The sequence below is a fragment of the Megascapheus bottae genome, chromosome 27 (genome assembly GCF_031878675.1).
Source record: "Megascapheus bottae isolate mThoBot1 chromosome 27, mThoBot2.hap1, whole genome shotgun sequence".
In the NCBI taxonomy this organism is placed as follows: Eukaryota; Metazoa; Chordata; class Mammalia; order Rodentia; family Geomyidae; genus Megascapheus; species Megascapheus bottae.
In genome coordinates, this window is record NC_143535.1 from 21,877,511 (window position 1) to 21,946,904 (window position 69,394).

At 39.0% G+C, this 69,394-nt stretch overlaps 1 protein-coding gene across 3 annotated transcripts; it reads left to right on the plus strand.

Annotated features, from left to right (window-relative positions):
* Window positions 1-13,981: 13,981 nt before the first annotated feature.
* On the plus strand, window positions 13,982-59,425 carry Zbtb44 (zinc finger and BTB domain containing 44). Of its 3 annotated transcripts, none has more exons than XM_090319738.1 (7): window positions 13,982-14,427; window positions 28,516-28,662; window positions 35,485-36,558; window positions 50,503-50,587; window positions 53,066-53,229; window positions 55,825-56,125; window positions 58,462-59,425. In XM_090319738.1, the coding sequence occupies exons 3-7, from the start codon at window positions 35,541-35,543 to the stop codon at window positions 58,742-58,744; spliced, it is 1,851 nt and encodes a 616-aa protein (XP_090175864.1). In that variant the 5' UTR covers window positions 13,982-14,427; window positions 28,516-28,662; window positions 35,485-35,540; the 3' UTR covers window positions 58,745-59,425. The 3 variants fall into 3 exon arrangements, with proteins under 3 accessions (XP_090175864.1, XP_090175867.1, XP_090175865.1); XM_090319741.1 differs by having other exon boundaries at window positions 53,117-53,229; XM_090319739.1 differs by lacking the exon at window positions 28,516-28,662.
* The last annotated feature ends 9,969 nt before the right edge of the window (window positions 59,426-69,394 follow it).

Sequence of the window (69,394 nt, forward strand, 5' to 3'; positions counted from 1 at the left end):
ATAGGTCACTGCACTTTTAATCTTATTGCTGTTTCCTACTGACATTCAGTATCTGGAGACTTTGTGCTAAAGGCTCTAAATTCTGTAGCAGTCTAGCCTATTAGAGTTTTCCAGGGAGAACAGAATCAGTAAGATTGTGTGTGTGTGTGTGTGTACACACAGAGATTCATGTTAAGAATGAGTTCATATAATTGTGGAGGTTGTCAAGTCTGAAATCTATAGGGTATACCAGCAGGCAGGAAACTAAAGCAGGGTTTCTATGTTCCAGCCTTCAGAAAGATTTTCTTCCTTGGAAAGCCTATTTTTTCCCTTACAGCCTTCAACTAATTGTGTGAAGCCCACACACATTATGAGGATAATCTGGTTTAATTAGCTTATGTAAAAATGAAATTATAAATGTTAACCACATCTAAAAAAATATCTTTGGTGCTTATCTAACTGAACTCCAAGGAATGGGAACAAGAGGTTTGTTTATTGTATTGCTTGTGGTTCTTTTTTTCTTCTTTAGTTTATTTCCTTTTGTTGCTGTTTTCGATTTCTGTACTCTTTGTCTTGTATGTCTGATTTGTGGAGATGAAGGGGAAGCACCGAAATGGTGAAATAAAGGGTAAACAAATTCAGCACTGTTACACACTAGACTCGATGTTGGAAATGAATTCTACAACCTAGGGAGAAAGGGGAAACAGAAGGGGAAAAACTGGGAATGAGGAAGGGGTGACTATTCAAAATGAAACGTACTCATTACCCGACTTATCTAAGTGCAGCCCCTCTGCACATCACTTTTACAACAAAATAAGAAAATAAACAGACAAGGTTAACTACAACCAAATTATCTTTACAGAAACATCTAGACTGGTGCTTGATCAAATAACTTAGCTTCACAGACAAGTTAAACTGACACATGTAATTAACCATTATATTTCCCTTGTGGCTTCAAATTATCTGGATAGTTCAGGCAGGAGCCCAGTAGGAAGCAGAATTCACTGAAATGGATTTTATGAAAGAACTATTTCTAGATCTGTTCTCAGGTTTAAGGGAAAAAATAAAAATTAGAGCCAGGAATGTGGCCTAGTGGTAGAGTGCTTGCCTAGCATGCATGTAGCCCTGGGTTTGATTCCTTGGTACCACATACACAGAAAAAGCCAGAAGTGGTGCTGTGGTTCAAATAATAGAGTGCTAGTCTTGAGCAAAAGCGCTCAAGGACAGTGCCCAGGCCTTGAGTTCAAGCCCCAGGACTGGCAAAAATAAATAAATAAATTAGAAATGACAAAGTACCTCTCATAGAACAGTAAAGTATATGATGTTTTATTCTACTTGAGAACAAGATAACCTGGTATACTGGTAGAAGATTCATGTCTGGGTCAAAGATGAAAGGCAGCTTATTATTCACCATATCATCAGTAACTAGCACATTGGTACTTTTAAAATGTTTTTTACTATGTATTAGTATAAAACAATGGGTTTTATTATGACATTTCCAAATATATGTATACACACACTCACTGTACTTTTTATCATCAGCATATTGGTGGTACTTGGATTTGAACTTGTTGATAGGCATTCTACTACCTAAGCCATGCCCTCTGAATTTATTTCTTTGGCTCATAAGTCAGCTTTCTTCACTTTGAGCAATCAAGCTGTTTATAATTCCTGGGAAATGCTCAGTTCTATTACTATATTGTCCAGCCTCCATTTTTTTTACCTACTTTATTCTCCAGGGAACTACTAATGATTTGCTTTGGATACCGATTTCAATTTTCCTTCATATTTTCTCTTTTCCACTTGTCTATTACACTGGATAATTATAGTATAGCAACTCTCCTTTGAATTATATTAGTCTGTTAATATAGCTGGTTAGTATTAGCTTCACTAAAAATGTATTTCAGTCCCGGAAATTCTAATATACAATATGTATATAATTCTAATGTATATTTATTCATATATATCCTTTTCCAAATCTTCCTGACATACCTTTACAAATAGATTCTCTTCCTTCTCTTTCTTTTTTTCTCCCTCTCCTCCTTTTATTTAATTTACTTATGTTTGTTTTGAGACTAAGTCTCATTAAGTTGCCCAGACAAGCCTTAAACTTACTGTCTTTCTACATCAGTCCCTAGGATTACAAGTGTGTGCCACCACACACAGCCATGATTTTTATCTCTAGTCATTTTTGAAACTACTTAATTTATAATCTTTTTAAGAGTGTTCTGTCAAAATGAAGGTTTTAGAATTCTCTTTATACTGTCTGATAAATCTTTGAAAAGTGTCTTATATGTGGTTTTGGAATGCAGACTTTCAGACACAAAAAGAATCTCATTCTTTCGGATCAGTGTTTCTTTTTCTTTTATTTTGTCAGTGGTAGGACTTGAACTCTGGGCCTGGCTCACCTGAACTCACCTGGCTGGGATCAGCTTTTATACTATTATTTCCTTTTCACTTTAATATGTACAGGGTTTCAATTTACTAAATCTGAACACAGAGAAGACATACATTTCCTTGTGATTTCTCTGCAGATTTTCTCACTCCATTTTCCCCCAAAGGGTGGCTCTTCAAGACCCCCAATTTGACTGAGAGATCCCAGCTTCAATTTCTTTCTATCTTATGGCTATTTAATTGGTCCTTATACAGCTGTTAGAAGCCCAGCACCAAGCCTCTGGTGTACAATCTGTTTTGACATTTCCATGGTTCATGCAGGAGGTTTACAAATCCCTATTCCAGTTCCTTTCTCATTTTTGGCCCCCAAGGGTATCATTTCTATGTCCTTGAAGTGGACAGCTATGACAGAGATCCTCACTAGCTACTCTGCCGTGATGCTAATACTGCCCATCCCCAACCATGTATGTTAGTGCATACTTAGAATCCCAGCTACTCTGTCTGAAGAAGAATACTGCAAGTTCAAGGCCAGGCTTAAAACCCTGTCTCAAAAATTATATGTTTATTGTACAATTATTTTATATTATCAATTTATTATGCTAATATCTAATTAATATTTATAGATCAATGTTTAGCTATACTGCAATAAAATTAACAACTTATCAAGTGGTAATATATTAACATAATTGAATGTGCTAATTATATTCATAATTACATAATATCAGAATACATAATACATAAGTATGCATACTCACATGTATTTATGGTGGAATACCTCAAAATTATACACATACACACATAAATGTAATAGCTAAACTATTATAGCTTAGGGACAGAGTGTTTGCCTAGCATGTGCAAGACCCTGGGTTCAATCTGCAGAGCCACAACACTCTTTTTGCATTGTTACTTCATTATTTTCCCAATTATTTTGTTTACCATTTCCTCCCAGAAACCTTACTCCACAGTTATAGAGCTGTCTATATATCTAGGATATACCCTATTTCCCACAACCTATCATTTTAGATCCCTTTCATTCTGCCTTATCCATCTTTCAAACATTAGAGATCTGATATGACAAAACAATAGCTCCTGTGTGCTATACCTATGACAAGTATGGTGCAGACAGAAAACATGGACTTGAGTAAATAGAGCATGGGCAAACTATTTGACCTCCTTAAGCCTCCATTTCCCTCCAGAAAAGTATACAGAATAATACTTACCTGACAAGTAACAGGAGAAAAACAGAAAATAGTCAATATAAAGTGCTTAGCACAGATCCTGACACTCATTAAATGGTGCCTGTGATTTGGTTCGGAAAATCTTGGATTGATGTTTCACCAACAGATGTTTTTCAGTCTCAGCAAGACCCTCTGTGGGGCCTGGGAACCTGTCAGGTACTACTTTCCAACTGCTCTTACAAATGAACATTCTGCCTAAGTCGTATCCTACAAGTCTGACCTTGCTCTCTATCTAGTCTTTTTTAAAGTGAGGTGTTGTACAGATGCTCATAAAATCTTCTGGTCCTGATATCAACCAGCATCCTTCTTCAGCAAGATATAAAATCTAGACCAGTAATCACTGGATATTGGTTTCTCTTTTTGTTCTTTCTAATGTTTTTGTTTTGTTTTGTGTTAGTACTGGGGTTTGAACTCAACAGCCTCATGCTCTTGCTTAGCTCATTCAAGGCTGGCACTCTACCACTTCAGCCCCACCTCCTAGCTTCTCACTTTTTGGTGGTTAGAGATAAGAGTCTCATGGAGTCCTTGCTTGGACTGGCTTTGAATTGCAGTCCTCAGATTTCAGCCTCCTGAGTTGCTAGGATTACAGGCATGAGCCACTGGTGCCTGGGCAAGGATTTTTATTATAGTTATTTGGTTTTTATAACCATAGCTATGGGGGTTATATGCATATATGCCTCATATGTGCAAGGTCCTGAGTTCAATTCTGAGCACCACAAAAAATGTATATCCTATTTGTCTTTCATTATTTTATATTTGTTATTTCCTAGAAAGGGTACAGCATGCATGCGTTTTATCAACATGAGTTCAGGTAGGCTTGACAGAGGAAAGTGTAAGCATCATCTTATCTCATGAGCAATTGCCCAGAGTAGGCAGAAAATGCAAAACATTAAAGTCATCCCCTCAATTGGTCTCCATTTCCAAGTGTCTCTCATGGTGTGGATGCCTAGCAGTATAAGGCCATGGATGGAGTTTTTTTAAGTGCAAGCCAATAACTTCTGTTGCTCAATAGAAGAATGAGGGTTAGGGTTGGAGGAGTAGCTCATGGGATTGTCACAGCCTAGCAAGCTCAAGGACCCTAGTTCAAAACTCAGTATAACAAAAAAAGGCTGGAGGCATGACTCAGTGGTAGAGCACCACAGAACAAGCAAGCTGAGAAAGTGAGAGGCCTTTAGTTCAAACCCCTAAACTCCGAAAGAGAAAAAAAGTTACATTAGTCATGTACCAGAGGCTAAGTAATCCTAGCTACTCAGGAGGATGATATCTGAGGATGGTGGTTTTAAGTTAGCATGAGCAGTCTGGCAGACTCCATTTCCACTTAACTGGCAAAAACTCAGTTTTGAGTTATGGCTCAGGTAGTTGAATGCCAACAGTCATAAGAAAGCAAGCTAAACTAGAGTGCAAGCTCCAAGGCCTTGAGTTCAAGTTTTCAAGCACATATTCTTCTTTTGCAGAGATTCTGAAGTTAGTTCATGTTATCTGAGAGATTAACTCGGGGAAGTAGTAGCCTGAAAGACTCAGAAAGCCATCTCAAGGGCCTGACAGGAAAGAAAGAAACACCATATAAAAAGGAGCTTGAATTGCAGCTTATTTTACAGTTTATGACATAGCAAGAAGTAGCAGGAGAAAAAGGAGGCATAAAGAAAAAGAAGGGATAAAAACAAGATGAAAGGATCAAAACACCAGAATACAAGTCATGCAAAGTTTATATTCCTGCTTTTCCCCTCTCTGTGTGTCAGGATTTCTCTCTCATGGTCTGGCTAGGAAGATCAAAGATCAAGATATTTTAGCAAGGGAGCCCAACACAAAAACAATACACACACTTGTGTATTGGAACCACATGGGGGTGATTATGCCTGATCAATAGCTCTGTCTTGTCATTCATCCTGATGAGGAGCTCTAGGATTTGTCTGTACTTTTGGACAGAGGATAAGTAGAGTCACAGTGGCATCAAATACGAGTAGCTGACTTAAGACCTTGTAAATTAAGCAGTCTCTTGTACATTTACTGAATTATGAAGGTTTGCTACATCCTAGTTCAGCTTACTTGTCCATGGCTGGCATTCAATCACTTGAGCTTGTGATGCCCGAACAAAATATAGCCATTTCAGGCTTAGATCTCATCCTGCTAAAGACACAATGACTGGAAATGTGTCCACGACCCCCTCCCCTAAAACCTCCTGTAAGACCCCTCCCCCATCCTTGATAGGCACCTCCATTCCCACGATGAAGACAATTGAGTATATAACTTGTGAAACATTAATCTTATGTTACCTAAAACTAACCCAGATCCATAGAAACTCAATTAACTCAGAAAGTTCCCAAACAAGCTGTGAACTGTAAACTCAGGAACAAAAGGCAAGGAACTAAGTGGACAAGCCCACTCAGGAAGAGGCATATGGGCAGCTCCCTCCCACTTCCTGCCACAGTTGTTGACCCCTCCTCTTGCCCACCAAGACTGCGCACCAAAGTCAGGTAGAAAAAGACAGGGTAGTTCAAATGACTCCCCAGAAACAGGTTAAGATTGAGTGGTCACTCACTGTGACCTAACAAGATTGTGCAGACCTGTATGAATGTTACAATCCTATTGGGCCCTGTATATGGCCATATGATCAGTGGGCTATAAAAACCCTGGGGCCAGGGGTCGGGAGTTTGGCCTAGTGGTAGAGTGCTTGCACGAAGACCTGGGTTCGAATCCTCCGGACTACATATGTAGAAAAAAATCCGGAATTGGTGCTGATGATCAAGTGGTAGAGCTCTAGCCTTGAGAAAGTCCAAGGACAGTGCTCAGGCCCTGAGCTCAAGCCCAGGACTGGCAAAAAATAAAATAAAATAAAATAAAAAAACACCCTGGGAACAAAGGAGTAGGGGCTCTCAACTCTGACCTGCTGCATCAGAGATGGTTGTGAGTTCAGGCTCGAGCTTGCAATAAAAGGTTCTCATGTGCTTACATCGGATTTGGCTCCTTGATGGTCTTTGGGGACCTCAAATCTAGACATTACAAGCTACATCTCCTTCCTTCTTTGTTTATGTAGGTCAGAACATATATGCTTCATAGTTTTTATATCTCTTCACATGCTATTTGCTACTCAGTTTCTTTTAGCTTCTTTATTTTCATTTTATTTCTATTCCCCAAATAGAAAATTCTGACATAATGCAACAAATAACATGTGACAAACTATCTTTAAAGATCTCTTAAAGCATAACATATTGTACTTATTGAACCATGTTGCCAGCTGATATGCTGTCTCTCACTCAGTAAGTTTAACACAATTGGGTTTTTCTCTGTGTTAGGATGATTGGTCATTATCACTATTATTTTCTTTTTATGTCAGTACTGGAGCTTGAACTTGGTGATATATATATAATTTTTTTTGGCCAGTCCTGGGACTCAAACTCAGGGCTTGGGCACTGTCTTTGAGCTTTCTCAAAGCTAGCACTTTACCACTTTGAGCCACAGCACCATTTCTGGCTTTTTCTGTTAATGTGGTACTGAGGAATTGAACCCAGGGCTTTGTACCCTCTAGGCCACGTTCCTGGCCAAGGCCTCAAACTTTTGCTTGACTTATTTTTTTTTTTTGCCAGTCCTGGGCTTGAGCTCAGGGCCTGAGCACTGTCTTTGGACTTTCTCAAGGCTAGAGCTCTACCACTTGAGCCTCAGCACCATTTCTGGCTTTTTTCTATGTATATGGTACCGAGGAATTGAACCCGGGTCTTCGTGCATGCTAGGCAAGCACTCTACCACTAGGCCAAATTCCCGGCCCCTTGCTTGACTTTTTTTTTGCTTAACACTGGTACCCTACCACCTGAGCCACAGCTCCATTCCCAGCTTTTTGCTGGTTAATTATTTACAGATACAAGTTTGCCTCTGCTGGCTTCAAACCAAGATCCTTAAATCTCACGAGTAGGATTACAGACATTAGCTATCAGTGCTATCGTTGTTTTTGTATGTGCTTGAAAACATTTCAAGGTTTCAAATGTTATTAAATTGCCTATTAGCCCACAGGCTGCAAACATATGTACTACCACATTCAAATCTAATCAACAGACTCAGGAAATCAGAAATATGGTAGTAATGTCTTCTCATTGTTTCCCATTGAGAATGCATGGTATCTGTATCTTCTTTTTGTAAAAAGTGCATTGTGTTACACAAGCAACTCTATGAAATTAGATATAGGGAAAGAAATACACATGTGGTCAGGCATAATGGCACATGCATATAGTTCCACCTACTTCGGAAGATGAGGCAGGAGGATGACTTTAGGCTAGGAATTGAGACTGGCTTGGCAACATAGCAAGGATTCATTTCTTTTGCTTTTTGCTTTATTTTGGGGGGGGCGTAGTCCTGAGGCTTGAATTCTGGGCCTTGGCACTATTCTTGTACTTTCACAAGACTAGAGTTCTATCACTTGAGCCACAGCACCATTTCTGGCTTTTTCTGTGTATTTGGTACCATGGAATCAAACCCACAGCTTTGGGCATGCTAGGCAAGCACTCTACCACTAGGCAACACTCCCAGCCTCAAGGATTTATTTCAACAACAAAAAAAAAAAGGAAGGGGGAAGGAACATGAAGAGGAGGGGAGGGAAAGGATAAAGAAGAAGCAATTCTTGCATGCTCTAGAATGAAATTGTTCACCTGGTATATGGAGACTCTGAAAACTGCCCCTCACCATCCTTAGATCTGGCATGGTAGCTGCAGGTTTTATAGTACCTCATTATTTTGATTTCAGTTAATTAACCAGATGATCTATATCCAACCTCAGCTAAGACAGTAAAGTTTTTCTGTGATTCTGGAATATAAAACTCAAATAATAAAAGTCATCTCTTCATTCTGTACATCTTATTTTTCCTGTGGATCGAAGTATATGGGGATTATTAGAATTTTTTATTTTATTCTATTTTATTTTGTCGGTCATGAGGCTTGAACTCTGGGTCTGGGTGTTGTCCCTGAGCTCTTCAGCTCAAGGCTACCACCCTATCCCTGGAGCTACAGCACCACTTCTGGTTTTTCTAATGGTTAATTGGAGAGAAGAGTCTCATGGACATTAGTGCCCAGGCTGGCTTGAACCTCGATCATCAAATCTCAGCCTCCTGAGTAGCTAAGATTACAGGTGTAAGCCACTGTACCTGATTATTAGATTTTTAACCTGATATCTAATGTTCTTAAAGCAAAATTTCCTATATCTGAACCCAGATTCTAACATTTACTACCATGTCATCTCAGGCAAATGTGCTCAGCTCTCCATAGTTTCCTTACCATCTATCAAACAGAGATAACTGTAAAAATCACTTTGTATGATTACAAAGCATAGTAGAACAGTACTTGCACTCATGGGATGTAGCTGTTTCCTCTCTCTGTCTCTGTCTCTGTCTCTGTCTCTCTCTCATATCACTAGGGTTTGAATTCACACCTTCACACTAGACAGAGTGCTACCTTTTTATTATTTATTAATGAGGCAAAATATTTCATTTTCCCCAAATCTGACTTCAATTCAGTGTGTACATTCTTGAAATATTATATTCCAAGTATTAACTTCAGCTTAGGGAGAAAGAATCCACAATAGATAATCTTTGTGTTCATAGAAATTATAGTTTAGTGAGAAAAAAAGACATCCAACAAATAATCACACAAATAAGTATAAATGTAAATATGAACTCAAACAAGCCGTATGAATTTTAAGTGGGGTAGCATGAGAGGCTACAATTAGAATAACAACACAGTCTTCTTTAGGAAGTCTATGATTGCAAGGTAAATGTGATTTAAGGGAAATTATAAGGGAAAATAAGAAGAAAAGGAAGGGAAAATTGGGAAAAGATTTCTGAGCAGAGGGCTTATATGCAAATATTCTGAGCTGCAAAAGACCTGGGTAATTCAGAAAATAAAAACAGGACAGTATGGGAAAGACAGTGGCTTGAAATAAAGCTGAAGACATAGACAAGTTCATGCAGGACCAAGCAAAGATGTAAAGGATATCAAAGAATCAAGGTCATAAGGTCAGGCTAAGAATTTTTTATCTAGGAAATTTTTTATCTATCATCTGGAAATGAAAAGAGTAGAAAGCATAAAAAAAAATCTTTGGTAATAAGGAAAGAATCAAGCCATCCCACTAGGTAATCAAATGGAGATAGAGCACAGTTTTCTTTGGTGGAAACATGGCAGCTTATGACAGAACTCCATGACCATTTAAAATTCCTAATAAATGAATGTACCATCAAAGGTAGCTGATATCACAAAAAGAAGCCAAAATTAAAATGAAAGCCAATTTTTAATCTGTGTTTTTTTTGTTTATTTTGTTGCTGTTTTAAGAGGTTCCACTGTTTGTTTGCAGTACTTGGTCTCCTGAGCTATGCCCCTAACTCGGATGTGATAAGACATCTATCTATATCCTACACATACTTTATAGAAAAATGCAGAGAACAAGGAACATGTTAACTAGACGACAAAGATACAATCGATCAGCTCTAGACAGTAGAAAACATAATAGGACCAACAACCTAGTCTCTTAAAAGTACTGTGGGTAAGAGAGAAAAATAGAGAGGTTTTAACAGATATTGCAACTAAAATCTGACAGGGAGATAGGTTAGTGGTTGCCTGGAGCTTAGAGATTGGTAGGAAATGGGAAGTAACTGCTAAAGAGTATTGGTTTCTGTGATGGGAAAGTTTAAAAATGAAACTGGGGATTATACACTTCAAAAGGGTAAATTGGGGGGATGGGGGGGCTGAGAGCATGGCCTCGTGGTAGAGTGCTTGCCAAGCAAGGCATCTAAGCTTGAATGGTTGTTATTCATCTCAATAAACTGCCACATGCATATTATATAGTATATACATTATGCACTATAGTGTGCTTTACAAATAGTATGGGCATATTATAGATAGAAAAGAGATCTCATGTGTACATATACAGAGATCTGAAAATGGAGAGGAAATTAGCCAAGGAAAAGATCATAATGTAACCAATGTGAGAAAGAGCATGGTATTTTACATGTGAAGAAAAACTAACTCTGCAACTGGCATTTCCTTAAGGAAGACAGTGAGAGAAGCTGAAGACTTGGAAGGCCCCAGACCCCAGAGTGCAGTGAAAGGCATGCTAAGGGACTTTAGCTTGAGAAGACTAGGAAGCCACTGTTGGGTCATATGACTGCCATGTATTACAATTTTGCCTACTGCGTAGAGAATAAAAGATTAAGAGTTTACTTAGGAACAAGATGAATGTTCCTTTAATTCTCTAGACACAAACTATCTCATCTTCTTCTAGGATGGTGACTCTCTGGATGGACAAATTCACCAGGCCTGATTAGTGGAATTGAAATTCAGTAGAGTAGTGAATAGGTGAGCTGATGTGCCCAATTGAAAAATGAGTGAAATAGGAGCACTGGAAAAGGAGCAAGTTTCAGTGGAAAACAGTGAGATTAATCTTTGTTTATATTGTTGAAATGATCTAATAAGGAAGCAAGGTTGACTTGTGCAATAATGGGCTGTCCTCATTGGAATGATTCAAGTCAGGCTAGAGATCTTTCTGATGAAAGCATTCTTCCTCTTGGAATATGTTTTGAACTAGATAAATTCTCACTCAGCTGTAATGACCATGAGAAAGTGCCATCCTGCCAGAAACTGCCAGAATTTGGTATCCCAAACATTGCTCATGGTAAAAACAAAACCCCTGGAATCTGCCTGGAGTTTGAATTCCTTAGAATCATCTGCTCCAGGTTAATAATTAAAGGTTCCTCATTCTGTCTAGTTTACTTCACCTGTGTACAGGGTTCTGATTTCACAAAAAAGTCCTCCCAGCAGTATTGTTTAGCCTAGTGTCAAAAAAAGGTGTATATATTTCAGCCACCCAAAGACAAGTCTCTGCTAGCTCAAAAAGAAAAGACGTGGGAGGGTACAGAAGCTACAGAAACTGTCCCTGCCCAAAGCCAAAACAGAGAAGAGGGTTCTTGCAATAGTTAATCTTCCATATGTATATTTTCTCACACTCCAAGCATCTAGCATAGTGCATAAGGCCCCATTTGATGGTTTATGAATTCTTCATATCTAGAGTAGGGATAAGATGGGCAGGTGAAAATTATTGAGCTATTTCCACAGCCTGGATATGATAAGAGATCTATGTCCTATGATATAGAGGGATGAGAAAGGGGAGAGGAGATAAATAAGGGAAGCAATTTTTGTGAATGTGTCAGTTCTGCCTATCTTAGAATAAATGGAAGCTGTGATGGCAGTTCCCTGAGCACAATTAGTAAAGACATGCATAATGGTCTTTCATTGACTGTCCTATTAAATGTCCTAGGATAGGTAGGCTTGGATTCATTTGGCTACTTGATTCCCACCAGATTCTTCTCCTGTTGTTTACCTTGTACATTTTCACACCCCCCCCCCCAAACCTCACGAGGGCCTGGAGCTCAGGCACATCTTCCAGAGCCTTGCTTGGCAGCTATCATGTTTCTTGGCCTTCTCCTTCTTTCTCCTTCAAAAACTCTGCACCAACCCATCCTAATTTGCAACTTTCGGATTGGGTTCATGTTTGAAATGGATAGGATGAAAATGGTGTTGAGAATATTCAAATCTAATGGATTAGGTTGTTGTAAGGATGAGAATTCAATACATGATAGAAACCGTCCTAGAAATTGCAAAATCTACACAAATAGAAACCGGTTTTATTGCCTTTATTTATAAAGTAGATTTTGTTCGAATCAGAAACCCAGCACTGGTGGCTTATACCTGTCATCATAGCTACTCAGGAGGCTGAGATCTAAGGATGAAGGTTCCAAGCCAGCCCGAATAGATGAGTCGGAGAGACTCAACTCCAAGTAACCCACCAAAAAGTTGGAAGTGGGGCTGAGGCTTAAGTGCTAGAGCGCTAGCCTTCAGCAGAAAGAAAGCTAAGGGAAAGCACCCAAGCCCTGAGTTCAAATCCCAATACCGGCCAAGTGTGCACATGCATACACAAAGAATTAAAGAGTGCGGGGCATTTGGCTTCTGTTTTCTCTGGAAGATTAATGGGAGATGTTGTCAGGTGTTTCAGGAGGAAAAAAAAAAATCTAATTTACATCTCAGCTGACCTCAAGCCAACTTTTGCACAAATCCCGTAAAGTTAACCGGTTTAAAAAAAAAAAACTGTAGGTGTGGGAAAACAAAGTGTGCAAATGCAAAGCATACAGAATACTATCCTCCACCAGCTGCTTGGGGAGTAGTGATTAATGCCTCCTCTCCTACCCACCAAATCCTCGGATCTCAGCTGGGAAGACACGCTGACCCAAGCCTAGGGATGCGGGAGTTGGTTGTTGTTTTAACATTTTACATAGTTAACTTTACAGGTGACCAAGAACTCCCCTCTAGGTCCGGCTGGGTGACCTGCCTACCGCCTCCCTGGAAGCCCAGAGAAGGCACAGTGTACCTTAGAACTACAGCTTCAGACTAGAAAAGCTGGGGGGAGGGACAGCTTCGTGCAACCGTCTTCAGGTTGCCTGTGTGGCGGAGACGAACGGGCTTTGACTTGGGAGTGGATTTTTCTAGTCATCTCACAATGACATTTCCTGGCCAGGTCAACCAGGAAAGTGCTAGAACAATCTTAAGAGCACTGCAAGGGTGCCAGAGGAGCCCAGGAGGTCCGGGATCTGAGACACCTGGCGGGGAAGGAGGGTTCGGAGCCGGCCAAGACAGCAGGCACCGGTCCCTGGTGCAACCCCTCGGGCAGGCCTCAGTTTCCACGTTGTGACAAGTGTTCGTGCTAACGACTGACCTCTCTCTGAGAGTGGAGCTGGGGTGTTGCAGTTTGAGGCAGCGCTGCAGAAACCACACGAGAAAGCCGGGTTCCTTTCGTCTTTAGTTCAAAGGAAGAAAAGAAAGAAAACCACCACCCGTGGAGTAACACTTCCCCTCGGCTTCGGCGAGGCTGACGACCAGAGGACGGGCGCGCTGGACAGGGCCTGTCCACCTGCACACGTGCACACAGGCCGGACGCGGTCGAGGCCCCGCGGGGGCTTCCTGGTCTGGCGGGCATCGACAACGAGACCCGAAATCGCCACCGCCGAGAAGCCAGGACGAGGAGAGCCTGTTGTGCGCTTGTGCAAGGGCCGGGTTTCCTCCCCCTCGCCTCCCCCCCCCCACTCCCAACACCGCCCGCCCTTCCCGCTCCCCTCGGGCCCCGCCCCCGAGCACGCGCAGCCCCGCCCACTTCCCCTTCTCTTCCACACAGCCCGGCCGTCCGCGCAGAGCATTGTGGGACACAAACAAAGTGCCCCCCAAACAGGCTGGAGTGAGCGGAGCGGTAACGGCGGCGGCGGCGCCGGCCCGCACGCGCGTGCGGCAGCAGCGGCAGCGGCAGCGGCGGCGGCGGCGGCGGCGGCGGCGGCTCCCTCCCAGCCTCCCCTCCCCTTCACTCCCCTCCTTCCCACCCCGCCCCGCCGGGAAAAAAAAAAAACGCGAGCCGTCGCTGCGCTCCCCAAACGGCCAACCGCTCCCAACGGCCGCCTGCGCACGGCTCCCCGCGGCCCCCCCTCAACCCGGACACCACCCCCTCGCTTCTCCCCTCAGGGCCCTCCGGACAGCGGAGGCGCCCTCGGCCCCGCGTCACGCAGCCTTCCCACCTCACGGGCACGCCGGCGGGCTGTGCCGCCATGCCCCAGCCGCCGGCGGCTCCCGGGCCTAGGCGCGGCGGTCCGAGATAGGGTCCCTGAGCCTCCCGGGGGAGGAGAGGGAGCCCGGCGCGCGCTCCGCCCCCTCCCCCCGGGCCGCCGCCGCCGCCGCCGCCGCAGCCTGGCGGGGAGGAGAAGGAGCAGCAGCAGGCCTCCGGGCCCCGGCGCCGCCGCCCGCAGGTAACGGGGAGGGAAGGGAGGGCGAAGGCCGGGGGGGGGTCCCCCGCCGTAGAGCGCCGCCGGGGCACCCCGGGCGCGCCCGCCTGGGGCACTGACAGGCACCACGCGTCGCCCACCTGGACGCGGGGCGGGGGAGGAGAAGCCCGGTCGGGTGGCCCCACACCGGCCTCGAGAGATCACACCCCCCGCGGGGTCCCCCTCCTCCCCGCGGCCGGCGCGCCGTCCCCCGGATCTCCCCGCCGGGCTTCATTTGCACGTCTGTAATGCCCAGACCGAAACCCCAGGCTGGCGGACGTGTTCCCCACCTGGTGTTTATCCCCCCCGCCTCGCCTCGCGCTGCTTTTTCTCTGGTAGTGGAAAGGAGAGAGAGAAAAAAAAAAAAGGCACTTTTTTTTTTTGGTCAATTTATTATTATTATTTTTTTTTAATTGTAAACAACCTCTTTCTTCCCTACCTGAGGATCGCTCTGTCAGTTTTATTGCCGGCCTAATCCGACAAGGGGATGAAACGACGAGCAGGTTAGGCTTGAAGAAACGCATGACACGTATTTGAGTCGATTTAGTATCAAGCCCAGTGACCCCTGGACTGTAAAGAAGATCCAGAGCTTCATTTTCTTTTTTAGCCCACAGAACGACTGTTGAGAGTGGGAGAATTATTCTCTTCAACTTCTGCTTATTCCTTGAGTGCTTTATTTTGGAGACAAGCTAAATACCAGAAGGAAACTGCGCTGTATGTGAGATATGAAAAGACTGTGAATAGCTAAACGTTTTTCATGGTTTTCTGTTGCCTAGGGTTTTAGTTGTAACTCTTGGATTTAAATGTTTGTGTGTGTTCCTTTTCTCCTTTTCTACTTCACTTTGACCTCTAGTAAATTAGAAATATCTTTCCCTTATTGTATGTGCAAACAACTCGATTACATACATAAGTTACAAAAACTAGCTTTCCTTATTTTGTGCAACACTGCCAGGCGTTTTACACACGCAGTCTTAATTCTCACAACAACCTAATCGATGTAGATATCATGACTTGTTTATAGATGAGACGAAGTTTGTGACATTAAATAACTTGTCTTCAGCTGTGCAACTAGAGGGAAATTTGAAGCCAAATATAATTTCAGTGTAGGTGTACTTCATGATGTGTTTCTCAGTGGTACAATTCTTTTACCTTGAGAAAATTTTCAGTCTTACAGAAACTAGGGAGAAAAATAATAGAGAAAAATAATAAAGAATATCCCCACACGTTGCTACTTTTGTTTACAGCTCTTTGGGCAGTTATGTTAACTTGTCCTGGTTTTTTCTTTTTTCTGTGTGTGTGTGTGTGTGTGTGTGTCGTGATCACCTATCTGCTTCCCAAATGTTAGAATTACAGGTGTGGGCCACTACCTTTGGTGTCCCTTAATTATTTCAGCATACACTCACTAAATATATTCAGCTAATTCCAATATCAATTACAGTACTTATCAAAGTTAGCATATTCAAAATTTCTTGTGTTTCAAAGAGTCTTTGAAACCCTCTTTTCAGGATGTAGTCAAGGAAAATGCATGCTTTGCCTCTGGTGATTGCAGTAGTTCCTTCCTTTTGTTACCCAGTACCCATGACTTTTTCCTGAATCTGATTGACCAAATCGGTAGTCTTAAAGAACACACTCATGTTCTGATTTTGCCCATACCTTCCTCATGTCCTTTTCATTTTTCTTTCCCATTGAATTTCCAAAAGCTCTGTAACAACATTAAAACTCAGAAATATTTAATAGATGATGTTCTGTACCTCATATTTATTGCATTGTATAGGAGATAGTGTCAGATTTCCACACTGATAACAGTACTAAATATAACTATCTAGTAAAAGTGATGACCACCAGACTTGTGATTTGTTAGTTTTGGAGTCTCTGGGTAATTCCTTCATTAGATACTTGACTTAATCACTTTGTCAGTCTTCAAAATAAAGAATTGGGAAATAGTCTCCCTCAATAGCTTTTTTGGGGGGGGCTTTTTGACTGTGTGCGTGGTTGGTTGGTTGGTTTGTTTGTTTTTGCATAAAGCTGGTCCACCACTTGAGCCATACTTCCACTTTTGGCTTTTTATGCTGGTTAGTTGGAGGTGATTCTCGGATATTTCCAAGAAGAGACAACTAAGAAATTATTTTGATCGATCATGAATTTATAGTTATGTCTTCTATTCAAATTTGGCATAGCAGACTTTTTGTTCTTTGATTCTATATTTGTCTTTTGTCTCAAATGAAAATCTTGCTATGAAGTATAATTAATATGCTTATTTGCTTTCTGTCATGTACATAAATTATTTTTAAATTAAGATATTACTGCTTAGTAGTTGGAGATTTCATTGTATTTCTTTTCATCCCTAAATTATACAAAGGATGTATAATCAGTACTATGTTCAAAAGTTACTTAAAATACTTATTACCCAAACAATTTAATTGTAGTTTGCATTTAATTGTAGTTTGTATTTTTCAGTGCAGGAAGATTAGTTGTGTATAAGATGTGTTACTTAACTTTTTTTTAAGTTTCAGATTTAGATTTTCATTCCTTTGGCAAAAGGAAAGTGCTAAATTTAATATTCAAAAATTACCAAAGACATAGATTTTAAGCTTGTTTTGCAGATGTCATATTCTTAAATAAAACTTACATAAAAGTAGAACTGCAGCTTTTATTGGAAATTGTTTTTAAAGAGGCATGTTGCTGGTAGCGTTTTTATGAATCCATCTAGTTTTATGCCACACAACAAAGCTAGCATACATATGTTCTCTGTAGATAGAAAGACATTTGAACATGTGATCAGGCAAAGATAGCACTTTACATTTGAATTGGATCACATTGGATAGAAATTCCTAACTGTGTGGTCTTAGTACTATGTTGAAATGGCTTTAGGCGCGTTGTAAGGCGGAGGACGGGCAGTTTATTGGTTTAATATCAACCAGTTGTGAAAAGTGAAAGTTGTACTTACATTGTACAAACCATTGATGCTTTTGGTAACAACAGCAAATGTTTATTTGCTTCAGAATGGAGTGGGATGGTGGAGGGTTTATGTGCTTTGGGCCCTTACCCTTCATTCTGTCTTTAATCATAGACTACCCAAGATTATTAGAAAACAAATGAAAGAGATTGCCACAAACAGTTGTAAAGACATGCAGGTATAGGCATACTGTAGAAAGAGCCTATTGTACACTGTACAGACTAAATTGATAATTGTTAATGTCTTGTATCTTTTCTGTATACCAGCTATGCAAGTAATTTTGTATATTATCTCAGGTCAATCTCACATTAATCAATTGATGTTGCTACTAATATCTCATTTTGATAGTAAGGACACTGGTATCTAAGATTAAATGATGCAGCCTACCATGTCACAGCTAGTTAGTGCTAGACCCAGGTTTCCAACTCAAGTCTGTCTGCAGAGTTTGCTTTTGTCTGCTTGCTAAACCGCAACTAAATGTAACTAGTCATAGAGTTTATAACTATTCATAAGTAAACTTTCAATCATGACTTATTCAGTCATCTTGATTAAGGAACTATATGACTAATGTTTATCCTACAGGAACATTGAAGTTGTATGCCAAGTCACATGTACTTGTTGAGTCTATTATACATCCTTAGATTTCCCCTTCTAAGAAATACAGGAATTACACATACACACAGAGGTATGAAGAACTTAGATAATACTTATAGGTTGATTGGTGGCTCTTGGTAGAGCAGCTAACTAGCACCCACTAGGTCCTAAGTTCCAAACCTCAATATTGCCCCTCCCCAACAAATAATAAGTGTCCTTGGACACTTGTTTTTTTACTTTTTAAAGAAAATTTATTGTCAGGATAATGTATAGAGGGGTTGCAGTTACATTTGTCAGGTAGTAGGTGCATTACTTCTCACACATTGATACTCCTCATGTTTTTGTTCCCATTTTCCTCCCCCTACCCTCCCAATCATCTTGTTTCCCCCCTTCCTTTCCCTTTTCAAATGAAGATATATACAGTATACAAGGTAACAAAGTCAGATACAACAACATGAGGTTAACCACAAGGGTAAAAAAAGAGAAGAGAAATAACAGTACATTAAGAATAACAATCACATAAACCTCTTGTTTCCGTATCCCAGAGTTCATTTCATTTAGTCTTATCCTGTATGACCTTATGTACGTAGGTTTTGAGCTATTGTAATACTCTGCTAGGAAAGACCTAGATGTGTTCTGATTTTTACAAGTGAGGGAAACCATGGAGCCTATGTTCCTTTGGGTCTGGCTTAATATGATTTTTTCCAAGTCTTTCCATTTCCTTACAAATGGGGCGATGTCATTCTTCCTGATGGCAGCATAGAATTCCATAGTGTGTAAGTACCACATCTTCTTGATCCATTCATCTACTGAGGGTCATCTGGGTTGGTTCCATATCTTAACTATGGTAAATAATGCTGCAGTGAACAGGGGCTTTAGTATGTCCTTTAGTATGGGTAAATGGCCTTGGACATTTTTTGTTCAAGGCTAGCACCCTGCCACTTGAACCACAGCACCATTTCCCATTTTTTCTTCGAGTGTGGTACCAAGGAATTGAACCCAAGGCTTCGCACATGCTGGGCAAGCACTGTACCAGTAGGCTATGCTCTAAGCCCCAGTAATAATTCTTCAATAGTCATTTTTAAAGTAAAATATCAAAACTCAAAATAGATTGGATATAGGGGAAAAATGAGAACACACCATCATAAAATGGTAATGATAGAAAATAAATACAGCTATCTAGGCATTTATTTGTTCAAGGCCCAGGACTGGCAAAAAGAAAAAAAAATATTGGGGGAAGTGATTTAAAATATACTTTTATTTAAAAAAACTATGGACAGCTGCATAAAACCATTAAAATATAGTGTATCCTTCTCCATGGTGAATCTTTTAAGGTTTTAGCCTTGTAAAGAATAAAATTCCTGTGTTGTTGAAAATGATCAGGTATCAAAAAAGACTTAAAGGGCTAGGAGTTTGGCCTAGTGGTAGAGTGCTTGCCTAGCATGCACGTAGACCCAGGTTTGATTCCTTGGTACCACATACATAGAAAAAAGCTGGAAGTGGTGCTGAGGCTCAAGTGGTAGAGCTCTAGCCTTGAGAAAGTCCAAGGACAGTGCTCAGGCCCTGAGTTCAAGCCCAGGACTAGCCAAAAAAAAAAAAAAAGATTTTTAAAAAGGGCACCCACATTATTTAAGAGATGCTTAATAAGGCTCTTTGACCTATAATTTTTAATATCCTTATAAGTATATGTATCAAAAATAGCTTGTCATAGTTTTCCAACAATTATAAAGACTGCTATTGAATATTATTTATACTTTAAAAAAAATCTTTAAGTAGTTGTAGAAGGAAGTTTAACATGTCAGTTTATGAGTACAGTGCATCTTAATGTCATTCCCATTTCTCCCAACCATATATGAACCTTATATAGATTTTTTTGTTTAAAATACCACTACTTTCACTACAGTTATCATACTTTACATACTTCACAATAATTGTTTAAAATCTATCTCCTCTTAAGCTGAAAATCACAGATTTTCTTTGTTTTCATTTGTGTATTTTTGTGTATTCATTCTTCTTTCCATTTTTCTTTTTGCATTTCATCTACCTCGTAGTAGACTCCTTCCATTCTGATTTGAATCTCCACTGCTTATTTCCTTTTGTCTTTTTTTCCTCTGTTAAGGTTTGAACTCAGGGCCACTAGGCTTTCTTGCTAACAGATGACGCTCTAGCTCCTCCAGTCCAGCCTTTTTGCTGGCTCTTACATGTGGAGTTTCTATTCTACCCAGTCTGGTTTTGAACTACAGTCCTTAGATCTCAACCTCCTGAGTAGCTAAAATTACAGACAACAAAAAGGTTCCTTTTTGTTGGTTTTTTACTACATTAGGAAGGCAGTTGCTTTTTTCTTTGCTATCTTTCCCACTCTATGAAACTAAGCAAACCTTACCTCTATAAGAGTTATTTTATTTACAATAATTATTGGCTCTGTTTTTGGCTCACTTTAGTTCTTGACTGTTACTAATCCTGCCTGGGAATAATTTAAGCTTCTCTTTCTCCATTTTCCTCACTGCTAAAATAAAGATTCCAAATGATCCCTATCTCAAAAGGTTATGTAAAAATAAAGTCATTTAATATATAAAATATGAACAATATCCTGGTGCTAATAACTCACATCAGAAATCTAGAACACTGTCTGGCACATATTATTAACTATTAAAATATAGTTGTTATTACTGCTAGTAATAATAATTTACATATGTGAGGGAGTTTGAAAAAACATTCTCTAATTTCTCTGTTCTGTAAAAATATGAGTATATTCTCTTGAATTTTAGGTTCATTTCCATAACTCTCTGTTGAACCCATTTCCTTCCAGCTAATCCCTTTGCTGTCTTTCAAACAAAGCTACTTCATATTGAATTGTCTGTTTTCAAGTTAAACTCCCAAATCTGTGTATTCTTTCTCTTTGGCTATTGCACTCTTGTTTCTAACTACTTCTTGCTGCATGCTATTATAAGGTCTTTTGATTTCTATGTTTGATTTGTAGCACTTGATATTGTCAGTTATTCCTTAAAATATACCTACAACCCATAGTTTTTTTTATACACACATGCACACACACACACACACACACACACCTTTCCTTACCTTATTTTCCCTTCTCATCTTTAACTAAAGGTTTATCAATTTTATTCATTTTTTTCAAAGAACCAAATTTTGGTTGTATGTTTGTTGCATTCTTTGTTAATTTTGTTCTTTTTCTAGCTTCTTAAAAAAGAATATTGGAAATATGACTTTAGTGAAATGGATATGATAAAATTTCTTATAACTTATGAATACAATTTAGTGGCTTCAAATATTTTTCTTTTTCTTTTTCTTTTTTTTTTGCCAGTCCCAAGGCTTGAAATCAGGGCCTGAGCACTGTCCTTGGGCTTTCTCAAGGCTAGTGCTCTACCACTAGAGCCACAGCACCACTTCCAGTTTTCTGGTGGTTAATTGAAAATAAGTATTTCATGGACTTTCGTGCCAGGGCTGGCTTTCAACCACGAGCCACTGGCGCTGGCTTGTGTAGTGTTTTACCTTTTTCTTTCAATGGAAATTTGAGTTGCTTCTATCTTGACTATTTTGATTAATGCCATTTTCAGCATTAATGTACAAAAATTTGTTTTTAAGTATATATTTAGCAGTGGAATTACTGGCTCTTTAAATTTTTTTTTTCCAATGCTGGAGATTAAACACAAGGACTCTGCCACTAAGCTGTGTGTCCCAAGTCTTTGGGGTTTGTTTTGAGACAAGGTCTTGCCATGTACCTCAGGCTAACTGATCTATTTGGTCTATTCTTTCCCAAAGCTCTTAATCTAGAAATGGATTATAACAGAAAATTATTGACATCTTTGATTAAAAAATGACTAGTTATGACTGAAGTATATAATTGTAGAATGCTAACTACTAGCATGTGCAATGCCCAGGATTCAATCTTTGGGTACAAAAATACAGATAATGGGAAAAAATACTATCTATTGAAGCTATGTGGTGTATTTTTTTCTTTTTATTTCAATTTTATGATTGAGGTGATGTACAGAGGGGTTACAGTTACGTATGTGAGGTAGTGAGTACATTTCTTCTTATATTGTTACCCCCTCCCATGTTTTTCTCCCATTTTCCCTCCCTCCAATCCTCCCCCAAGTTGTCAACTTCATTTCTAACATACTGTCTTGTGAATACGTATCTCTGGCGTCTGTCCCTGAGCTTGTTTACTAAAGGCTAGTGCTCTACCACTTTGAGGCACAGCACCACTCTGTTTTCTGAAGGTTAATTGGATATAGATAAGCCTAGCACTGGTGGCTCATCCTATAACCCTATCTGCTTTGGAGATTAAGATCTGAGGATCACAGTTTGAAGCCAGTTCTAGCAGAAAAGTCTTATCTCCAATAAACTACTCAAAAAAGCTGGAAGAGGCACTGTAGCTCAAGTGGTGGAGTGCCAGCCTTGAGCACAGAGGCTCAAAGACAGTGCCCAGGCCCTGAGTTCAAGCCCCAGGACTGGCTAAAAATAGTGTCTCATGGACTTGCCTGCCTGGGCTGGCTGGCTAGCATCAAACTGCAGTTCTCAGATCTCAGCCTCCTGAGTAGCTAGGATTTACAGGCATGAGCCACCTGCCCCTAGCAACAGTTTACGTTTAAAAAACTGTGTGGTTTGTCTTTACTAAGACTTGCACCAAACTGTTTGTAGCAGCTTTTTTACAATAAATAATTCAAGGCTAGGCACCAGGGCTCACACCTGTAATCCTAGCAACTCTAGAGGCTGAGATCTGAGAATTCTGGTTCAAAGCCAGCCAGGGAATGAAAGTCCATGAGACTCTAATCTCTGATTAACTACCAGAAAACCAGAAGTGGCACTGGCTCAAAGTGGTAGAGCATTAACCTTGAGCTGAAGAGCTTAGGCACAGTGCCTGGGCCCAGAGTTCAAGCCCCACAGCTGACTAAATAAAGAGTTCAAACTATTTACAATAACTAGACTCAGTAGTCTGTCAGTAGTTAAATGACAAATCACTTATGGTATTACATCAATGTTATGGAATAGTCCTCGACAGTTAAAAGGACCAAAAAATCATCAGCTTATATTGATGTTAACATGAATGAATCTGAGAATTAGATCAAGTGAAAGAAGCCATAATTATATCAAGTTATATCATATAGTATGATTCCATTATATAAAACTAGAAAAGTACAGCTAGTCCAAAGTGAAAAAATCAAATTGGTCCTGAGACAAGAAAGGAAAAGGAGACTACAAAAAAAGACAAACTGGGGCCGGGAGTTTGGCCTAGTGGTTAAAGTGCTTGCCTAGCACGCATGAAGACTCGGGTTTGATTCCTCGGTACCACATACATAGAAAAAAGCCGGAAGTGGTGATGAGGCTCAAGTGGTAGAGCTCTAGCCTTGAGAAAGCCCAAGGACAGTGCTCAGGCCCTGAGCTCAAGCACAGGACTGGCAAAAAAAAAAAAAAAAAAGACAAACTTAGGAGAAAGGTTCTTGTTGATGATGTCATATATGTTATAACTCATCAGATTGTACACTTCAATTATGAGTTTATTGCATCACTTATATCCTAGTAAACCACTTAAAATAATTTTGAAAGAATCTATGCTGGGAACATACATATTGATACATACTGTTGATTCTCTAAATATATTAGAATTGCTAGATTAGTAATCCAAATAGTAGATCCCAACAAGAGTTCCTTGGACAGAGAGAGAGACAGAGACAAAGATAAAGACAGAGAGAATGAATAACTGAATCCCTAGCAGAGGGAAGAAATGTATATAACATCCGATCTGGAAGAAATGGTTTTATTCAAAGAGTTAAACCTTTTATTCTGTATAAGTCTATAGTCTAACATTTGTGAATTTTGTAGATTAGAACATTGATGCTTGGTATTATAAAAAAATTGTGATTGTGATAATTGCTAAGAATGACTGTGTCACAGTACTATAAAATATATGTAAAATACTTAATCATAACAATAAATAGAAAAGAGAGCCTTGGAAGGAAAGGCAATGTAGCTTAGTAATTAAGTAAGAACAGGATTTAATTAAAAGCCAGAAGTTCTGAGTTGGGAGTTGGTAAAGTCACCTATTTTGTGATCTTTATTTTCCCTGATCTGTAGTTTTCTAATCTATGTTGAAGTTTAAGATTCCCCCCAATAGGTTTGAAAAGAAATTGTTATTTGGAAGTGAAATACAAATGGAAGGCATTGCTGACATCTAGGGTGAAGAAAAAAGCAAAATAGAGCATGGAGAGGGAGAGTAGATATGGGTAAAAGCAGCCTAAGCACCTAAAGCCAGAATGCACATAAATCACTGTATTTTGTATTTCTTTTTTGTCTGTTAGTCCTGGGGGCCCCTGTATTTTGTATTTCTCAAAACTTTTTGTATTTAAACATGCTGAACTACTAAGCAAGCACAGAGAATAAAATGAAGACAAGAGAACAAAACACTCTTGCCTCTAAAAATTACTTTATTAATAAATAGGTTATTGTTGGGCCAGGAGTGTAGCCTAGCAGTAGAGTGGCTTGCCTAGCATGCAAGAAGCCCCGGGTTCCATTCTTCAGTACCAATTACACAGAAAAACCCAGAAGTGGCGCTGTGGCTCAAATGGTAGAGCGCTAGCCTTGATAAAGCTCAAGGACAGTGCTCGGGCCGTGAGCTCAAGCCCAGGACTGACAAACAAACAAACAAAAAAATCCTTTTTAAATGGAGGATGGGGGGTGACGATAGGATTTGAGCTCAGGCCTTGTACTCGCTTGTTCACCTGACAAGTGCTCTACCACTTGAGCCTTGTCTTCAGCCCTGCTTTTTGCTGATTAACTACTGATGAGAGTCCCCTGTGCTTTTATCCCCCCGGGCTGGCTTGAATTTTTGTCTTCCAGAATTGAGCCTTGTGCATTGTGCATTATCCACCTGCACCTGGCTATCTTGACCTTTTTTTTTTTTAATGTGGGTCACGGGCTTGAACTCTGCCTGGGCGCTACTCCTGAGCTCTTCAGCTCAAGGCTACCACTCTACCTTTGAGCCAAGCCCCATACCCTCCCCCTTTTTTTTCCAGAGGTTAATTGGAGATAAAGAGTCTCAGGTTCTTTTGTGCTGGGCTGACTTTGAACCTTGATCCTCAGATCTCAGCCCCCTGAGTAGGATTACGGAGGTGAGCCACCCCGCCTGGCTCTTTTAAAGAGATAACATTTATATACCTTTTGTTATATTGTTCAACTTTACTGTTAACTTTTACAGTGTCTAATTTATAAATTTTAGCTTAAGCCTGTTACATATAGGAAAAACATGATATATACAGGGACCATTATTTAAATAGTTTCAGTCATCCAGTTGAGATCTTATGTCTTCAGATTTACAACGTCTACTGTTTAAATTTCTAGTTATGAGTGACTGAGCAATTATGAATTTTTTTATATGTCATTCAGCTACTTAAGTTTTATATATGAACAATTTTTTTTGTTTGCTTGCTTTGGTTTTGGCTTGGAGGGTTTTTTTTTTTGTAATTTTGTTTGCTTGCTTGTTATATTTTTACAGTAATAAGAACTAAACCTAGAACCTTGTTCATAGTAGGCAAATGCTTTAGAGAAAGAAAAGAGATACTCTGGGTTATGAAAGTTGTACTTTGAAGGGCTGGGAGTTTCGCCTAGTACAGTGCTTGCCTGGCATGCATAAAGCACTGGGTTCAATTCCTTGGTACCCCATACACAAAAAGCTGGAAGTGGTGCTGTGGCTCAAGAGATAGAGTACTAGCCTTGAGAAAGCCAAGGACAATGCCCAGGCCCTGAGCTCAAGCCCCAGGACTGGCAAAAAAAAAAAAAAAAAAAGGAGGTGCCAGGAGTTTGGTAGAGTGCTCACCTAGCATGCACGAAGTCCTAGGTTCAATTCCTCAGTATCACATACACAGAAAAAGCCAGAGGTGTCACTGTGGCTCAAGTGTAAAAGTGAACAAGTACAGTGCCTAGCCCCGAGTTCAAACTCTAGTACTGGCAAAAAAAAAAAAAAGAAAATTGTTCTTTCATACGGCCTATAAGCAAGAATGACTAAAATTTTTGTAATAGCAGTACATATAATTGTATAGAATTCCATGAAATTCTAATATTAAATAAGACAAAGTTCCTTCTTGTCGAATAAATCTTAACTTTGATTTAATTAGACAGTGTATTTCTTATTGACTTTGTGAAATTCTTCTGGTACCTCATGCCCGAGAGTTAAACTTATTTTTGCTTGCTAGTCATGTACTCTAGCACCAGAACCAAGCCCCTCCACCCTATCATTCCTTTTTGCTATATTTGGGGGTAGGACCTGAAATTTTTGCCTAGGCCAGCCTAGGCCGTGACTCTCCGATTTATGACATACACCACCTTATCAAGCTGCTGGTAGAGAATGGGTCTCAACTGATTTTTTTTTTTTTTCCCAAACTAACCTTGGCCATTGTAATCTGAGTAGTTAGGATTATAGACATGAGCCATCACCCTTCACCTGTTTCTGTTTCTCCTTCCTTCCTATATATTACCTATACCTTTCTTAGAATTTTATTTTTATCTGTGGTGTTCTGAGTGTCCTCATTCCATAGATTATTTGGAATTTGCTCTAGATATTATACACAAGTAACTTGCCACCACCTAATGATATCAACATTTTACATTTAACATCCCTTAAAATTCCTTTGTACCCTTTCCTCCTTTTAATGATATAATACATAATTTGAGAGCCACATCAAAGTGTGTTACAGCTTTTGCTTTAATTAATTCAAGCATAGTTAGAAAAGTTGCCTGCAATATTTTTGTTTCATCATTGTTCCATTTCTGAAATTTCTCTTATTTTTTTTTCTAGGGTTGCCTGGCAACATATTTTCTAGTATTTGTTTATTTGAAGGTGTCTTAATTTCCCTTTCATTCCTGCAGGGCATTTTTGGGGGGGTGGGGGGTCTGTGTGAGACTTGAACTCTGGGCCTGGGCATTGGCCCTGAGCTGAAGAGCTCAGGGCCACCACCCTACCCTTTGAGCCACAGTGCCACTGTGAACTGGCCAGCCCAGTTCACTGGGCATTTACATCACATTACAACTGGATAAAGGACCTGTTTCAGCCTCTAATTTGAATGAGCTCTTATTTACCATTGAGTTTTAGGAGTTCATTATACTCTATATTCTAGATAGAAGTTCCTTGACAGATGTGTGATTTGCAAATAATTTCTTACAGGCATGTCTTTTCCTTTATAACAGTGTTTTTCACACAGCAAATGTTCTTACTTTTGAGGAACTGGTTTTTTTTTTTTCTTTAATTGTGCTTTTTGTTAGTGACTAATACCTATCCTGATCTGAGATTACAAAGGTTTTCTCCCATAATTTAGCTTATGATTTTGGAATGAAATACGTGATTTTAGTCAAAAAATTTGGGGGGGGGTGTTTTGTTATTTTTTAACGGATGTATAATTGATACAGTGGCATTTACTGAAATGACTTTATTTTTTTCCATTGAATTGCTAATGTGTATCTTTGCCAAAAATCAATCAGCTATATTTTGGGTGTATATTTCTAGATACTTCTGTAATCATGTTGTCTATATCTACCAAAAAAAAAATAGACTGCTGGAATTTCAGTTGTAATAGAGTTTACTCTGTAAAGCAATTGGAATAGATCTGACCTTTTTTACTGTTGTTTTCCAGACCATGAACATATTATTCCTATTTACTTGGGTGTTCTTTGATTTCTTTCATGTGTGCATTGCATGTGTGTGCACGCTTGCCAGCTTGAATTCAGGGCTTCAAGCTCTTGTTTAATATTCATTCATGACTGGTATTCTACAACTTCAGTCATTTCTCCAGTTGCAAGTTTTTGCAGGTTAATCAGAGATGTGTATCTCAATGATTAGTCTGCTCATGATTGAGATCTGAGATCCTCAGCTAGGATTATAGGCCTGAGCCACCAGCACTTGATCTTACGCATGTTTTACACTTTTCTGCTTATACCTTCCATAAATGTTTGGTTAAACTTGCAAGTATTATTGGAGCTGTTATAATTATATTGATTTTTTTTTTTTTTTTTTACCAGTCCTGGGCTTGAGCTCAGGGCCTGAGCACTGTCCTTGGACTTTCTCAAGGCTAGAGCTCTACCACTTGAGCCTCAGCACCACTTCCGGCTTTTTTGTATATGTGGTACCGAGGAATTGAACCCGGGTCTTCATGCATGCTAGGCAAGCACTTTAACCACTAGGCCAAACTCCCGGCCCCAATTATATTGATTTTTAAGGGCTTTTAATTCTGTTTTTCTTTGGCAGAACTGCAGGACTGCAGCTGCTAGTCACTCTGTCACTTAAGCCATGTCTCTAGGCCTTTTTGCTCTGATTATTTTTGAGGTAAGGTCTTGCTTTTTGGCAAAGTGAGGGTGAACTTTGTTCCTATTTATGCTTCCTTCTATACCCGAGATAACAGACCCACACCTAAAAACACAGCATTTCATTGGCTGAGATTAGGTCTTAAGAAATATTTGCTCAAGCTGGCCTCAAACTGTATTTCTCCTGATCTCTGCCTCCTGAACTGTAGGATTACAGAAGTGAGCCACCACAACTGGCCTTGATGATTACTATAGGCAGCCACACCAGAAGACCACGCGGACACAGTCTTGTACAGGAGAAGAAGGTTTATCAGAGGGACTCCTTATCTGCCCCACAGGAGTCTGTCCCTACCCAGGTAGATCCTTGTAACAACAAGGCTGGAGGTGGGAGATAATCCACCTGCTCAACTAGGTCTGGGCAGAGAGTGGGAATGCTGACCAAATCCCAAAGGATCTCAAGGGAGCTCCTGCAGCCTTCTTTGTGAAGGGCAGGTGTGGATGGGGGCGGGAGGGGATTCAGCTGATGCAGCTGGGGCAGATACAAAGTGCTCTGGGAAGTGGGAGATGCTGAAGACCTGATATGGAGGGGATGTGCTAACAATTACTATTTAAAAATAGAATTGACTTCTTTGGGTTGACCTCGTATCTGTCACATACTAGTTCTAAAAGGTATTTTTTCTATTCTAAAAGGTATAATCATGTCTCTGAATATAGACAGTTTTATTTTCTTTCAGATCTGTATGCCCCTCCATACATTCTTCAAGTAGGGATGGTGGCAACTGACAAAGTTGCCTTTTTAAGATCTTAGTGAGAAACATATGTCTAGTCTCTACCTACAGGACTTTGTAGTAGCACTCTATCAGATAGGGTTAAATTCCTCCTAGTACTGGTTGTCTCAGAATGTATCAGAGATGTTCAATTTATTTCAAATGTTACTTATGGTATCAGTGAAATTGTCATCAGGGTCAGTGACTCAGGCCTCTTTTCACAACTAATGGAAGATGTATCGAGATTAGGAGCATGCTAGGACAGTTAGAAAGACCCCATCTCAACATACAAGCCAGATATGGTGGCTCTCATTTATGTTCCATCTGCACTGTGATCCCACTGAAAGCTCCAGCCCAGAAGACCAGGTGGACACCAAGCCATGTACAGTAAAGTTTGCGTCAGCAAGCTGGACGCAACAGCAACACTTGGCTTTGTGCAAAGGGAGTATCTTTGTAGAAGAGGCTTGTGGGTTTAATGTCCACACAGCCTAAACTACTGACTAGCCAGCAGAAAAGGCCAAAGGGAATAGGAGCTGGCAGAACCCTGTTGTTTGGCCTGAGCAAATACCAAACTGACCTTTGAGATTGTTCTTTCAAAGGAACCACAACTTGAATGGATTAACTTGTAAAACAATTTATGCTCAGGAAATTGCTGAAAAGAAGTAGAATAGTAAGTAGAATTAAATTCCTGAATGTAGTAAAGGAGGACAGCCATAATGTTTCACTCTAAATCCTGAGTGACCATAGCATACGCAAGCACACACCTCCCTAAGGACTGTCATTTTAGATGTTGAGCATTGTTGAGGATTGGGAAATGGTCAACCAAAATCCAGCTAGTCATTAAAAAGTAAACAAGCAAATAAACAATATTAAACACTGGGATCTTGGTTCAAAGCCAGCCTAGGCACTAAAGTCTTTGAAATTCTTATCTCCAATAAACAGAAAATTGGAGGTGGTGGAAGTGGCACTGCAGCTCAAAGTGGTAGAGCACTAGCCTTGAGCTGAAGAGCTCTGGGACAGTGCCCAGGCCCAGAGTTCAAGCCCCACAACTGACAAACAGGGGAGAAGGGAGTCAGGGTGCCTGTAGCTCAAGCCTGTAATCCTGGTGACTCAGAAAATTTACATCTGAAGATCATGATTTGAAGCCAATTCTGAGCAGGAAAGTTTCTGTGGCTCTTATCTCCAATAATTGAAACCCAAACGTGGTTCTGTGGTTCAAGTGGTAGAGCACAAAGAAGCTCAGAGCATCCATGCCCAGAGTTCAAGCCCCAGGACTGGCAGAAGAGAAGAGAAAGAGAAAAAAGATTTTAAGTACATAACTCCACCTTTCACCTTAAGACCCGAGAAAGAAAGCAAAAGAAAGAAAGAAATTAGGATTATAAAGCATTGTTAAACAATTGTATACCAACAAATTAGGCAGTACACATGAGGAAAAATTTGAGGAAGAGACAATCTGGATGGATGTATATGAAGGGAGTTTGTAAGCAAAACAATACCCACAAAGAAAAGCCCAGTCTGGGCTTTTATCAAATGTTTGGAATTCTACCAGACATTTAAAGAACAAATAATTTTTTTCACAAGCTCTTTCAAGAAATAGAATGCTTCTTGTCTCATTTTATGAGGTATTTATGTCATATTACTCTTAAGAAAAGCAAAGGCAGCACAGGAAAACTACAAACCAATATTGCTATGATTATGCATGTAAAAATCCTTGATTAAATACTAGCCAATTAAATCCCCAAACACCTAAAAATATATATATGGTGACCAGGAGGAATTTTTCTTGGGCATACAAAGCTGGTTCAACATGTACAAGTCAATCAGCAGGTTTTTAAAAAAAAACATCAGAGATCATCTCTAACAACAAAAAATAGATCTGACATAATTGAATACTTTTTCATGGTAATAACTCAACATATTAGGAATAGAGTGAAATTTCCAGTCTGAAAAAGAGACTATTTATTAAAAAGCTTTACATATACTTCCTAATTCATAATGAAAAGAGTACTTTTCAGTTCAAAAACAAGGATATATCTGCTCTTGCCATTTCTCTTTGACATTGCACTGAAGATTCTAGCCAAGATGAAAAGCAGATTGGGAAGGGAAGACTTAGTACTATTTGTAGAACATAATCCGTACAAAATCCCAAAAAATCCATTTTACATCTATCAAAACAGAAATGAGTTTGACAAGGTTTACAGAATAAGAGTCAGAATACAAAGATAGGTTGTCTTTTTATACATTTGTAGTACACTGTCCACAATGCAATGAACAGTCTCATTCACAATGCTGTCAAAGGAATTAAGCATGAATGCAACAAAGGAAATGTGAAACACTCTGAAAACCGTAAACGTAAAATATTATCAGAAAAAGTTAAACAATCTAGATAAATGAAAAAACACTAGTGGTTCTGACAAACAGTGCTAAGAAAAACAAATAGAAGGACTGAGGGTTTCTCGTTTGAAAATTTACCTAACAATATTAATAAAAGCACTATGATACTGACAAAAGGATTTGTAAATGAGTAAGATCAAATTGAAAGTTCAGATTCAAATTGTATATTTATGTTTAATTACCAGCAGGGGTGTCTAGTCCCTTGTTTTTGTTTTTTTGGATTTGTTTGCTGAAACAGTCTCTCTGCATAGCTCAAGCTGGCCTTAATGAAGCTTTGTTTCTTCTGAGCCTTTCTCTAATAAATACTGAGATCACAGACATGCCCAGTAATATGCCTAGACTTTTTTTTTTGAACTCCTTTGTGGGTTCTGGGTAGATGCTTTGCCACTTAACTCACACCTTCCACCTTTTTGCTTTAGTTGTTTGGTTATTTGGGGGAGTAAGGTCTTATTTTTTGCTCAGGCCAGCCTCATACCGATCCTCCCACTCTCTGCCTCCTGAGTATAGCTGGGATTACATCTGTAAGTCACTGTACTTGTCTATATTTTGCTGTTTTGTGTGTGGTGCTAGGGTTTGAACTGAAGGCCTCACCTCTCACCAATGCCTACATCTTTAAATGAAGAAAATATAATTAAGGAAAAAAACTTGACAGTGGTCTTCAGACAGCTAAATAGGTTTGTGTAGAAGAATGAAAGCATTACAGATGTGAAACAATGACTACTGTTTAATGCCTTACTGACAAGTGATAAGATTCAAAATGACGGAGCTACTTATTTGGCAATAAATTTTCATCACAACTATGAAAGTCTTAGGATTTTTCCCCCTTACAGTTTTTTTGCTTTGTTGTTTTGCTTTGGTCCATCATCGTAGTGCTTGAACTCTGGGCCTGGATGCTATCCCAGGTCTCGTCAGCTCAATGCTAGCCCTCTACCACTTGACCCACGGCACCACTTCTGGTTTTCTGGTGGTTAATTGGAAATAGGAGTCTCAGGGACTTCTGTGCCTGAGCTGGCTTTGAACTGAGATCTTCAGATGTCAGCATTCTGAGTACCTAGGATTACAGGAATGAGCCATTAGCACTCGGCTTTTTTTTTTTTTCTTTTTAAGGAACTACTACTTAACAAATGTGTACATGCAGTATTTTATCAGTTATTTGAAAGAAAAGGGTAAGAAAGAGACTTTGAATACCTGAACAATTCATATTACAAGAAGTTACATAAATGTATTTTTATTAATTGTGAAGGCCTCATGGTAAAATTAGTAATTACAATTCATTCTTAAGAATTATAAACCTACACCATCTTAAAAACATATACATGAATACTCATCCACACACAGAAATGAGATTTACCAAAAATATAAATTACCTAATTCATAGAATTTTCAACTCTTGACTTCTGAATATAATTTGTTTTTGTTGTTGTTGGTCATGGGGCTTGAACTCCATCCGGACACTATCCCTGAGCTCTACAGCTCAAGGCTACCGCCAAGCCCCACTTCCCCGATTTCTAAAGGTTAATTGGAGGTAAGAGTCTCAGGTCCTTTTGTGCTAGGGCTGACTTTGAACTTTGATCCTCAGATCTCAGCCTCCTGAGTAGCTAGGATTACAGGCGGGAGCCACCGTGCCCGGCTATAATTTTTTTCATATATTATAATTTCATGCCTTTTCTGAGTTTTGCCTTGTCAATTACAGAACATGACAGTATTTTTAAATATATTTGCCCATGCCATTTTTCTGTTATACCGTATATCATGAAGTTTCCATAAGCATGTGTTGAAAATGCACTCAGTGGGTCGGGAGTTTGGCCTAGTGGTAGAGTGCTTGCCTAGCATGCACAAAGACTCGGGTTCGATTCCTCGGTACCACATACATAGAGAAAAGCTGAAAGCACCTAGCGTTGAAGATGTTTCCTAAGCTAATCTTCCTCTATCCTTGTACCTCTAGCTCTATTAGACTTTATGCCATATGTTTAGTCGAGATAAACATGACTGGCAGGAGGTAGGTACTCCTAACTTGTTTTTCCTCTTCCCACTGTCCATTTAAATTTATCCTGCAGCATTAATACTCTCTTCTGCTCTCTGAAAGGCATGCCTTAATAATTGTTCTTTGGTCACTTTCAGGAAATAAAAATAATTTCCAAGAACTAATGAACTTCATTCAGAGTTAAAGTTTCCCTGCTTTTCTCCTCAAGCCTACTGCAGTGTGTAGTGGATAATATGAAGTTTGGGCTTCTTTCTTTTTCTTCTGTCTTCTCCCACTTACCCCTTATACTTCTCTGAATACTGGTTGTGGTTTTAGATCCTTCCCAGAAAGATGAAGAGAGTAGGAAGGTAATGAAAAAGAGAAGATCTATAGTAGTACTAGTAGCAGTGGCAACTCCAGATACCAGTGTTTTTATAGTATTATTTTACTCATTACTATTTGAAGCATCATATTTGAAGCACATAATAAGTATTTGATTGCCAAATCCTCAGAACTCTGAAGTGGACTCTTGCCGCTGAAGAAATTAAGGTGTGGAAAATTTAGACATTAAATTCATACAACTATAAGTGAAATATCAAAGTACAAATATAGCATTCTGACTCTAGTGTCTATGCACTCAGCCACTCCACTATATTGCTTTTATATACTGTTGGAAAACAGTAAGCATACTTCAGTATTCTGGCTGGTGTTTAATTCAGACTCAAGTGTGATAGACTAAGACAAGATAAACATGACTATATGCATTTTCCCTTACAGTAGAGTAATTGAGAGTGAGGCAGAGTTTGAAGCTGGCAACATTGGTTACTCCTACAAGACTGTTGTAATCTTTAACATCCCATTGCATTTTTTCAAATATGCTGTTTAATTTCTTTGCCTTAATACTTTTGATTATGTGGATTGTCCCTGGATTGCTCTTAAGGCATGTTTCTTCCATCAACTATATTGTCTAAGTAAGCGCTGACAGCCTGGCTTTTAAGAGCTTGAGCTAGTTTTCTGGGAGAGGGCAAATGAATAGTCATTGCCTGGGAAATTGTGAGAAGTCCTTCCCAGACCAGTTGTGAGATGTTAATTTTCTTAGACTAATTGTTATTCTTGTCTTCAGGAAGACAATATGGAGTGAAATGTTTTTGTCTTTAGCTGTCTGTATTGGCTTTCTTTTTCATTTTACAGTTGGGCCAAGTTTCAATCCATTCCATTCTATAGTTGGGCCAGATTTTAATCCATTCAGTAGAAAAAGTTCCTGGAGGTTTATATTTGAGCTGTTAATCACTGATTATGATCAAGGTACTAATTTCCATGGCCTCACTTGTGTCTTCACACAGGATTTATGCCCCTTATCATGTCAAACAGGTACCAATCTCACCTTCCATTATGAACTTTTTTTTAAAGCTTGAACTACCCCCCCCCCCGTGGGGGGGTAGTCCTGGGGCTTGAGCACTGGGGCTTTCTCAAGGTTAGTGCTCTACCACTTGAGCCACAGCACTACTTCCATCTTTTTCTGTGTATATGGTACCAAGGAATGGAACCCAGGTCTTCATGCATGCTATGCAAGCACTCTACCACTAGGCCAAACTCCTGACCCCTTGAACTCTCCCTTTTTATCCTTCTTTGGTTTTTTTCCCCCTGTACATTTACCAGAATATAACATTTGTAGAATGATTATGTAATGAAGTGTTTAGTTTTTCGTTCGTGTCTCTTACTGCATTTTCATATTTAGAAACAGATGATAATAGGCCTACTGACAGATATTTTGACCATTAGTAGTTTATCAGATAGAAAACTTTTAGAATAATATCTGTCACATAGAAAGTACTCTGTAACTATTTGTGAACTATTTAAAACTCTACAGCTTATATCTATAGTTTATAGACTCCTGGTTTGAACAATTAGGAAAATGTATGTTAATACATTCCATTATTGAAGGTTTTCACCTTCAATCTTTTAGCCACCTCATTGAGCACTGTGGCCACATGAAAATATAAATCACCTACTTCAACTACTAAACTATCATTTAATGTTTTATGTATTTTTAGGATATTTCTGACTCATTTACATCCTTGAAGAGCATCTGTAGAAGAGGAAGGAAAAGATGGGTGTGAAAACATTTACTCATAGCTCCTCTTCCCACAGCCAGGAAATGCTTGGAAAACTAAATATGCTGCGAAATGATGGACATTTTTGTGATATCACTATTCGTGTCCAGGACAAAATCTTCCGGGCACATAAGGTGGTACTAGCAGCTTGCAGTGATTTCTTTCGCACAAAACTTGTAGGCCAAGCAGAAGATGAGAACAAGAACGTGTTGGATCTGCATCATGTTACAGTGACTGGCTTTATACCTCTTTTAGAATATGCTTATACAGCAACTCTGTCAATTAACACAGAAAATATTATTGATGTTCTCGCAGCCGCCAGCTATATGCAAATGTTTAGTGTTGCTAGCACCTGCTCAGAGTTCATGAAATCAAGTATTTTGTGGAATACACCTAATAGCCAACCAGAAAAGGGTCTGGATGCTGGGCAAGAAAATAATTCTAATTGCAATTTCACTTCACGAGATGGAAGCATTTCTCCAGTGTCTTCTGAGTGTAGTGTGGTGGAACGAACCATTCCTGTCTGCCGAGAATCTCGGAGAAAACGTAAAAGCTACATCGTTATGTCTCCTGAGAGTCCTGTAAAGTGTAGCACACAAACAAGTTCACCCCAGATATTGAATTCTTCAACATCCTACACAGAAAATAGAAATCAGCCAGTTGACTCCTCTTTAGCTTTCCCTTGGACTTTTCCTTTTGGAATTGATCGAAGAGTTCAGCCTGAGAAAGTCAAGCAGCCAGAGAATACCCGGACTTCAGAATTACCTGGCCCATCTGAGGCAGGTAGAAGAATGTCTGATTATGTGACTTGTGAAAGCACAAAAACTACCTTGCCTCTGGGTACTGAAGAAGATGTCCAGGTCAAAGTAGAAAGATTAAGTGATGAGGAGGTCCATGAGGAAGTATCCCAACCTGTCAGTGCATCTCTGAGTTCACTGAGTGATCAGCAAACAGTGCCAGGAAGTGAACAAGTCCAAGAGGACCTTCTGATTAGTCCACAGTCTTCCTCTATAGGTATAATTCCTTTTGTGTTGTTTATTATGTTACTATAATCTATTTGAACACTTCAGTGTACTAGTTATAAAAAAAAATGTGCTCAGTCCTACAGGAAACAAAGGGAAAAATAAGGTAACTACATTTAATGAAGTTAGCACTATAGCTTGTTTTACAAGTTAATTAAGAAAAAAATAGTTCTGGGCTGGGAGTTTGGCTTACTGGTAGGGTGTTTGCCTACCATGCTTGAAGGCCTGGGTTTGATTTCTTGGTACCATGTACATAGAAAAATGTGGAAGTGGTACTGTGGCTCAAGAGGTAGAACTCCAGCCTTGAGAAAGACCAAGGACAGTGCACCAGCCCTGAGTTCATGCTCCAGGTCTGGCCAAAAAAAAAAAAAGTTAAAAACATGTGATGAGAAAAAGGCAGATAGTCTAATAGTGAATTTTATTTTTGAGACAGTCTTGTTTGTGTAGTCCAGGTTATCCTTCAACTTCTGATTCTCCTATCCCAATCTCCTGAGTGCCTCAGATGTGCATGTTGATACACATCTGTCATCTATGCAACAAAAGGAAACTCAAATAGAAAGTTATCTTTAACCAACACCAAGAGATCTACTACAAGTGTTAATACCTCCTTAGTAAGCATGAGGCCTTCGGTTCAAACCCTTGTCTTCCCCCACTCCCCAATCCAATGAGTGTTTTCTTTATTCAAATACTTCTTGATATTTTACTCTGCGCCAAACGTGGTAATACATAAAGTAAAGACAATAAGAAAGATAGTCTAAAATGATTACAGTGTACTATTTAAGATACTAGGATAGATACAACCACAGAAAGAGCAGTGAGTGGGGAATTTGCCCAACCAGGGGATGCCTGTAGGAAAGCACAGATGTGAAAGAGAATTTTATGTTTGGTAAGCAAGGAATTCCATGCCAAGTGATATGAATAAAGCATGGATGCCTGAAACTGGGAAGTCATGAGGGGAAGACGAGACAAAAAGCAGGTAAGAGATTCGGTTGTAAAGAATCTTTTTTTTTTTTTTTTTTTTTTTGCCAGTCCTGGGCTTGAGCTCAGGGGCTGAGCACTGTCCTTGGACTTTCTCAAGGCTAGAGCTCTACCACTTGAGCCTCAGCACCACTTGTGGCTTTTTTTTCTATGTATGTGGTACCGAGGAATCGAACCCGGGTCTTCTTGCATGCTAGGCAAGCACTTTAACCACTAGGCCAAACTCCCGGCCCCTGTAAAGAATCTTCAATGCTAGTTCCAGTTAGGATTGCATTTAACTTCCTGTGATAGAATCCCTTCTAAAGTGGCTTTATAAAGCAGGATTCTATTTATTACTATTGGGTTCAGAAATAGGAAGTCTAGAATTGGTACCATGAGTCTGCAGTGTAATCAGTGGCCTTGTCCCTTGTATATTCATAATTTACCATGTTTAGCTTTTCAGTTTCATCTGTATTCTGTGGGTATGAGATTCTCACTTCATCATTAGCTTTTCATTGTATAAAGGAACAGAGCTTATGAGGACAGTTCAAGTACTCCCAGACACTCCTTACAACACCAGCTATGTCAGAGGAATCTGGGGAATAATGATTATTGATTGAGTATAGGATATCCGAAAATGGATATTAGCATACAAGAAGCAGTATCCATCAAGGTCAAGTAAGCTTGGGTTTATCTTGGTAATGAGTAGTGTTTCTCTAAGGGAATAAGAAATGAAGTTTGGTGTTGGCATGCAAGAAAATTCAGCTATGCAGAGACAAGCTCAGAAACCAGTTACACCAGTTGGTGTAACTGAATAGTAAAATTTGAAAGTGGATTTTGTTCAGTTTTTATAAAGAATCAATACTATTGGATAATATTGAATATGTACATTTTAGGGAAGAGAGTCAAAGCACTCAGGATAAAATAGTGATAATATATTGATTCTAAGTAATAATTTTTCACAGCTAATGTGAATCCAGATGTATATTTCAGTGGATTATCCTTTAGTTACTTCTTAGTGACACAAAAAATAATGTTGCTCATTTAATAACATTTTAGCATCCATTAAATGTCCTAACAACAGTGTGAAAGGGGAACCTTTAGGTGGGGAACCTAATTAGTCCAGGACAGCAGAAATCCAAAAGCAAGGAGTTAGCTAGCAAGGCTTTGTTCCCTTCAGAACTTTTCAGGGAAGAATCTATCCTCGTTGTCTAGAGGTTGCCAGCAATCTTTGATAACCATTGGATTATTCTTTTTTTACTCGAATCTCTATGTGCATCTTCAAATGACCTTCCTTATGTGTCATGGCTCTGTCTTCAAATCTCCTTTATAAATACATCAATCATTGTACATGGCCTATCATAATCTTCTTTGTATAGCTTCATCTTTTTTATTTTTTTGTTTTGTCTTTGTTGGGGGGGGGGCAGTTCTGGGTATTGGACTCGGGCCTGGACACTGTCCCTGAGCTCTTTTGCTAAAAGCCACTTGACAGATCCACTTCCAGCTTTTTGGTGGTTAATTGGAGATAGTTTCAGATTTTCCTGGCAGGTAGGCATCAAATCATGATCCTCAGATCTCTTCTACCCAAGTTCGTAGGATTACAGGTGTGAGCCACCAGCCTGCCTTGTATAACCTCATCTTTACTTTGTTGCATATGCAAAGACCAATAGGACCTCATTCATAATAGGCAGGGCAGGATTTAAGCATATTTTTTCGGGAGACAATGTTTGACTTACAAAGTTGATATTCCTGAATTTGAGTCAAGATACTTTTATTTTTTTTAATTTTTTTTTACTTTTCAAAAAACATTTTTTACTATTATAAAGGTTATAGTTACGTGTCAGGAAAAGAATACATTTCTTTTGGGGCAGTGTCACCCCTTCCCTCACTCCAGTTTTTCCCTCTCATCCCTATCTATAAGTTGTATAGTGCATTCTCCACATAGTGTTCAGTGAGTATCATTGCTACATCTGTTTATCCTTTGTTCCTCCATTTCGCTGCCTCCCCTTATACTCCCAAAGACATGTAAATGAAGAAACAGGACAAAAAGAAAACAAAAACAGCACCTCCCCCAAAAAATATTTCCTAGAGTTCATTTTAATTTATATATATATATATATATTCATATATTCAGCTATGGACTTGAACTCTGGGCCTAGGCATTGTCCCTAAGTTCTTCAGTTGAAGGCTGCCACCCTACCCCTTGATGGACTTTTAGTGTCCGGACTGGCTTTGAAATGCGATCCTCAGACCTCAGCCTCCTGACTAGGATTACAGGAGTGAGCCACCGCGCCCAGCTGATTAATATTATTTTGTAAGATTGATGGAACCCAAATATTAATCTCCCTCCTGTGTTGCTAACTAAACCTGAAATACTCCTTTTTATATTTGTGTATGTCTAATCATAAGAACTATAATGTTCTTAACATTCTATAAAGAATTTAGTAATATAGTAGAACAGGCTTTTCAGTTATTTTAAGTAGAATTAAGATAATTGTGGATTCTATTTTAACATGGATATAGGATCTGAATATCATATAATCAGATATTTGAAATGGTATTTTTTTGTTTTCAAGCAAATGCACTTATCACCCCTAATTTACACACTAAAACAGCCATACAGACAATCACTAAATAGAAGGGAGAAAAGAAAGGTAGACAGTACTTTGTGTTCTCTATTTCCACAGGCTATTCTTATAGGTGTTTCATTTTACTTCATTAAAAAGGATATCTGAGACATAGTGTCATTCCAAGGATTGATGATTGATAATTCCTATATTCATCTTGCTGCAATTCTAAATTAATTTGATTACTCAATGAAATTGAAGTTGACTTGTTCCTATAATTTTAAGATCTTTTTTCTAATTAGTTGCCAAGAAAAAGATTATAAAATCTAATACTCTCAACTTATAGCAAAAAAAAACAAGTGCTAAAAATGCAAAGGAGGGAAAACCCTACTGAAAGTATATTAGCTCTTGTTGCTAAAAAAAATCAATATTTTGTTGTTTTCTGTTATTTTATTTTTGCCACTCCTAGGGCTGAAATTCAGGGCCTGGTGCTGTCCTTGAGTCTCTTCTTGCTGCTTTTGAGTAGTTTATTGAAGACAGGAGTCTCATGGACTTCTCTGCTCAGGCTGGTTTCAAACCTCAGTCTTCAGGTCCCAAGTCTCCTGAGTAGCTAGGATTACAGGCATGAGCCACCAACACCTCTTGTTTTGTTTGTTTTTTGTATCATTCCAGGTCCTAGATTCTGTCCCTAGGCTCTTTTGCTCAAGCGCTCTACTACATTGAGCCACAGCATCACTTCAGTTTCCTGATGGTTAATTGGAGATAAGAGTTGAAGAGTTTGATAGACATCCTCCCTGGGCTAGCTTTGAACTTTGATCCTCATATCAAAGCCTACTGAGTAGCTAGGATTATAGGCATGAGCCAGCAGCACCTGGCAAAAGCATCAACTTTTGATAGGTCAGGAAAAATTTCCATTACCAAAAGAGCATCATGATTTTCATATAAGAATTTAAAATCTTAATATACCAAAAACAGTCATTCTAGATAAGCTACTATGCTAGCAAAGAAATTCTATACTCGTAAAAACTTGCCATTAAAAATAAATTAACTTCTATGTGCTAGTGATTGTATCTAGAGATTCCCTTCTTGAATACTTATTTGCTAAACATGACATTTGAAATATGATGTAAAAATCAGACCTGGGAGTTTGGCCTAGTAATAGAGTGCTTCCCTAGCATACGCGAAGACCTGTGTTCAATTCCTCGGTACCATGTACATAGAAAAAAGCCGGAAGTGGCGCTGATACTCAAGTGGTAGAGCTCTAGCCTTGAGAAAGTCCAAGGACAGGGCTCAGGCCCTGAGCTCAAACCCAGGGCTGGCCAAAAGAAAAGAAAAGAAAGAAATACAATGTAAAAATCAATGTTAATAAAACCTAAAAGAAATAAAATAAAAAATTAACTTGGGGGGCCTGGAGTGCTTGCCTAGGATGCATGACCACCTGGGTTCAATTCCTCAGTACCACTTACATTAAAAAAGTGGAAAATGGTGCTGTGGCTCAAGTGATAGAGCTCTAGCCTACCAAGGACAGTGCTCAGACCCTGAGTTCAAGACCCTAGGACTGGCTAAAAATAATTAAACTGACTTGGGGCCTGAAGTGTGGTCTAGTGGTAAAGGGCTTGCCTAACATCCATAAAGTCCTGGGTTCAGTTTCTTGGTACCACATACACAGAAAAAGCTGAAAGTGGTGCTTTGGCTCAACTGGTAGAGCTCTAGCCTTGAGAAATAAAGTAACTTGGACAAGGATGTAGCCCAGCCATGCAGTGCTTGCAAGAATATGTGTTTGATCCCAGCACCTGCCTTAACAAATAGTATGGCTGATATGGTAGGTAAAGATGTTAAGGAATTTTCTAAGCAGTATTGTCTAGATTGTTTTTGAGATAGAGTAACGATATTGTAACATTCTATAAAGAAGCAATGTAGCATAATTAAAAGTTGACTATAGGCTCAAGTATGGATTTTGCTATGATACTGCCACTTAATGTGATTTTTGAGCAAGTTACCTATTTCCATAACCATAACATGAGGAATGATACAGGAATCCTTCTTATCCCTTGTTTTACTTTATACATGTCTACTTCACTGCTGTCATTATGTCATAGAAATTTCCTAAATTTTAATTTCTGACAATCATGTTGGTAAGAGTAACATGATAGAACCTTACCCTACCCCTCTCCATTAAGCCTGAGATTTGAATCACCCCTCCATTCACATATCCAGAGTGGATATGATAGCCATTGGTTATCACACAAACTGATAGAGTATTACCATGCTTGTTTTCAAATAACCTGTTATGAAAGACAGCAAAAGATCGGATTTATAACGTTCATTGCTGTGTTTTGTTTTGTTTTGTTTGGTGGGTCATGGGACTTGTACTTGGCTGGGTGTTGTCCCTGAGCTCTTCAGCTCAAGGTTACCACTCTACCCTTGAGCCAAGCCCCACTTCCCATTTTCTAGAGGTCAATTGGAGATAAGAGTCTCAGGTCTGGGCCGGGAGTTTGGCCTAGCATGCATGAAGACCCAGGTTCAATTCCTTAGTACCACATACATAGAAAAAAGCCGGAACTGGTGCTGAGGCTCAAGTGGTAGAGCTCTAGCCTTGAGAAAATCCAAGGGCAGTGCTCAGGCCCTGAGCTCAAGCTCAGGACTGGCCAAAAAAAAAGGGGGTCTCAGGTCCTTTCGTGCCCGAGCTGGCTTTGAATGTTGATCCTCAGATCTCAGTCTCCTGAGTAGCTAGGATTACAGGTGTGAGCCATTGGGCCCGGCAATTGCTCTGTGTTCTTATTGTCCTATTTTGTTATTAATCTTTTACTGTGCTTAATTTATAAGTTAAACCTTATTATAGACTTGTAGGTACAGGACAAACAATGCATACTATGAATTTGGTATTGTAGTTGGAGAGGGGGGGGGAGAATGTATCTGTTACACTAGAAAGGAATGAATTTTGTGTTCTTTGAGGTGGACAAATTCCCTGAGTTAAATGCTCTTATAGAAAAAGCTTAGCTGTCATAATCTAGATAGCTTCATTATTCATGTCTTTCTGATTAAATAGATTGTGCTGACAGGACTGAAGTGACTTTAGCAGGAGCATTTTGATAATGTAAGACCAAGGTCTAATTTTTATAGAACTAGGGTTGAAATAAATGATGTAAGGGAAACTTAAATATTGAAGGTACCTATGAAAGGGTGTCTACCTTCTGAAGTGTTCAAGGAACAGCTGGGAAGTTTTTGTCAGATGGGAGATGGTGGAGCCAGCCATCTGTTAAATTCAGAACAGTAGCTATAGGGAAAAAAATGCATTTTGTTTTTGCTTGAGTGACAGGCAATCTTGAGTAGTTAAATACAGTAGGATAGTGCTAAAAGATCCTATTAACTATAGGGGTAGTAAAGCAGAGGTAGTAACAATAGGGGTAGTAAAGCAGAGGACCAGAAAGAGAAGTACTGAAGAATCAGAAAATCAATATGATTTCTTTGTCTTCAGTGAAAGTTGCCCTTTAAAACACACACACACACACACACACACACACACACACACACACACACACACACACACACACTATAAGGGTGATGTCAGAGGAGTTGCAGTTATATATAAGTAAGGTAATGAGTACAGTTCATGTCAAACATTGTTAGCCCCTCCCTTAGTTTTTGCCCACTTAACCTCCCCCACCTAACTCCTTCTCCCCCAAGTTGTAAAGTTCATTTATAACATAGTGCCTTGTGATCATCATTGCTTCATTGGTTCACCCTTTGTCCCGTATCTCACCAAATCAGATACATGACACAAGGTACCAAAATCAAAACAGTGAGAACAGGAGATAAACCAAAGGTGGGGCTGGAGGGAATAACTTCACACAGTACAATAAAAAGCAGAAACAATTTTTTAAGGTCTTGTTTTCATATCTTGGAGTTCATTTCAATTACCATCATTTTATGTGGTCATATATACATAGCTATTGAGCTGTTGTGATCCTTGCTAGGACTATCCTAGAAACATAACTAATGATTACAAATGAGGGAAACAGTGGAACTTGTTTCTTTGGGTCTGGCTCATTTAATGTGATTTTTTTGTTGTTGTTTTTTGGGGTTTGGCGTTTGGGGGTTTTTGGTTTTTTGGGTTTTTTTGTCTGCCATGGAGCTTGAACTCTGGGCCTGGGTGCTGTCCCTGAGCTCTTCAGCTCAAGGCTAGCATTCTACCACTTGAGCCACAGCACCACTTCGAGGTTTCTGGTGGATAATTGGAGATAAGATAGATTTTCATGCCCAGGCTGGCTTTGTACCACGAAGATGTGAATATTTCACATAGATGAGATTATGGATGATAGTCTTTCTGACCAGCTTCTGTCCTTAACCATATTTTGCTGTTCTTAGTTTTTCTGTGGAATGTTCTGTAAAACCTTTAAGTGGTTCTGTTAGCCTCTAGAGCTAGTTCAAATGAAATAGATACATATATATACATATAATATTCTCATTATATATATAGTTTATTATTAGATTATATTGATTAGAGTCTATATTCTCAGTAAACAGACCATAGAAGTATATATAAAAGGATAGAAAAGTTTCAGTAAGGGACAACACTAACCTGAATAATTAGGATACTTCTAAAAGCCCTTATTTCTAGATAAATGAAATATAACAAGCAAGAGTTTCTTTGAGCTCATTTTTGTAAGAATGTAGCCGCTAGCAAAGGGCAAGTTGCATCTCAAAAGATCTGCACTCTGTTACAAGAGTAACAACTAAATCCTGTTGAGACAGCAGGATCTGCACTCTGTTACAAGAGTAACAACTAAATTGGGTTGAAACAGCAGGTTCTGTCACCAGAGAGCCCCAATATTTGAGCAAGTTGTTTATTACTCCTTTGAAAGGAGATTACACTCACACTCCATGAGGTTTTTAGGACCTCATAGTCAGAATTTGCTAAAGCAGTGTTTTTCTACTTCACCAAGATGTTACCTGCTCATGAAAATAATATAACCTACCTGAGGGTAAAGTAAAAATGCCAGCTTGGGCTGGGAATATGGCCTAGTGGTAGAGTGCTTGCCTAGCACACACAAGGCCCTGGGTTCAATTCCTTTGTACCACATACACAGAAAAGGCTGGAAGTGGTGCTGTGGCTCAAATGTCATAGTGCTGGCCTTGAGCAAAAGTGCTCAAGGACAGCGTCCAAGCCCTAATTTTAAACCCCAGGATTGGCAAAAAAAAAAAAAATGCCAACTAGATCTAGGTACTCATAGTTCACACCTATAATCCTAGCTACTCAGGAGGATGAAATCTGAGGATCATGGTTCAAAGCCAGCCTGGCCAGGAAAGGCTGTAAGACTCTTCAATTAACTACCAGAAAACCTATAGTAGACCTGTGGCTTACTTAACTTAAAAAAAAACAAAAAACAAAAAAAACTACTTTCCTAATGTCCGCTAATTTAAATGTTCCAAAAGGGAAAAAAACCAAAGCATTTTAAAGTATTTTCTTGGAGAAGAAATTTCATGCTATGTATGTTAACAGATGATACTTATTAAATGTTCACATGGTGTAGTTTTATGCAAATTGCTACAGTTAATGCATTAAGCTTCCATTAAAATAGTCTAAGTAAAAGCTTATTTGCTATTAAGAACAGAGACCATTGCAGAGGCTCAGCTTTGTTCATTTGGTGCAGCCTAGCTTGTTTGTAGGTAGTAAAGAAATGAACAGATTGAACTTAAGTTGTTTGGATCCATTGTCTTACTACAGATTATGGATTCTGAAAAAAATACTACAAAAATATGTGAAAACCTGAAAAAATGGACAAAGAATGGCAGGTTGAATTGGGTGTGGTGGAAAGACTGGTCTAGCAGAGTAAAGTGAGCATCAGAGTACTGAAACGAGATCTGCTTTTTGGACAGTTGCTTTACCAGAAAAAAAGGGCAAGAGGAATGGGATCCAGAAGGTTCTAATAATGGAATCCAGAAGGTTCTAATGAAGTCATAGAGGAGTTGTTCCACAAATAAGTGGATTCCTTGAAGATCTATATTGAAAGCTACCTTGACAGTGGACAGAATAGATTAGGAAAAAGGAAGGAAATCATATCCCTATGAAGGTATGATCACTGACTAACCCACTTGCACATAATGCATCCTTGTTACATATACTTAGTGTGATTTGGCATGAAATGTCATTGTGGTTTAAGTCAAGCAGAAGCAAACATTTAAAACGTCTATGATAAAGAACATATCCTCAACTTCAGCAAATCAGTCCCACACAAATGATTTTATTTTTAAGGGCAGAAAACCACTATCAGAAATAACCAAGGCAAGGAAACAAGGCAGAGAGAGAACCTCCAATGAGGAACGTAAAGAAATCAGGCAACAGAAAGGCCAATTGGCATAATTTTCAGACAGATAAAACATGCTTACTCTATTTAGCAAAATGAACAAATTTGAATAATTGTAAAAAAAATGTATGGAAAGTAACAACAGATTGGTAGGAGGGACTAATTAGGACTTCTGGGAAAGAAGAAAATAACCAAGATGAAAAATCTTGATGAACATTTTGGCAACAGATTGAATTTAGCAGAAAAAGGAATTTAGGATCAGAAAATAAACGAAACTTTAGAAGAGAAAGGGGGAATATAGATTACCTTTGAAATATCCAGCAAGATATTCCTATAGCACAGGCCTATAATCCAAGCTATTCAGGAGGCTTAGATCTGAAGATGATGGTTCAAGTCTAGCTCTGACTCCAATTAGCAACTCAAAAACCAGAAGTGGAACTGTGGCTCCAATTGGTAGAGTACTAGCACTGAGCAAAAGAGCTGTATCTGTTTCTAAATAGATACATGAAACTTCAATGTTAGACATGACCAGGATGAACTAAGTATGCTGAAAGAAAATAACTACCAGCCTAGATTTGTACACCGAATAACTTCCAAGAATAGAAATAAAATAGATATTTTTAGGCCAACTAAAACCATCTACAGATCACTAATTCCCCCCCCCCCCCCCCCAGTCCTGAGCTTGGGTTCAGGGCCTGAGCATTGCCATTAGGTTTTCTCAAGGCTAGAGCCCTACCACTTGAGTCATAGCACCACTTCTGGCTTTTTCTTTTTTTATTTTTTTTTTATTGTAATTAGTAAAAGGGTTACATGATATTTGCCAGATAGAAGGTACATTAATTCACATACATTGATACCCTTTCACATGTCTTGGTACCCATTTCCCTCATTTTTTGCTGGCGGTGGGGCTTGAACTCAGAGCTCTTTGGCTCAAGGCTCAAGGCCACTTTGAGCCACAGCACCACTCTGGCTTTTTCTATGTATGTGGTATCAAGGAATTGAACCTGGGTCTTTGTGCATGCTAGGCAAGCACTCTTACCACTAGGCCACACTCCTGGCCCCTAAAATTCTTAACAGTGTTGACATAAAGGCGAAGTTAATGAGAGCATGGATAGAAAGTCTTCTAAATAATGAATGAAAAGTAAAAAAGAGGTAAATAACTTGGAAAATGAAAGCAAGAGGAGCATGAAGTTAAAGCTGCCAAGGTGTTTGTTTTGTTAGGAAAACGCAAAGGTTTTGATTAACTTTAATTGCTGATAAATCTCCCCATAGTTCAGGTATAAAGCCCATGTACATGCTAAACAGTCACTACACCCAGATATATTATTCACTGCTTGCTACATATCTAAGTTCCCAATCACTGGAAAAAGAATAGGAAAATATGTAATTTCCAGTTGAACAGTAGAATGGTTTTTAACACAGTTATCCAACAAATCAATTCTGAAAAAACGTAAGGAATGGAAAGGGCCAAGAGCAGCCAGAAGCAAATGGACAAGAAGAAGAAAGTTGATAAGGTGAGAAGACTTGCTCTTCTTGAGATCAAAATTTAATATAGAGCTACTATAATAATTGTCATTAATACAAGGGCAGACAGGATTAGAAGAGAATCTGAAATCAGACTCAGGCACTTACATGCTTATTGTCTATATATTAAACGGAGGTAAGAGACTTGTTAATGTATTTGAACATAGAATCAATTCCAGACAAACAAGAAAAGACTTAATTGTCAAAGACGAAACATCATAAGAATTGAATAACAAGATTTTTTAAATGACACCAAAGGAGATAGTGAAGAACAGAGTAAATATTTGTTTAAAAGTTTTACATTTTGGGCATCAGATCATAAAATGAAACAGACAAACTTATGGCAAGTAAAGACTTGTAATATTAAAAAAAAATCATTGGCTTATGCCTAAAATATGAAAAGAACCGTTGCATTGAAAAGGCAGAGAGGCAGGCACGGTGGTTCACATCTGTAATCCTAGCTACTAAGGAGTCTGATCATGGTTCAAAGCCAGCCGGGCACTAAAGTCTTCGAACTTTGTGTGGGGGTGGGGGTGGGGGTGGGGGTGGGGGGTCATGGATCTTGAACTCGGCCTAGATGCTGTCCCTGAGCTCTTCAGCACAAAGCTACCGCCCTACCCTTGAGCCAACCCTCTTTCCTGTTTTCTAGAGGTTTATTGGAGATAAGAGGCTCAGGTCCTTTTGTGCCCTGGCTAGCTTTGAACCTTGATCCTCAGATCTCAGCCTCCTGAGTAGCTAGGATTACAGGCATGAGCCACAGCACCCAGCACCTTGAGATTCTTATGTCCAATTAACCACTAGAAAATGAATTGGCGTTTTGGCTCAAGGGGAAGAGTGATAGCCTTGGCAGAAGAGCTCAGGGACTGTGCCTAGGCCAAGAGTCTAAGCCCCAGGATTGACCAAAAAAAAAAAAAAAAAAGGCAGACATCTCTTAGAAACTCAGTGAAATGCTGGTATGCTTGCTTCAAATTGCAAAAATGTGCAAATCTATAAAGTAGGTATTGATACACGTATAAAATAGCACAGGTCTTGCTCACTGCTGGCACTGATGAACCAATAAATAGTCAGTACCTCAAGCCATAAGCATGTACATATGTACTAAGTTATGGCTATAGGAATATTCACAGCATTGTTGATGATAGCCTGAAAGTGCCCATCAGGAATGTGGACAGAGTATTAATAGTCCACACCAGTGAAAATAAACCAGTTACATAAACAGCATAAATGTTCTTATAGCAAGCTATAAGAATAGACTTAATTTTTTTTTTTTGGTCCGACATGAGACTTGAACTCTGAGCCTGGGCACTGTCCCTGAGTTTTTCAGGTCAATTCTACCACCCTACCCCTTGAGCCATAGCCCCACTTCGGTTTTCTGGTGGGTGGTAAGAGTCTCATGGACTTTCATTCCCCTGGCTGGTTTTGAACCATGATCGCCTTCTAAGTAGCTAGAATTACAGGCATAAGCCACCAGCACCAAGTTAAACTTAACCAAACAACACTGAACTGTACTAACAGCAAGGGTTGAGAAGCTAGTAACCAGATAGTAAATAGTCAACTGGCACATGGTCTAGCATAATGGCATTGAATGTAGTTGGAAGGCAAAACTCCGTCCATACCTATGTTCCAGAAAGAGCCAATGACTAAGCTAGTCATAAAAAATGAGTATTTAAGGTTGCTTAAGGTTTTTAAGGTTGCTCATTTCATGGAGTCTGTATTCAGTTTTAAGAGACAAGTAACAGTGACTGGATGCTGGCTGAGATTGGTAGTAAGAAAGATCCTGTGAATGTATTTGTGATAAAACTACTTTTGAGAAGCTGTTAGTACTCTAATTTGAACTTAGGGGCTCTCACTAATTTGATGCCTTACAGCTTAAGCCAGACCCCCAAGCTTCTTTTTGCTTTACTTTGTAGAAAGGGTCAGACACTCAGATCTGACCTTGGAATATGATCCTTCTACCTGCACCTCCTACATAAGTGGTAATTGCAAATCATACCACTGTGTTCCACTTTACTTGAAATGAGGTCTTACTCCTGGCCTGGTCTCAAACCTTGGTTCTCTACCCCCTGAATACAACCATGCCCAACCCTAATGTAAAACTACTTTTCTAGTACAGAAGATAGGATAATACCCATAAAAATATGGGCAGTTGTAGAAAAGAGAATTTACAGTCAGGAAAGAATGAAAGGGACTTCCACTAGACTGTGGACAGTGTTTGTTTTGGCTGTGCGGATGTTGCCCAATTACTTGTCTTATAAATAGTATGCAAAAGTTACGTAAGTTTTATGTCACTTTTAAGATTTAAAAGTTAAAATGTCAGTGTTTCTTTAAATTACATTTAACTAGGTTTTGATTTGCATTTAAATTGTTCATGTTTTCTGAAATACATATCAAATATTACCAAACGAATTTAATAATTTAGGCATGTGCTACTTAAAATTTTTTGAAGTACGTAATGTAGCTTAACTAATAGTAAAACATAAAACACTTGCTATTAGATTGGGGCATGATTATATTAGCTTATTGGCTGCCTTATTGGTTATCTTGGCTTATTGACACCACACTATCCTATTTTCTTCACAGGCTCTGTAGATGAAGGTGTTACTGAAGGGCTACCTACACTTCAAAGCACTTCTAGCACTAATACTCACGTGGATGATGATGACCGGTTAGTATTGACATTGTGTGTGGTTTTCTTATAAGGGCTGTGTTTAAATTCAAGCACTTTGTCTCCGAGCTGTATGAAAAGCTGTTGAGAGTAATGAGGTAGTGTCATCACATTAAACCACCCTTTTTTTTTTCTTACATTACAAAACTACATAGTCTGTTTCTCTAAAATGTCTGTTAGAGGTTGGCAAACTATGGACCAAAGCCTATTACCTTTGTAAGTAAATTATTAGAATACAGACATGCTTATATATATACATGCTTTATATATACATTGTTTGTGAGTGACAAAGCCAAAATAGATGTTATTGTGCCTGCTACAGAAAATATTTTGTTAAGTTCTAACATATATACTCATGAGTCTCAAGTCATTATCGTCACTCAATATTTTCTACTTAATATTTCCACATAGATGTATAAGAATTTGAGAGTTGGTCCAGGAGTTTGACCTAGTGGTAGAGTGCTTGCCTAGCATGCATGAAGACCTGGGTTCAAGTCCTTAGTACTTCATACGTAGAAAAAAAATGGAAGTGGTGCTGTGGCTCAAGTGCTAGAGCTCTTGCCTTGAGAAAGTCCAAGGACGGTGCTCATTTGAGAGTTAACAGGGCCAAGAGAAAGCTGTCAATTTGTAACTAAGTCCTTTCACCAGTCTGGTCCCATTCCATTTCCCAGCTTCTCAATCAGTCTCTATGATATCTTTTTTTTCCCCTCCCCACTCATTACTTTGTACGCTTTTAATCCTTAAATTTTATCACCATCCTTGTAGCATGTATCCCCAGCCCCTGGTCTGTCTACTTTTCCTCTGTGTGTGCTACATCCACCCTGTGCTACATTACCCTGACTACTGCAACAGCCTTCAGATTGGTTTCTGACCTCATTCTTCCACCATTCAAGTCCATTCTCCATGTAGTAGCCTTAGTCATCTTTTTCTTTGAGATTATATCCTGATTTTCCACTATAAAATTTTACATTATATATTTACTCATACATAAAATCTAAGTCTGCGCTGGCTTGCTTGAACTCAGGACCTGGGCACTGTTCTTGAGCTTTCTCAAGGCTAGTGCTCTGCCACTTGAGCCACAGCACCACTTCCGGCTTTTTCTGTGTATGTGGTACCTAGGAATGGAATCCAGGGCTTTCTGCATGCTGGCAAGCACTCTACCACTAGGCCACACTAACCAGCTTCTATCTTTTAAAGCCTTGTATGATAAGACTTTTGCCTACCTCCCATCAGGCTCCTCTCCTATTCCACGCTGCATTCTAGCCACCTAGGCCTTCTTTCGGTTCCTGAAGTGATCCTTGTTAGTTCCTGCCTTAGGCTTTTTTACCACTTTATGACATTTACCTGAAATGCTTCCTCCCCGATTTCTACTCACTTGACCTTCAGGTCATTGTTTTTGTATCACTTCTCAAGGAGGCTCCTGCTCACCACCAGTCTCAGCAAGCATCTAGTCACTGTTACTTTATTGATTGCCTGTCTATTAAAATTGAATACAGACTCCACAAAATGACTGAGTTCCTGCTCCTAAGCAACCTTAAAAACTCATTTTTTATGACAACATGAAGGATTCAAGGGAATCAACAGTGTTTATCATTTTTGAATAGCTAAATCTGAAGTGGAAAATTATGGATGTTAATTATATGAATAAATTAGTAAAAACATAGGCAAGCAAAATACTTAGATTCCTTAATTGCAAACAGTCTGGTAAAAGTCCTGTGCTGAGTGCTAGGGATATAGGTGTGAAATGTATAACCTTTTCCTTCAAGTAACTCCATTCTCAGGGAGGGAGATTGCTTAAAGATGAACAGATAAGCACATCATAAGTAATATACAGGGAATGTGGTTGCCATGTGTGGAGGAAACCTACCTAAGCTGTTCACAAATGAAAGAAAGCTTCCAGGAAAATGAAGTGGCAGTTGAGCTACATTTTATAAAATGGAGTTTGTATTAGGTAGAGAATGTAGGCTAGTTCAGATGTGCCTCAGAAATTATGGCACACTGGAGAAATTAACTGATGTTGGGTATATTTGGACAATATGATAAGAAAGAATAAGATTGGAAAGGCAACAGTTAACTGCAAGATTCATAAATATTGAACAGGAAAGAGTGCTTGTGACTTAACAAGAAGAGTATTTTAGAAAGTTAAACATGAAAAGAGGAATTGAAATTTGTATTGAAGGCCTAAATTAAAGTAGCAAGAAGGAAGGGATTAGATGAAGGAAGTCTTAAGAGTGAGAAAGTTTATGGACCATATAAATGTAACTGTAACCTCTCTATACATCACCCTGACAATAAATTTTATTAAAAAAATAATTTATGGTAATGGATCTATGTGTTGTATGTTAGACACTGTGGTAAGCTATATTCTTTTAAGTGTTTCTTCCCCTCCCCCCTTCTGTTCATTTAAAATTGAACTGTAAAAATGTATATTCAGTTTAAAAATCAGAGCCTGGTTGCCGTCTTTGGTTTATTTTTTAGATTGGAAAATGTTCAGTATCCCTACCAACTCTACATTGCTCCTTCTACCAGCAGTACAGAACGACCAAGTCCAAATGGTCCAGACAGACCTTTTCAGTGTCCAACCTGTGGGGTACGATTCACTCGTATTCAGAACCTAAAACAGCACATGCTTATCCACTCAGGTAATGTCACCCTCCCTGTTGTTACATATGTGAGCGTGCTATTGCCTTTTATTTTAGGATCAAAATTAAAATAGAAAGCAAGAGGGCATTGTTCAAGTATTAGAACACCTGCCTAACAAGTATGAAACCCTGAGCTCAAATCCCATACAATAGTGGGGGAATTTGAAGAAGAAATTCTTTGGGACATGGATGGTATTTCACACCTGTAATCCCAGCACTCCAGAGGTAGAACCAGGAGGATCATAGTTAAGCCAGCCTGACATACATAGTGAGAGCCTGTCTCAAAAGCAAACTAAGAGCAAGCATTGTAAAAACAGAATTTTGTTATTGAAGAAGGCAATGACAGCTACTTTATGCAATTGACACAGGCAATACTGTGTAATACGAAAAGTTAATAGACACAGAACATACTAAATGTATGCATATCTATTAGAAAAGCAAATGAGGCTAGAAAAAAAGCCGGAAGTGGTGCTGAGGCTCAAGGTGTAGGGCTCTAACTTTGAGAAAGTCCAAGGACAGTGCTCAGGCCCTGAGCTCAAGCCCAGGACTGGCAAAAAAAAAAAGATTTAAGGTTTTTGGACCAGGAGTTTGGCCTAGTGGTAGAGTGCTTGCCTAGCATGCATAAAGACCTGGGTTCGATTCCTCCATACCACATATATAGAAAAAAAGCCAGAAGTGGTGCTGAGGCTCAAGTGGTAGAGCTCTTAACTTGAGAAAGTCCAAGGACAGTGCTCAGGCCCTGAGCTCAAGCCCAGGACTGGCAAAAAATAATAATAATAATAATAAGATTTTAAAAGCCATATAATGAGTGATTGTTGTCCTTAATGTACTATGTTATCTCATCTCTTTTGCTATCCCTTGGTTATCTCATATTGTTACAGCATTCTACCTTGTTATCTGATATATTGTATATATGTTTATCTGGTTATTTGAAATAGGATAGGGAAGGGGGAAAACGAGATGAGGGGCAGCAGGGGTTGGGGGAGGGAAATGGGAACCAAAACATGAGAAAGGGTATCAATGTTTGTGAAGTAATGCACCTTCTATCTGGTGAATATAATATAACCCTTCTATTAATTATAGTAAAATTATATAAAAATGATTTAAGGTTTTATTATTTTGATTTTACTGTCCTCATTCTCTGAACTCTATACTTAGTCACTTTTGTAGGGCTTTATGGGGTGGGGCATGGGCTAAGTTTTTTAGTATAAAATACTTTGAGGTAAATGTGTAGATCAGATTTTAGTGAAACAAGTTCAGTGGTTGTAAAAGGCAATTCTTTTGAGCAAAGTATTACCTGTGATGGGTAAGAAATGTTGATACTATGTTAGTAACTTCTTTTCCCTTATAGGCCTTAAAGTTTCTATTCCAACATCAGTTCCCTCTGATTATGATGAAATGAGTTAATAGCACCTTTTAGTTTTTATATTATAGTTTGTTTTTTTTTTTGTTTTTTTGCCAATCCTGCGGCTTGAACTCAGGGTCTAAGCACTGTCCTTGGGCTTTTCCTCAAGGCTAGAGCCCTACCAATGGAGTTGCAGCACCACTAACTCCTATTTCTAATAATATTATAATAAATACCACAAAGCTAGTTTGCCATATGAAGATACTATTATAATAATTACAGAGATGCTAAATTTTCTTCTTTTTGTTGTTGTTTTTTTAGTTTTTTGTTTTTCAAGGCCTGGGCACTGTCCTTGGGCTTTCTCGAGGCTAGAACACTACCACTTGAACCACAGCACCATTTCTGGCTTTTTTTTCTATGTATGTGGTACCGAGGAATCAAACCCAGGCCTTCATGCATGCGAGGCAAGCACTCTACCACTAGGCTAAACTCCCGGCCCCTCTTCTCCTTTTTTTTTTTTTTTTTCCTGAGATGATATTTTTATTACAAATTTCTCTAATGGCGATTTGGGTTCTGTCTAAATAAAATAAGGCTGGTAGAATGGCTCAAATAATAGAACACCTGCTTAATAAGTACAGCCCAGAATTCAAATCCCAATATTGCCTTAAAAAACGTATTTTTACTATTTTAATAGTAAAATAAGAAAAAATGTGTTCTAGAGTCTGCAAAATAGATGGTTTAGAAATACATTCAAAAATCAGTTTTATGGCCGGGCATGGTGGCTCACACCTGTAATCCTAGCTACTCAGGAGGCTGAAATCTGAGGGTCACAGTTGAAAGCCAGCCTGGGAACTGAAGACTGAGACTCTTATCTCCAATTAACCACTAGAAAACCAGAAGTGGCACTGTGGCTCAAGGAATAGATTGGTAGCCTTGAGCTGAAGAGCTCATGGACAGTGCCCAGGTCCAGAGTTCAAGCCCCACGACCAACAAAAAAAGCAATGAAAAGAAAAATAAATCCACCTTTCTTACTTAGTTTGCCTTTCCCATCCTCCCTTTTTTACCCGCATCCTACTTTTTATCTTAAGCATCAATGACTTTTCAAGTGTTCTGCATATTTTCTGAGATTAGAGTTCAATTAGCTGATAGTTTTTGTTTTTAACTGATTGTAAAATAGGAGTTCAGAAAATGTGTGGAGGTTACAACCTTTTAGTATTCAAATGTTAATTTTGCTTTGCTTTATTTCATAGGAATTAAACCATTTCAGTGTGACCGCTGTGGGAAAAAGTTCACCAGGGCTTACTCGCTAAAGATGCATCGCCTAAAGCATGAAGGTAAACGCTGTTTCCGGTGCCAGATATGTAGTGCCACTTTCACTTCCTTCGGGGAATATAAACACCATATGAGGGTTTCCCGGCACATTATCCGCAAGCCTCGGATTTACGAGTGCAAAACATGTGGCGCCATGTTCACCAACTCTGGAAATTTAATCGTGCACCTGAGGAGTCTGAACCATGAAGCATCAGAGCTAGCAAACTACTTCCAGAGCAGGTGAGGTGCACAAGGAAAACCCAACTAGGAAAAATGCTTTCCTAACTCTCTTCCTGCTTTTAGGGCAGCCTGCTGTGGTTTTCTTTTTTATCTGGTTGCCAGCTAATCAGTGACATTCACTTTTAATTCCCACTATTATACATACATACTTTGATCTCCTGATCTAATAAACAGTTTTGCAGTTTTGCTCTCCTCTAAGTACATAGTTACACATCTTTTTTTTTTTTTTTTTTTTCCCCCGAGTTCTGGGCTTGAGCTCAGGGCCTGAGTACTCTCCTTGGACTTTCTCAAGGCTAGAGCTCCACCACTTGAGCCTCAGCACCACTTCCAGCTTTCTTCTATGTATGTGGTGCCAAGGAATCAAACCCGGGTCACCGTGCATGCTAGGCAGGCACTACCTCTAGGCCAAACTCCCAGCCCATAGTTGTACATCTTTAATAATACTTTCCCACAAAAAATATAAGATATATACATATATTCCTACAGAAATAAACTACTCATCCTCTTGCATTTTTTTAAATTGTAGTCATTTACGGGAAAATACAGCATCTAAGTGATATCAGTTTATTTAAACCCTGAATGATAAATTGTTGACCATTTCCCCTTTTTTAATCATATATAAAAGAACATTTACTTACCAGTAAGGAAGATACTTGAATATAATTGTATTGATAGAGTAATGTCTCTCCTATTGTTTTTTCCTTGGGTTTTAAAGCTCCATTAACATGAATAGTTTATAATAGTTTCTGGTTTATAGTTTATCCCAAAACTGTCAGGGATAGTTTTAACTAACTCTGTTGCTAGCTTGTTGATTGAGCCATGTCAGTTTGCAGGTAAAATTTAGAATAAGCCAAAGATAAATTAGAAACTTTAACAAGATACTGTGTAAGGCCTCTTTTGCATTTTTTTAATCCTTTGTAAGAATTATATCTCTGTAGAAATCCTTAGTTTCTCATAAAATGGTATTTTTTTCCTAAATCCTTAGATTGTAATTTATTTTTGAGGTCTTGTTTTTCAATAAATTTCTAATTATTCCTATATAGATTTTGTTTTTCCCATCAAACCAGGCATTTAGTAATTTCTAATTCTAAATGTGTGGTTGTCATATCACTAAACCATATTAAGTGCAGTTGTTAATAGGACTAAGATAATGTGTAGTTAACAACTCCTATACTTGTATCTTTCCTATGCAGAGTTTATCCTTAATTCCAGAGGACATTTTAGAAAAGTGAATATCACAGGGCATTTGAAAAATTGCTTGCAGATGAGCAGAATTTAATTTTCAATTAGTATTGACGTCATTCTATTAAAGTAGCCATATCCAATATATTGGTTATTGAAAGTCCCAGTCTAATGACCTATTTTAGTTCAGTAGTAAAGATTTTTAATAAAGCACATAATGTTCATTGTTTGAACAGCCAAAAACAATTACAATAGAAAATTGAGAAAATATTTAAAAAGTGAACGAAATTAGAAAACTTTTCTGGTGTCATCAATCAGAAAATATCCACTGTTAAAATCTTAGTATATTTTATTGTTCATATTTCTTATAGACAATAATTAAACACTTTTTGAATACTAACATAATATTCAAGCAATTGATTTTAAAATTGATTTCAAATTATGTCCATAAAGCTGAACCAAGATAGACACAACTTATCTTCTTCATTTTTCTACTTTATGTTTAATCTCATTGTGTATAAAGACTTAGTTTCTTAACTTATATCCAGATAGTAATAGAGATGGTTTATTGTGTTCTTACTCAGTGTGTAATCCATGAAAAAATTAAGCATTTAAGTTACACGATTGTTGCTTAAGTGAACATGCCACTTAGACTTGTTTTGTATTCTCCTCTGCATAAGGAAAAGAGTATTCAAGCATTCACTTAAAGGGATCATTAATTTATCTTGTTGGTTCTGGGGCTTGACTCTGGGGCCTGGGCTCTGTCCCAAGCTCTTCAGCTCAAGGCTACCACCCTACCTCTTGAGCCACACTGCCACTTCTGGTTTTCTAGTAGTTAACTGCCTGGGCTGGCTTTGAACCGTGATCCTTAGATCTCAGCCTCCTGAGTAGCTAGGATTACAGGCATAAGCCACCGTGCCTGATGGTCATTAATCTTAGTTGGGAGACTTGCTGCACTTGGGTTCTGTTAGACAGCTTTGGCTCATATTGAGGGATGTTCATTTTTAAGCCCCAAGTTCCTGAGTTTTAGTTCATAAGAATTAATGAAATGAAAAGTCCCAGTCTTGTTTATAGGTAGTAGCATCTTTTTATTGTAGCTTATCTAGTACTGGTTTGAAGATTAACTCCGTATTTCATCTTTGCCCCTTATCTAGTGATTTCCTAGTACCGGACTACTTAAACCAAGAGCAAGAAGAGAACCTTGTTCAGTATGATCTTGGAGAACACAGTTTTGAAAGCAACTCCTCTGTTCAGATGCCTGTGATTTCACAGGTCTCTTCAACCCAGAATTGTGAAAGCACTTTCCCTCTGGGGTCTCTTGGTGGGCTGGCAGGAAAAGAGGAAGAAGTGCCAGGGCAACCAAAGACCAGTGCTTGTGCTGAGGCTTCCAGAGATGATCCCCCAAAATCAGAGCTGTCATCTATAACTATTGAGTAAATTGTAATTTGGTTTCAGTTTTGGTTTTTGGAAAGTGCCTGTGCTTGGTCTTGTATATTTAAATTTAATTTAATTTTTTTAAATATGAAAGGGTTTGGGAGAGAGTTTCCCTTTTCACTTTGTAAGCCCTACAACTGATGTTTTATTTTTCATAACTGAGAAATTGCTTCTGTAAGTACACCACATGATGTTGAAAGAATAGAAACTAGACTTAAGGAGAATGAGTTGACTTAAAACATACACAAGTTTTTTGTTCTGTTGTTAAAAGTAAGTTAACAACAGATTAGTGGGTAAAGAAATCAAATGGTTGTTGGTCTTCTAGAGATTTAAAATTATCACACAAAATTTGATACATTACCTGCGTAGATGTTTACTCCCATATGCAGGATGTTGTTAAAAAAAAAAAAAGAAGAACTGTTTTGGACGTATTAATAGAAAACTTTCTTTAAAATTATTAAGTTAAATGTTCTGAAATCCAGCATACTTTTTTAAAGCGTTTGTCATTTTGATTATGATTTTTATAGCAAAAAAAATATTTGACAGGCATTCCCTTTGTAGTACCACTCCAAAGGCAAAGAACCATGATTAAAAAGAATCAGGCCGTGGATGGAATGGCCCAGGATTACAGAATGAAGACTGTAAATCCCAGATGCACAGGAACTCCTTTAATACTGCTTTTTCTACTAAAGTTGATGTTTACCTGGTCTTTGAATGTTAATGCCTGACTAACCTAACTTCCCTTTACCCCCATCAGCTATACTTTCTCTTGCTACCATGTAAAGGAAAGCTGTGGGGTATAGTCTATATTTTATATACTTAGAGGTTTATGTACTATTGGGGATGTTTTTTCTGTGCTGTTTTGGACAAAATAAAGACTTCTGTGTTGAGGCCACATTCTTAAACCAAGTAAGATTGTTTACAAAATCCCATGTGACAGTAAGTGATACAGCGATACATTATCCATGTTCTTCAATATTGTTACACATTGCCAAGCTTATTAAGAGCAGTTACTATACATTTTACAGAATGTAAGCAATAATGTAAAACATGAAAATAGACTTAAAAATGGTAACTTTTTACCCACAAATTGGGAAGAGGGAATTAAGACTAACAAAACCTAAACTTCTTAAAAGTTTTTTGCTGCTAGAAAGATGTTATATGATGGTCAAGACTGGGATATTCTTCTGGTGCCATCAAAGCTGCTCTGATTTTGACCTAAAATATTCTAAAATATTTGAGTCCTTGGAAAAACTTTTTTTTTTTTTTTTTTTTTTTTTTGTGCTCCTGGGGCTTGAACTCTGGGCCTGGGGTCTGTTCCTAAGCTCTTAAGCTCAAGGCTACAACCCTACCCCTTAAACTACAGCGCCATTTCCAGTTTTCTAGTAGTAATTGGAGTAAAGAGTCTCACGGACTTTCCTGCCTGAGTTGGCTTTGAACTGGTGATCCTTAGCTCTCAGCCTCCTGAGTAGCTAGGGTTACACGCATGAGCCACCACAGGTGGCTATCCTTGGAAACACTTTTGAGTAACTTTTTCTCTATATAATAAATACCTGTTTGGGCTGTGTGCCAGTGTCTCACACCTGTAATCTGACACTCTTTATCTCCCATTTCACCACCATAAACCTGGAAGTGGAACTGTGGCTAGCCTTGAGCTTAAAAAAAAAAAAAAAAAAAAAAAAGCTCAGGGACAGACTCAGGTCCTGAGTTTGTGAGTTCAAGCCCCAGGACCAGAGCACATGCGCACACACGGCCTGTTTTAAATTTTTTAAAGTAGCCAATTGTGTTGGGCAGGAAAACCCCAGGTGAGTTTGTTTATTGAGGTGGGGTCTCCAAATACTGGGATTACAAGTATAGACCATTACGCCTTGCCCAAAATTCAATTTTTTAGTCAGATACAAGATCTGAATTTTACTTAGTTGCTGGACCTTACTAAATTTATTTTTAATTATAGTAACTTAATTGATATTTTCCGAGGGTTTTGGTCAGTTGTGGCTTGAATTCCAGGCCTGGGAGCTGTCCCTGAGCTTTTTTGCATAAGACTGTTCCTTTATCACTTTGAGCTACAGTTCCACTTCTGGTTTTTTGGTGGTTTATTGGAGATAAGAGACTCACAGACTTTCATTGAAACCCCAGCTGGCTTCAACCATGATCTGCAGACCTCAGCCTTCTGATGAGCTAGGATTTCAGGTGTGCACCACTGGCACCTAGTCTAGTAATTTAATTTTTAAGTAAACAATTCTGTAATTCATTCTACCCACCCAAACTCTAAAACATTTTAGAATAAGATTTTTTTTCTATCTTTGTCCATATTCTGCTATTTTTCACTTACTCCAACTTCTTGGTACCAAGGATTGAACCTAAGACGTTGTACATGTCACACACCACACCCACTGAGCTACACCCTCAGCCCTTATCGGCAGTTCTTATCCTGTTTTGATCCATTTGCTCCCAAACAGATGAATTATTTTCACAAGAATGAGTACATGTATAAGTGATGATGAACTTATGTCTCCTCAATGATAGGGTTGAATTGCTTCCACAACAAACTATGATTTTTTTATTACAGTCCTGCTATTACAGTCCTGCTTTGTCTCACCTTGGAAATGTTAGCAGTTTCTTATCTTTGAAACCTTCCATACTGCTTAGCATGTTTGAGGTACTGAGTTCAATCCCTAAAACTACCAATTCTTATTTATTTTAGACCTTTTTTTTTTTTAGCAAAACTGAAAATAGTAAGATTTTAAACCAGAAAAATCATTGCTCTCCGTCCAACTGTTTTTGGTTTGGTTGTTTGGTGGTAGTGATGGTGGTAGTCTGTGTGTATTGATATTAGTGCTTGAGCTTAAGACCTCTTCATTTTTTTTTTGAGCCACACCTAGAGTCTCATCCAGATTTGTCTGCCTAGGATGGGTTGACTGGCTTCAAGCCTGGATCTTGAGGTTTCAGCCTCCTTGAGTAGCTAGCATTTATAGGTGAGCCACTAGTGCGTGGCCTTTTTTTTTTTCTTTTTTTCCTTAGAGGAGGAATAAGGGAGGGAGAAAAGGATAAAATATGTAAGTCATTTGATGAGTTAAGTCATCCTACCTAGAATTCTATGTTATGAACACTGTTCTGGGTTTGGGAGTCTGACTCAAGTGGTAAATTGTCCATCTAGCAAGCTTGAGGCCTCAAATTCAACACACACACATGAAGAAAGAATAGGAAAGAGAAAGAGGAGCCTGGTGTAGCTGGCAGCTCTTGAAAGACCTTGTGTTCTCCAAATGAAGGACAGTTTTCACTGGGTATTCTTTCCCAGTTAAAAACTTTAGATTTTTTTTTACTGATTATTATAAATTGCATAGATTTCTAAATTTTATGGAAAAACTGAATGTACTGTGAAAACAGCTGGTTAGTTGTGTACTACCCAAACCTCATTAATACAGGTAACTGACAAGTGTTTTAACATAGAAAGATAGAAAGGCCTCTTGTATTTCATTGAAATTCCATTTTTCTCGATACATGCTTTAAGGATGTTTTGTAGATCTGTTTTAGGAAATAAACCTTCAAGGGATACATATATAATATTTAGATTTATTTAAAATTCATTTAAGAGGGGAATGCCCAGATATGTAGTCATTAGCAAAACATGGAAAATACTGCAGAGATGCAAGCCAATTCTATTATGCCATCTGCAGAAATACCAGTATAACTAATGCTTCAATGTAGAATATTTAAGGACTGCTACCTGTCTTAAGGCCCAAGAATAATTTTGTGATATTTAAAGGGCTTCAATTTTAGAATATAGGGTAACTTGCCATTCTTAACCAAACATTTTATATAAGGAAAACTTATTTTCTAATTTTTTGAACTACCAAGTAGGTATGACGTATTTTAGAAGTAAACCAAGGTGAATACCCATGATGCTAGATGTTCATTCTTAAAGATGGCACCATCTGGCATGTCAGAGACAAATTCAGCATGAGTTCTTCTTCTGCCTTTTACATTTTTCTGTAAATTTATGAAGGTGGAAGTTATCGACCATGAATATATTTCAGTGATTTTTTTAATTGGAGTTTCAAGTAATCTTCAATTTTACACATTAAGCTAATGTTGCCAGTTATTTTTGAGTCTGAAGTTTATTGGTGAAACAAAATAGCTAGACTGTTTAAATAGCCTCATTTAGTCTCACATTTTGAGTTTTCAGCTAAGTGTGACTAGTTCCATGTTAAAACATATATCCTTTGGTATTAAAAGATTTACTTCAAATGGCTTACCAAAAGGAACAGACTCATCAATGCATCTGATTCTGGACTTAATTACTGGCCTCCTAGTTATTTTCTAACTGGAGCCAAGCTGCCCCGGTATATAAATGGCCCCATGGGAACCTTTGAAAGCTGCATTAAGTCCTTATATCTTTTCTTTTTTTTTTTTTTTTTTTTTTTTTGGTCCTTGTTTTATTCTCAAATAGGAACCAGTTATCTGGTTCAATGGCATTTATTTAAAAAATTCCCGGATTTGTGTTTTTAAAGTCTTAGTTTTATATTCCCCCCCCCAAAAAAATTACTGTATAATGGCAGCTCTGTAGTAGTATACCATACAGAGAAAGTTATTCAACCAGAATTATCCTAAAGTTCGTATGTTACCAGTTAAAGACTAACATTTGTAGAACCAATCAGAAACCCAAAGTTGCCGAAGGAGAATTTGGTTTTCCATGTAAGTTACTACATAAGATGCCTTATCATATTGAGATCTCAAAAGTAAGAGTCTGTGAATATGGCTTAGTGGTAAGAGCGCTTGCCTAATGTGCAATGAAGCCCCAGTACCACATAAACTGAAAAAGCCAGAGAAGTAGCTCTGTGGCTCAAGTGGTAGCTTTGTGAAAAAGAAGCTCAGGGGCAGTGCCCAAGACCCAAGACCCCAGGACTGACCATTAAGAGAAGAAAATTTCGTAAGCAGTAAAACACAGTTGAAGTTGGGGTGGTTACTATGGCAAGTGACTCAAATGGTTTATCCTTTATTTTGAGTATGTTTTTGTTTTATCTTCCAGTGTCATGTTTATTCCATATACATGTGCTGATAAATAGGGTATTTTTATTTGAAAATTCTTACCCAAAACTGATAGGTTCTGGTTAAATAATGAAGTAGAGGGACCGGGAGTTTGGCCTAGTGGTAGAGTGCTTGCCTAGCATGCACTAAGACCCAGGTTTGATTCCTCGGTACCACATACATAGAAAAAAGCTGGAAGTGGTGCTGAGGCTCAAGTGGTAGAGCTCTAGCCTTGAGAAAGTCCAAGGACAGTGCTCAGGCCCTGAGGACTGGCAAAAAATTAATAAATAATGAAGTAGAATCAACTCAGTCCCCACATCCAGCTAAAGAGGGGGCTCTCTGGATGTTTCACTCTAGATTACATACACATACGTTGAGATTTCTACCATGTTTATGAAGCATTAAACTGTTAGGGGATGGAGATTTAAAAAAAAAAACTATAAGGAGTAAAAGGTTTTTTGTTGTTGTTTTTAACTATGCACTTTGATTTTCACCAAGTCAAAATGCTTCTTTTTTTTTTTTTAAATAGTTGCATGTTTCTTAAAATGGTCTTCAGAGATTCAGAGGGTGTTATTAGTATTTCAGTTTGGCCATATCTGAAAGATGAAGCTGCCCCCTTGTGATTCTGTAGTGAAGCTTCCTCTGTGAAAGGACTGCCAACACTTAAGTATCCTGTGTACATAGTAATTTGCAAAAAAGAAATACTTAGAGGAAAATATAAAGTACTACTTTTCAGGGCTGGGAGTTTGGCCTAATGGTAGAGTGCTTGCCTAGCATGCACGAAGATCTGGGTTCCATTCCTTGGTATCACATGCATAGAAAAGCCAGAAGTGGTTCTGTGGCTCAAGTGGTAGAGCTCTAGCCTTGACAAAGCCCAAGGACAGTACTCAGGCTCCGAGTTCAAACCCAAGACTGGCAAAAACAAACAAAAAACCCTACTTAAATTTCAGTTTAAAGTGCCTAGTTATTATGTTTATTTCCTTTCTTAATGTTGCCCATGAAGTCTCAAGTCCTGAGCTCAGTGGTGATTGCTGACCAAATCACTGCTTAATCACTGGAGGAGCTACAGTGTCATGACTTTGATTAAACTTTCCTTGGTTCCCCAAAAGCCAGCCCAAACCATATCCAGATTTCATTGAATGAGTTGAAAACGGCCCTGTGAATGAATGTTGAGCTTACCAAAGTCCATCACCTGCTGAGGAAGATGAGTCTTCCCGCGCTGGGAGGAAGCTAATCACCGCTCCTCCCACTGCTGCTTCTCCTTGGGTCGGCCAAGGACGTTCACTTCAAGATGGGAAGCTATCCATGCCCTTCTCAGAAATATGCCTGCTTTCTAGAGAGAGCCTTTGCTAAGATTGAGTGCTTTATGTAAGGTATCAATTTTTTTTCAAGTTGACAGATGCTTTGTAAGTCTCTCATACTGAGAGTAGTCCATTGAATTGTGGAAAGTTGCACTGCTGTTCTTTCAGGTCCCTGAAGTGAGTGACGTCATGTACTTGGAAGAAGTGACATCATAAAGTTTATCTTACTTGTATAAAGTGATGGCTTCTAATGCTTATATTTCGGTGTTTTGTTTCATTTTAAATCTTTGGTAGAGTAAAATTTGGTTTGAATACATGTTCCCAGTAATATATTTCCTTTTCCTCGTACTGCTGGTGACTCCTGTTGCATCATCAGCTAGAGATTGCCTGCCTCTTTGTAAGGCACCCTTGTGGCACCTTATGTTCAACTTGAAGGATAGTATGGCTTCTTTGTGCTTCTACTATCTTTTCAAAAGCCATTTTATAAAAACCCTAGGTAGCCTATTTTAATATTTAAATATATATATTTGTGAAAGATACTTTTAGAATCGATTTTTTTTAACTTTAAAATTACTGTATTCCCATTTTTAAAGAGTAAACTGAAGCTTTTCCAGGACTAGGAAACTATCTTTTTTTCCTAAGCAGCATAATGAGAAAGTCAGATTGAGTTAATAGACTAGAAAACTCAGTGGGAGAAGAAACTGATGTCTAGTTAAGAGGGACAGTTTTAAGGGGAAAGCTGTTCTGTTAACAAGTAATTTTAAAGTAAAATTGTGTTTTTGTTTCTATAATGTCATATGTGCTGCTATAGTAGCTCACTATTTTACAGGGCTAACATAAATCTGGCTCCATTTAGACACTGGAGTTCCTCCTCATGTAGGAAGCCTAGGAGACTCTGCACCTCAGTCTTCCAGATGGTGACTGATGGTTTTGTACTGATGCATGCTTTAATACTTGCCTGTAATGTGGCAGCAAGAAGTCTGGGGAAGCGAAATGCTCTAACGACTACAGCATTAGGATTCTTTTGGGCACTGGCATCATGTGGAACCCTGGAGCAGTTAATGCTGGGGAGAAAAAATGTGAATTCAGTGACATGAGTGGATGTTTCTATTCCTCGGCCTCTCTCCTAGAACCAGTGAACTCTACGGTGCCAGTCCCCAGTTCACCAGCTTTGTACCAGTCATCATCTCATTCTAGTATGGCTTCACTCGGTGACAGTGGCCATAACTATGTTACTTGGCATGTTTGACTTCTGACAATAACAAAAGTGGTCTTGGATTTTGTTTGGTATTATTTCCTAAAAGTGTATACAGTGTCAGAACTTCACATTTTATATACTAGTATCTGGCTATTAGTATCTTACAGAAACATAGTTCTTGGTGACTACACACACACACACACATATATATCTATCTATATATATATATATTTTTGTGACTTTTTGTAAACTAAGTGCCGTTTCAACGTTACAATCATTTTTAGCGTTATTGTAATCAATGTGAATATCATGTTTTTTCAGATCTGTTCTGAGCCTCTAGTGTTTGCTTTGTGAACATGTGTATTGTATATATTCTGTATAGTTACACTGTACTGAAATACTAGCTTGTTTGATATAAGGAAAGTATGTATTGAGTACTTTTTTTGCTAGCCCGATTGTTTAATCTTTTTTTTAAAAGGCTTAAACTTTTTAAAAAAAAATCTTTAAGCTGGCCTTTATTACATGGTCACAAAGTTGCAGTTAGAAGGGATGGACAGGGAAAAACTGGTTTTGAGTGTCTTTGGATGAAACTAAGATTTCTTTCTGGTTTTTTTTCTCATTAAACTATGTTATTAATGCTTTATGAAATAAAAGCTCCTGCTGTTGTTATTTATAGGTGGTGGGAAGGAAGAATTGGCATATTGTTTAGTGTATGCAGACTAGCTATTGGACAGCTCCTGTCAGCTTCCTGGTCAAGTAAGAAAATTGTTGGAAATGCAGACTGCCGCGTGCCAGGCCAGGAGAGTGGGACAGTGGAGACTGATCAGGGGAAGTCCCCACGGGCAGGGGTACTGAAACAAAGTTCTTAGGTAAAGCCCTGGTTGATGGCTGGGTCGCTGCTTTTGACATTGATACTTTTTTTCTGAAGTCACTTCACATTTAATATTGACTAGAAGAGACCCAACACACATGGCTGTGTCAGGGAGTGAGAAGAGGCACACAAGGAAAGCAGCTCCCTGCACAGACCCAAAAGGCTTTCGAACTTTATAGATTCATTTCACTGGAAATGGCAGTTAAGAGGCAAAGAAAGCTGTGATATTGACCTCAAGCAACAAGGAGCATTAAGATCCAGGGAGGAAGGTAAATTTTAAGAACAAAAACACTCTTTTATTCAGTCTCGTAGAAAAATGTGTTGGAACATTTTTAACAAGGTTACGAAGCCGTTAAAGGTCAGCAAGCTATTTAAGGCCTTTGCCACAGGTGCTAGTGTGGAAGGCATAAAATTTTAATTAATTGTATGAGCCAAGTGCTGGTAGCTCACACCTGTAACCCTAGCTGTTGAGGCTGACATCTGAGGATCACAGTTCACAGCCAGCCCAGATAAGAAAATCCTTGGGACTCCCCTCCAGTTAACCACCAGAAAACAGAAAGTGGAGCTGTGACTCAAAATGGCAGTGAAAGAGCTTAGGGACACCAGCCATGCCCTAAGTTCAAGCCCCACAACCAATCCCATCCCACCCAAAAATCACATGACTGGAGATAGAATGCGCAGTACCTTGCTTGCATCGTAGCAAGTTAGTGAAAGGCTCCTGAGTTTAAACCTCCATGCTACCAAAAAATGATTTTGAATTATACGTTTGCATAAAATGTTGTTCTGAACAGCAAAGTTGTAAAAAGTAAAACGGAGAAACTTAGCAACGTAGAATCTGTAAACAACCGGACCTTGTGGCTCATGCTATGATCCCTCGCTGCTCAGAAGCTCATAAGTAGCTAGCAAGGATTGAAGCTCCAGGTCCGCAGAGTGTGAAACCTTACATGAAAACACGAAGCTCAATGGCGACCTACCAACCACCATAAAGCCTTGAATTCAAACCCCCAAATAATACTTTTAAAATCTCAATGCATACTATAGTTTTTAAAAGTGGAAAACCTGTACATAAGCGCCCATTCCTGAAGCTTAATGTGATTTTTTTAGATATGAGTAAAGTTATATACAGAGGGGAACGCAGTTAGTGTATATAGAGTATAAAAAGGAATTCTTCTGCAAAATCATCTAGGGGCAAACTTCAATGTGAGAAAAGTTTTGGTGCTGCTGCTTAGATTCCTACCAGAAATGTTTTCTACCTGATTTTCCTATCATATTGAACTTTTAATACCTTTCAGGTAGGAGAACAAGTCTGAGAATAAGCCAGCACTGCAGGAGTAAGAAAATCAAAAAGCTGGACTTACAACAAGCGCTCAAGTGGTAGAGAACCAGCCTTTGAGGTTGGAGCCATGGCTCAAGTAGGTCGAGTACCTGCCTAGCAAAGTTCAATCTCCAGTACCCCAACAAGGACAAAATGCTCTGTCTGTGCAATACCCAAACATCCCTTCCTCCTGGACTGCTGGCTGAGCGCACACTGTAACTGCCCAGAAAGCACACGAGCTGCTGTGCTTCCCACACATGGATTTTGCATTCAAAGCTTGAGGTAACTTGACGTCCCAAGAATTCCTCAGCAGGTGAAATGCACAAGACTGCTCTGGAAGAGATCTCTGGGGGGGAGATTGAAGCAGGAAGCCACGTGTGTCTGCATGGGGAAATTAGACTCCCAATTGTTCCCCTAGTTAGTGCCGAGCATGGGTCCACAGCACTCTCAGGAAATGAGGTCTCCCTGTGATTCTGGAGTGCTACAGTGGCTATTAGTCAAGCCCACCCAAGTGTCCACTCCTAAGACTGCTGCCAGAGCCTAGTGAGACTATAGAGCCCTGAGAGCAGAGGCCTTTTCAAGTCTAGGAATGCCAGCCATTCCCCACATGCAGCCCCTGTGTACCTCCCTTCACCAGCACTGGGAGAGGAAGTGAAGTGCTCCCTTAATCTGCTGATTGTGTCTCCAGCCAGCCCTGCCTTCAGTGATTGATTGGTCCTGGCTCTGCCATGCATCAGTGGATTCTGCAGCTCCTGCCACCTCGGTGTCAGTTGGGAGTGGGGCACAGGGCTGCCAGCTGAGCCGCTCTGCTTACCCAGCAGTGTTGTGCAGTGGAGTGCCAAACCTTCGGAACCCGATTCCTGGGCCTGGAAGCATGCCCTTCACCACCCTCTGCAACTGGCATCCAGAGAGCGTCCTCGTAAGCACATTAAAGATGTAT

Coding starts and splice junctions, on each gene's coding strand:
- Zbtb44 (XM_090319738.1), top strand. CDS start 35,541: ATGGGTGTGAAAACATTTACTCATAGCTCCTCTTCCCACAGCCAGGAA. Junction 36,559..50,502: donor TCCACAGTCTTCCTCTATAG/GTATAATTCCTT, acceptor TTTTCTTCACAG/GCTCTGTAGATGAAGGTGTT. Junction 53,230..55,824: donor GCACATGCTTATCCACTCAG/GTAATGTCACCC, acceptor TTTATTTCATAG/GAATTAAACCATTTCAGTGT.